This window comes from Limanda limanda, chromosome 21, assembly GCF_963576545.1.
Source record: "Limanda limanda chromosome 21, fLimLim1.1, whole genome shotgun sequence".
In the NCBI taxonomy this organism is placed as follows: Eukaryota; Metazoa; Chordata; class Actinopteri; order Pleuronectiformes; family Pleuronectidae; genus Limanda; species Limanda limanda.
This window is the reverse complement of record NC_083656.1, coordinates 16,157,142-16,228,257: the sequence shown is the minus strand read 5'-3', so window position 1 is coordinate 16,228,257 and position 71,116 is coordinate 16,157,142. Positions and strand designations below refer to the sequence as shown.

The window sequence follows — 71,116 nt, the reverse complement described above, 5'->3', positions numbered from 1 at the left end:
GGTCATCTATGTAATCCTGCGCTATGCCAAAATGAAGACGGTGACCAACATCTACATCCTGAACCTGGCAGTCGCAGATGTTTTGTGCATGATGAGCTTGCCGTTCATCGCCCTGCAGCTTGCGCTGGTGCACTGGCCCTTTGGAGAGGCTCTTTGCCGAGTGATCATGACTGTAGGTGGGTGTGGAACAGAAGGTTATTGGTACACTCTGTAAAGAAGCAGCAGTTTTACTCGACAGAAACGCACCGTCAGGTTCCTCAAGAGGGAAATTACCCTGATATCCCTCCCTGCTTTAGTTGCAATTTCAAAAAAAACATCTTTACCTTTTAGATGTTAAACTCAGTCTGAGTGTCAAAATTAAACAAATGTTGAGATGTTTTTTTTTTAAATAGTTTTTTGGTGAAAGTTAGATGTAATGTTTATACCACTCACATATCTATTGCAAGTATGCAACTACAGTCAGAAGGCTGCTTAATAAGGAGCAGGCTGGAAGCAGGGCAAAACCTCTAGCTGGCTTCTACAGTGTAAAAGGTTAAAAATACGATACAGACACTTTAAGAGCTCACTAATGAATGCACTGTATCCCATTGTGTTTTAACACCTAAAAAAAACAACAATCGTAAAAAAGTGAATACGCTAAGTGGTTATTTCTAAACCACAGCCGTGTCCCAATTCAGGGTTCTCCTCCTTCAGAAGACACGGCCTACGTGGCCCAAGAAGGAGGTATAGAGCCCGCTTGTGCTGTGTGGACCACGAAAACCAATTACTGATACTGATGAAAAAAACTAGCTACAGTCATCTCTAGATGTGAGGGCCCAAGATTTAAGAGAGCCAGTTCATTGTTGTTGCTTCGTTTTTAACAGATAGATATGAAAGTGCTATTAACTATAGCTCGAGGCAGTTTTTTATCTCCATGTAATCTATTCTTGTTTCTTTTTATAGCTTAAGTAATTGCTCAGCATGTGATATATGTGACATAACCTCAACTCACCTTGTTCCCTCCTCTCCTCCCCTGCCCCTTCCCAGACTCTCTCAATCAGTTCACCAGCATCTTCTGTCTGATGGTGATGAGCATCGATCGATACTTGGCTGTGGTCCACCCCATTAAATCTACCAAATGGCGGAAGCCCCGTGTGGCCAAGCTAATTAACCTGACCGTGTGGGTTGTGTCGCTGTTGGTTATTCTGCCAACTATGATCTTCAGTGGCCTGGACAAGGTGCCGGTATGTGGCATCGTGTGGCCGGAGCCCCAGGACATCTATTACACAGCCTTCATATTCTACACCTTCTTCATTGGTTTCTTCATGCCCCTCGTGGTCATATGTATGTGCTACCTGCTCATTATAATCAAGGTGAGACTGCATGTGTGGTATTGTAATGGAACTATGTTTTTGTCTTGGTTTTGCTTTTCTTCTGTCCTGTAGATTCAATAACATTAATTCGGAACTGGCTATGGCACTAGAATAATAAACAAAAATCTGACAAATAAAATGTTTTGGCTATTTAAATCATTTTGAATCGTGAAAACTTAGATAAAGTGCAATTTTTCTTTTGCCCAAGATTACTGTTGCTGCAGTAATATTGGATCTGGATACTGGTTGGTTTAAAAATCTAACCAATGATTGTTGTAAAGATGCATGATGCATCTCTACTTACCTTAACATTTTTAAATTAAGCCAAAAAAAGTGCTGCCATCTTGTGCTGATAACATTTGGTGCAAGATATACAGAGTGATAAGAAGTACATAAAGTGACAGAATCTTTCTTTGGGAAACCCCTAAGGGCTGCTCGATTATGGAAAAAATCATAATCACAATTATTTTGGACAAAAACAAAATCACGATTATTCAAACGATTATTAATATGTGCCCTTATTTTTTATAATGACTAACCGGAAGTACCAGCCACTTCCGGTTCCGGTAAACACCGATTACGGCTGCGTGTCTCATTCCTCCGTGAAACCATGCAGGATATCGGTGCCTGGTTATTCAAACTCTTAATGATGGCAACATTAACACTCTCCATAAAAACACTTTGTAACTGAGAACTTTGAAATTTCCTCTCAATATTAAATGTCCCCATCTGCCCCCCCCACTACAAGTACACAGAGAGAGAGAGAGAGAGAGAGAGAGAGAGAGAGAGAAAGAGAGGGGTGGGGGGGGGCTATGAGGACCATCATCATTTACCCACGAACCCCGACATTGAACGGGTTCCATACAACAAAAAGGGGAGAATCGCGAGCTGATCCGCACAGGTCCGGTGTGAGCAGACCTCAGCTGCGCGCTGTAGAGTGGACGCTGCGCGGCCGCTACACTGTGTGGTGCTGCTGCTCGTCGGATTCGAAGAATGAATGAATGCTTTAGGGGAAGGACTGAATTGCGAATGCGCGTCTCTTTCGATAAAAATGCCAAATAATCGTTTCAACTCGATTATAGTAGTTTGGAGATCGTTTGACCCAATAATCGTAATCACGATTATATTTCGATTAATTGAGCAGTCCTACCCCTAACCCTAACTGTCTTTGCTTTAGAGTTTGGGAACTGATTTGTTTTATTTTATCCTAAGCTAAACTAAGGTAAATGTAAACTAAGTCCTGGTTGCGAGATATTACAGATGTATAGACCTTTCATCTGAGTTAAAAACAAATAGGAGTATACTCTAAAATGTTCCTATTCCCTCAAGATGACCCCACTAACAGTCCGTCCTCTTACCAGGTGAAGTCGTCTGGCATGAGAGTGGGCTCCACCAAGCGCAAGCGCTCCGAGCGTAAGGTGACAAGGATGGTGTCCATTGTGGTGGCGGTGTTCGTGCTCTGCTGGCTGCCGTTCTACATTTTCAACGTCACCTCCGTCACCAGCTCCATCAGCCCCACCTCTGCTGTGAAGAGCACCTTCGACTTCGTGGTGGTCCTGGGCTACGCCAACAGCTGCGCCAACCCCATTCTGTATGCCTTCCTGTCGGACAACTTCAAGAAGAGCTTTCAGAAAGTCCTGTGTCTGAAAAAGGTGACGGGCCTGGACGAGATCGAGCGCAGTGACAGCCGGGCGGACAGGAGCCGGATGGTCATCGATGCTGTGCACAACGCCAACTTGGAGACTCACAACGCCGCCCTGCTCCATTCCGAACTGCAGACCAGCATCTGAGGATAAAATGGTAGCAGTCACATCGAGGGAGGCCAGAGAGACTGAGCGGCGGTGCTTGGGGACGATGGGCTACCCGTGCACTGCTAGTGACCTCGGCTCAATGGCGCTGGGGCGGGAGGATGATGTAATAGCTGCTGCTCATGGACACTGACACATGAGCAAAGTGAGTGAAAAAAATAAACAATTTCTTAAGGGTTTTCTAAAAGGTCGGGGAAAGTACACTGACTCCAGATCAAACGCTTGATATTTGGGCTAATGGGGACACTTGAGCTGATTAGCCCTGAGCTGAAGCAAATGTATGATATGACAAATTATTGCCAACACTGTAGACAAATCAAACACAAACAAGACTGCAGCTCTCGCTCACCAGCCTGGGACTACTATCACGTTACTAGAAAAAACATGCAGACAGAACCCAAATCAAAAGAAGACCTTCGATCGGAGAGTGGACCCACTGGAGAAAATGTGAGCAGTGATGGACATTTCCAGAGCTTTCAAGGTCGAGCATTGATTTCTCTGAATGTGGAAGGACTGTTGGAGAAGTGGGACAAACATTTCGACGGCACTGTAACTCTCCCGAGATTTTGAAAGATGAAAATCAGCAGCCAAAACTCAAAGATGACTTCTTTCATGGTCGTGTCTTACTCCATCCAGCTGACTCGTCTGGTCTCGCATAATCGACAGTGCAACAAAATGGTAAAACTGTCAAAACAAATCTTATTCACCCTCAAAGGAAGGATGCTCTTTTCCCTGTCAACCTCTGAGTGGAAACAGCTGCATTGATCTGTAACTGCTTGAATTTAACATCGTGGATTATTGATTACGTGGAAGGATGGGAAAACATCTTGGGAGCCGCTCCGACCTTGCGTACTTCAGAACAGCTTGACTTTGTAAATAGGAAATGGTTTTTTTTCTTCTTGTCAACCTCTGAGGGAAAGAACTTCATGCCCAAGCCCAAACCAATCTCGAAGGCAAACCCTGCTGTAAAATTCTGCATTGTTGTGATATGTGTCAAGAGCGGCTTTGAAACTGTGTTTGCGGAATCCATCGTGGGTATGTTGTACGTCACTGCAGCCTGGTTTCTGTGCCAGAGATGCAGCTAAGAAGAGCCCATTTCTTCTTGTAAAGTTTTGTGTTTTGACAGTGTAATATTTCTGTAATATTTTCAGAGTTTAACGACAGGAAAATGTATCACTTTGTCAAAGGGGGAGAGGGTGAAGAAGAGAAGCACAGGGAAGAAGTGCAGAGCTTGAGTTCTCATCATATCTAATGAGAGCACGACACAGAGAAGACAAAGTTTGAGTGGGCTGCAGGATTGCAGATGCACAGAAGAGATGGAGATGTGTGGCTCAGAGAGCTATACACCGAAACACAAATATAATCTATTTTTATTGCATTTTGTTCTCAATATAATTATATAATTAGTTTTCTCAAAACAATATAACTGCAATGATGGTTGGGCAACAATGACCACCATATTGTTGTTTGTCCTGCCACATTTTTATAATGAACCACAAAAAGAATCATAAAACATAAAAGAGATTTCTACTGTCGGACGCTATCGTCCATAAAGTTTTTACCGTCCAATCGGACGGTCAGACCTCATAAAATCAGCTGCTGTTATGGACAAACCCACAAGTGGAGTCCAGTTCTCTCTCTCATGCTCAAACTTCTCTTTCACTCTTTCGTCTGTCGACCTATCAATTGGAATCTGATACCTTTGAGGGTGACCTTGTGCATGTGCTACCGCTTTAAAATAAATTAACTAAAGTACGCTCTAGATTTGCACAATAGGAACAAAAGAGGATTACATTTCTTTAAAGTATAGATGTGGGTGAGGGCTGCTTTTACAAGGTTGGTCAGTAAGATTAGCTAAACAGGACATGCATCTGTTCATACTGGATTTTAAAGCTGGCTATTAAAATCCAGTATGAACAGTTCCCGGTTTGCCCAGTTGATAATCCAGTACAAGAGACATGCAATTTACTAATTTATGAATATAATGTTTTGTTATGCTTTAATATGTATACAGAGCATTCATAAATGACAAACACTGGTAAAACATGAATACACAACATGCTAAATCAGGTCACTGGGATGTCAGAAGCAACATACAGAGCACATGCAGTCATTGCTAGGGGACCCAGTGACGTTAGTTTCTATGGATACCAGTGAAAACTATAACCAACACATGGCAGTTCAGTGTCATTGTTACTAAGCAAATAACACAAAAAGCATTGTGTTAACAGGAATTCGACTCAATGCATCTTACACGGCATTCAGTGAACTGGATGAGCAGTGAAAAAATCCTGGATTCGCCATCTGATCCGGGACAACACGAAAACTGAATGGGTTCTTCCCCGATTCTTCCTGTTGTTTTTGTGTAATTCTGCCAACAAGCAAACATACAAACCAACTAACAAACACACAGACAGACAGGGGAAGTTTGGTTACTTTAGCTACTACCTGAGGCCATATCATTTATGTGACTGAACATAGAAACAAGGTACTACAACAATGCTCTCAATCTCTCTTGTAACTCTGGCTTCCTTGTTAACGTCTATCTTAATGTTTATCGTACACAGGTTAGCAGAGCTGTAACTCACATAACAATGTCTACAGGAGGAATCAGGTTAAAAGCAGCTCTTTCTACGTGATTGATGCTACAAAAACATCCTGACATGTCATGATTGACAGCTGACACTGACTCTCTGGCTGAGTGCTTGGACCTTTCTACTGTAGCTCTGTACTCCGATTGCTGAACATTCATTCATTATCTACTCACCGCTATGCAGATCGAGTCGAGGGCGAAGAGTTTGAGTCCACTAGCTGCTGGACTCTCGCGAGAACTCGGAAGTATCGCGATAACTATCGATAGCTGAAGTTACTGGAGAATAACAGCGGACATTTAGGCTCAAAACACGGTGTAAATGACACTTGTATGACAGCACACAAGCAGTATACTGTTGTTTTTTTTACATTTGAAGAAGTGGTCGCCATTTAATTTAATTATATTGGTTTTGGTTGAAACGCTGTTTACCCTTGAATCTCCAAAAGTGTTTTTCTGGAGTCAAACACGTCACCCACCTGAACAGATAATGAGTGAATCTTCATTCTTGGGGTTAACTATCCCTTTAAGTTGCACCATTTTACATCTGGTATATCAGTTTCTACAAATTGAACTTACTGGTTATTTAGCTTTCTTAAAAAAACAGTTGGCTTAAGTGTGCTGATTGCTTTAAGCTTCAGATTCCCAGTACCTGATACAAAGGAGCAGCAACAAAAGAGCGTGTCACAATAATCTGAATTTGGAAACCTTATCACTCCATTAATGCTGATTGACTGAGCCCACGTCAACGGCAGATACAAGCTTCAGTTTGAGCTATGTGGCTGTTTGTGCACAGGGACTCCATGATGGAGACACACACGGTTGCTGGGAGATTTGTCACACAACTGCAAAGTAATAAGGCCGTCCTCCTTATCCTGCAGTGTCACATTCACTCAGAGTCCCAGTACATCGTTCAAGCCAAACTGTAAATGTGTGAAGCAGTCCAAGACCAAAGGCTTTCTGTGAGGGAAACCAACAACTCACAGGTCTGGATTCAATTCAACTCACTGACCCTGGAACCGCAGTATTACAATGTACTGCTTTAAATGAAATTAGATGGAAATTAGATGAAAAAAGAGATAGACAGCAACATAAGTGGTAAAAAACATAAATATTCAGCAAAATAATTTAACATCGATCAACATCTCATTTTCAGTCTGAGAAGGAAGAAGCAACATGCTTTTCTCTTCCTACCACTATTCTCTATGAAATCATCAAACAGAAACGACAAACACAACTCCATTCTTCCCCCAGTGTCCAACCGTCCACTACATCGCGGAACTCTTCTTCTCTTATGTTCTTAATCGGCTCTCCAACCCTGTCAGTGTTTTCTGTACCTCTCATAAACGATGTATTAATACATATTTTTAAACTTACTGAGTTTTTTAGCTTTGTTTGATTTCCTTCCTCCGGCCGTTCCACCAAAAATGATGAATTACACCCCAACACAACATTTGTACAGTATGTTTCCAGGAAGTAGATGATTTCTTGACGTGTACTTGTCTTAAATTCCACCAGATCCATGACTTTCAAAACAATTAATTAATGTGTTGATATCTGACATTGTGTACGATCCTTTCTGTGATCAGAGCTCTTTTTGTAGTGAGCATCGTGGTTGCAGGCAGGTTTTATAAGTGTAACATTAAACCGTGAATCACTTATCATTACTTAATTGTTAATTGTGCTCTATCTCTCTCTCTCTCTCTCTCTTTCTCTCTCTTTCATTTGCGTGCATGGGCTGGTGAAGAATATGGGCTGACACACATTTAAACCATCCAAGCTGAACTGAGCTGAAGTGAACTGAACCATACTGAGGAAGACACACGATGTCTGTCACTGCCACTGGCTGTTTGGACATAACTAACTGACCTAATGTACGTCCTGATGTTTAATAGATGTTAATAAGACGGTTTGTGTCAAAACCAGTGTAAATGTAGCTCTAAAAAGGACAGCCGTGGCGATGACACGGTGCCTGCGGTCACTGCCATGTCTCTCTCATTTTCATGAAATGGAGACCTGAATACGTCTCTGAAATGAGGTCGTGCCGTGTTCTGGAAAACGACGTGATTATCTGGGTTGACACCGATCTCAACTTGCTTGGTTCAGCTCAGAGCCAAATGTAAAAAGGCTGTTTGTGTGGGTATCTGGCTGATTCCTGCCACTCTGCAGTCGAGAGGCAGAAGCAGGGGGCATGGGAAACCTCTCTGTTGCTGAGTTTGGTGTGTTCCTTTTCTTTTTCTTTTTCTTGAAGCATTAGTTAATTTGCGAAGGGCTAAAACGTGCACTCCAGAGGATGCACCGTTCAATATTAAACTCTGTGTATTTGTGGTATGCATCACTTGTCTCTTGCGACCTCTTTTGCTAGATAAACGCTCAGAAAAACAAAAGTACGAAATAATGTTGAAGTTGTACAGTGGTTTGTCTTTGTGTTTAGCAACAAGAAATGCAACCAATAAGGTCATGATCGGCAGCACAAACGGTGTTAAATAAATAAAATGTATGTTTTCCACAATACAGATTATAATTCTGACAAATTTGAGGTGAGCTGCTCATAACGTACCCTTGTTTCTGAAAGTGTGCTGTCATGCAGGGTGTGCGATTATTTTGAAATTATAACTAGGTAAAGTGCTGCGACATGAGTACTGTTTATTTAGCAAATTGACATTTTTAAATGTATAATTGTCCAAGTGGAACTATCCATGGTACTGAAAGAGTGCTTTAATATTGGCATGTAAAATCAGCACTTAAATTTTGGTTTTGTTGGGTATGATCGCACCCACCCCCGTGTGTGTGCATGAGGAAAGGAAGGCACGAGTGGGATAATGTTTTGCTGAGTCTAATTTGAAAAAATGGATTCAAAATATTCCTGGAACTACAGTGGTTGAGTTTTTTTAATTTGTACTTGTGCCAGACGACAGGTGTGGGACAACTTCTTACATGACAGGTGTTAAAATGATGTTTATGTTGCACCTAAAAAAAATTGAATGCATGTTGAGCCAACGTTGTCTTTACATTCTGACATTGGTTCAATTGTCATCATTTTAACCCCTGATGAAATAGAGGTTAAGAATTTTTTCGACTTTGTTCTATGATGTTATGTTTTCTGGGAGACTCACAGGCTTCACCTTTTATATTAACCAACTGTGGTTCGTGATTTGCAGTATTGTCATTCAGAAAAATGTTCAAAAACAGACCGCACCCTGCAGACATGAATATGTACTTTTCTGCTCTGTTACTTTTGTCTATGTGCCTTGGAACTTCAGCTGCATATAATATCATGTGAAGCAACACAAGATTTGAACCTGTTTATCCCAGTAGCCGAGCAACCAAAGGCCTTTGTATTGTACAGACATGTCGGTAACAAAAACATCACAGACACTTGCTGTATATTATTTTAAATACTAGTACCCTGGCTTACATAGCTTATGTTGTGTGTTTTAATGTAAGAAGCAGATGTTTATTTGTGACTCTTTATTGTTGCATAGTTGATAATGTGATCACTGATTGTATTGGACAGGCCTTTTGTCTCTGCAATTAAACTGCAGACCAGTTTCTGTTCCCATGGTCCAACATGTGTTTATTCATCTTCAGTGGGTGTGCATACACACGAGTACCATATCTGCCCATATGTGTTTGTACTATGTGGACTCACCCGGCTGAAAGCAGGGTGTATGAATGTATATGGTATATGTACAAATGAATTTGTAGGAGTTTCAAATCTTTCAGGTTATTGCCATTAGAGGCTGATTATACCTTTACTTTTACTGCAATCAAGTATTTTTATTTCAAAGTACTTTAGTAGTTTTTTGCAAATAAAATGTATTTTGGCGCCTCGCATGAAACCAAGATAAATATGGTTGGAAAGTGAAAAGCACTTTGACTGTGACGACGACTCAGATTACAACATTCACTGTTTTTCAATAACGGTTTTATATTTAATACTTTCAGATGTACAGTTATAATCGGAACAGTATCTTTCTCAACCATGTAGCTATGCTAGCAGTGTGATGAGTCCACCCATTTGGTCCAGAGTGAATTAGCTTAATAATTAACTGTACGATTGCTGTGAATGTTAAATAGAAGTTTTACAGAATTTATACAAGTTTCCACAGAATGAAATGTTGTCTTTATTGTCCGCATCGTTTTCCTTCGTCAGACTGCAGTCATTGGCCTTGTAAATAAGCAAATGTCAGCTTGCTAGTACTCTTATTTAAAATGGCAAATATAAACCGCAAAACATTAGCAAGATAACATTTCCTTTTGATTATACCCACCCAGGTGGCTGGCTGCGTTATATGGCACATGTCAAATAAAATCCTCTCAAAGATGTTTCCTGTCTATTTGGGTCATACGTATCACACTGATGTATATTCGAGAGACCATGTTTCTAACATGTATGGTTTAAATTAAACATGCAACCGCTTGCTCTGAACTTTGGAAAATCTCCTGACATTCTCTGGAGGGAATGTACCTGAGAACGATAATGTCAGAGTGAGAGGCTCCAGACGCTCTCCAGAGTTTTTTCATCCAGACCCTGAGTGAGAACTTGTTACACACAACAGATGCAACACTGAAAAACACGAAAGAATACAAAAATCTAAAAGAAATAAAAATGTGGTGCAATAAAGCACCTTTAAAGATCTGAGAGCTTTTGGTGACATCCTCCCTTTACTTGCTGCACCCCCACTCACCTGAACACTGCAGAGATTTCTGTGTTATTGTGAACGCGTCTAAGCGGAGAATCTCCTGCTCTGTTCTTCATATGAGAAAGGCAAACAGAGCCCTTCCCCTGAGAAAGCCTGGACCCTATTGTCCAGACTTTCTCCAGAGGTCATGTCCGTAAACAGCTTTATTATTTGATGCTAGAGAAACTAGAGTGAAACTTCATGATTGACAGCTGAGACTGACTTGGGATCGGCTGATCGTTCGTCTCGATCACTAATGTGCAGACTTCGACTCAAAACTATGTTTTTAGTGCGAGATGAAAACATTTGTATCCAGGATATTTTAGATACATTTCTGGATGGTGAAAGGAATTATGTACAGTCTGGGATTTCACCATTCTGCGTTATAACCTGCCCTCTACCCATATACAGGCATGAGAGTAGCTACAGAAACATTTGGCTGTATTTCATCATTGATCTTATTAATTCTGTTGTCGCTGTCTCTACATTGGAGGCAGCAGCCGATAGTTGCAGCAGGCAGTGGTATCTCATATGAGGCTGTAGCTGACAATCCAAGAGTCTTTGTACCGAAGACGTGAGAAATTCATGTTTACTTTGGTTAATGCGGATTTGTGTCAACATCCCCGACGCTAGAACCAGGTACGGCTCAATTTGAAACCTTCCACACATGAGCGAGCCTGCCTGCAGAGACATCTCCTCACATCGCCTCATTTTCTCTGTCGCCCGACTCGCCTCCGAATGACTCAACGCTCTCAGCGCTGTGCCAATCCGCGCAGCTGAGGACTCAGTTCCACTGTGAAAACAAATAATGTGTTTCGTTAATGACAGTCGTGCTCGGGGGCGTTTTATTGTGGTGGCCGTGATAGATGAAAGAAAAGAGATGAGGATTAAATGCGCACGGCACAAAGGGAATTTTCACATCCACCTCCCACCAGTTTGAGTAGAGTAAAGTTTGAATGTCAGAGGGGAAAATGTCACTGAAGGGGCCTTGTTGTTCCGGTGGGGTCAACAACATATTTATTATATCAGGTCAGAGCTGTGCCAAAGCTCTGGTCGTGTATACTTCAGCCTCTGTGACCATTTTGATACCAGGGGAAAAATAACCAGTCAAAATACATGAAGAATCTTTTGATAATGTCTGTTGAACAAAGTCAAAGAAAGGAGACCAAATAAATATCAGTGTGTGACAAAGTTCATGCAGCACAGCTCACATGAAGTGTTTTGATTCAAGGTATCGCTAATAAACGAGATGAAAAGCACATCACCATTTAGCCCTGAGGGTAAAATAGCTTTTGAGTGAAATCCCGAAGAGCGAAGAAGAAGAAGACATTTTAACTTGAACCTGTATTTATTTTCAAATTGCTCTGAAAAGTTTACACCTTCAGTCAAACTGAAAACATGAACACAGTGTTATGAGGCTTATTTGTCCCATTTGTCACAGAGCACTTTGAAAGAAGTGTCAAAGAAAGTTCTCCCCTTATTATTAATCATCACAATGATGTAGTGGTGTCCCCAGTGGCCACAACAACACCCCAGCAAGACCTGTAACATTCAACACAATGACTAGAACCAAGTCAATGAGCATGTAACCCTCTCTGAAACTACAGAAGAACCCTATCAATGACATGTGGAACCTCTGAAAGACCGAAACAAACCCCAAGAGGACATGAAGAACCTCCTCCCTAACCACTGCAACACCCATAACCCTCTAAACGGCCATTAGAACCTTCTCAATGACTAATAGAACCTTCCAAAACAATCCACATAACATCTTCAACAATCATTAGAACGACCTAAAGGGTCTAATCTTTCAATTGACAACTAAAACAGACTAAACCGTCCAGAGAACCTCCTCAATAACCCCCACAGCGTGATAAATAACCCTTAGAACCTTCTTTAGGATATGTAAATAACGTACTGAGGTGGATGCTTTCAGAGGGGCTTTATATGAGAACTCAAATGTCGTAGTGAAAGCCTGGCGACTTCCTGTGGACTTTCTCTGGGCAGCCCCAAAGTGAAAAGGCAGCAGGATGTCCGAGTGTCGATGTGAGGACGCAGAAAAAATATCCTCAGCAGGATTCACCGCGAGCAGATGAGTTCGTTGAAGACGATTCTAAAACGAAACAGAAAGAAAGGAAAAAAATCTCCGAATAAAAAAGCAGTGCCCTATACCTGGAAGACAGCGACGGAGGTGTCAAGAGAGATTTTGATGCCGGTGTCGATGTGAAGTAAACAAAGACGTGAAAAATGTATACTCTACATCAGAGGTCCGCAGAGGTACTGCAGGTGGGTCGCAAAATCTTTGGTTGATTAGAACATTTTTTGAATTTTTCATAATTTTTTTTTAATTTTCGAACCAATTTTTTTCCCACAAATTTGAATGTCTTTAAATACACATTAACATGCATCCGACATATTGTGAGGCTGATATGACCCTCTGCCTGACAACCTCCATCTGTCCAAGATTAGATAAGTTGTGTGCTACCCATCACAGATGGCTTGAGGATTCACTGTCTCTTCTACATGTATGCTTAAAATAAAAATATAAATATCATATATAAATACATGAATCTGTGAATTACTTTAATAGCTCAGTGTTGTATGCAAGGTGTATGTTTATCAATGGCAGTGGCATGGCCACCATGTACCTTGCACATGTTTAAATAAAAAACATGAATATATAAACCTGTGTAATATTTGAATAGCTTAGTATTGAATGCACAATAACAGGGTAGCTATGTTTATATATGGCACTAGGCCCAGTTTAATATAAAACACTATTTTATACAATATATATAGTAGGGGTTCCTTCTCCATCTCTCCACCAGTTTGGGGGTCCTTGGCCTGAAAAACGTTGAAGACCCCTGCTCTACATTCTACCTTTGCCTGTTACGCCTCCTCTTCACCTGAACACTGCTGCTAGCTCAGTCCCGGTCCAATTGTGCAGACATCGGATCCTTCAGAATCCGACAAGGGTGTTGAATAAGATGGAGTCGGGTGGTTTATTTGATGAATGTTTGTAGAAACATGTTCTGAAGATACCACTGTGGAGCTGTGTCTTGTGATCTTCTGATTTGGTTCTCTACGCTGCAGGAGGAGGGACGGCAGACAAGGAACAGATCCAGATAGATGCCACTCGACCAACTGGGTCCCACAATAGTGATTTGATCACGTGGGTGAAATAAGATGAGAGCATCAGGGGCATTGCATCAGAAATATTTCCATTTCACAGCCTGCACTTGTCAATACACTATGGGTTTTCCACTCTTTTGTTATTTCCCCTGAATGCAGGCGAGGTGAAAGAATTGATTGTGCTGATGTTGTTACACCAACATCGGAGCAAAGGAGCCTTGGAGGTCCAACACGGTGTCTTTGATCTCACAAACACACCCTTAGTGGGTGGAGATGCTGACGGTGATGGAGTGGAAAAACTTCAGGGGAGCGCTGTTCACTGCACAGCATGCAGGCTCTTTGATCACACACGACATGATCATGCACTCGCTATGCACCCTTTGTCTCAGGAGGTTCACCTGACTTTCGACACCCTTGTCTTTAAAGGTGCAGTGTGTAGAATTTGGTGACATCTAGTGGTGACGTGTCATGCTGCAGCGTGTGTAAACCTTCAGTTGTCATAAAAACTAAAAAGGTGCTTAGTTTTTCCTGTTTGGGCTACTGTGAAAAACATCTGTTGAGAGGAACTGCTCCTAAAAATAGTATTTAATTATGAAGGGACCGTTCTAGGTTAAAGAAAACAACAATTTGTACAATTTACAACATCACACACGAGTGAAAACATCACTAGGATTATTTCATATTCGATCTCTGCGAATTGATCCCTTTCACCGAAACTTTACACACTGGACCATTAACCCTGTCGCCAAAGTTATGTTTTTGGAGCTGGTCTTCCTCCCTGCGTGATGAAGAGTGGGATAAGCAGTGATGAACGACTGCTCCTACAAAGTAAAGTGGGAATTCAGATAGGAAATGGTGCTCGTAAGCATCTCTCGATCGATGCCATGAAGTGCGAAGAGATTCATTTAGAAGTGACTCTTTATTCAGGCTCTGTTTTCATATACTGCTGATTGTCTCCATCTACTGGTCAACGTTGGAATTGTTTGATTGAACAAAGTTTAATAGAAGTTACAGTCATTATGTTCATGTTAGAAAATCAAAATGTTTGTTTCTCTGGCTCACATGTTTGACATGTGACTGAGCTCTTTGACCACTGAAGCCTCCATCACCTTTTAAGATGAAGAAATTAATAATTGTTTCCATATATACACATATTTAAGTCAAAAATAATGAAGGGTGTCTTGAAAATAGTTTTAAATGAAAAATGTCCGTTACAAAACTCACTCAACATTTGCCTAAGTTCCCAAATGACAGATTTAGTCAGGATTTGGTCATTTTCGTTTTGCTCATGTGAACTGGCTTCCTTTTGAAGCCTTTTCAAAATTTGACTACACACCTGCAGTGAGTCTATTCTGGGTGAACACAGGTTTCTGGAGGTGGTTGTTTGGTTGATGTGATCCAGGCCACGCAACACCTTCTCTACTCACTTCGAAACATACTGCAATCACTCAGCGTCTACTGTATGTTCTTAAGTCAGAGTCTGACTTTGACATTTTAGGTTAGTTTTTGAATCCTTGAATTCTTTGCTTCTGCTGTTCTGGTGCTTTTAGTTTAAAAAAAAAAAAAATAATAACTTAAGTGTATGTGAATATGTCTTTAGATTTTTTTAGTAATGCATCTCGAGTCAAACAAACAGATGCATGTCACTTTCTCTCTGTTATTTGATGAGGTAAGCAGTATGCACATTATACACTGTGTGCACAATTATTCTGCAAGTTGTATTTTTGAGGATTCAATTTATTATTGAACAACTACAGTGCTCTCGGTCAATCCAAAATGTTAATAAACCTCAACTTGAATATTTAAGAAAGTAAAAGTGAGGTTTTGGCTTTCTTAGGAGGATATCTATGTGTGCACAATTATTATGCAACTAAATGAAAAACCAAAATGTTTATTTTCATCTGTTAAAGTGAGAATAATAAACAAACAACTCAAAATTTACAAATACTCACTTCCCTAATGATTGTGCACACAATGTATACGCCTACATCTTTTTCCTTACTACTGTCACTTTCAGTAACGTGCTCACAATATCCTGCATCATCAGTTTAAAAGTGTGTGATCAGAACTCATTGATATTTAAAGTGCAGCCGAGTCATCACTTTATCGATGCGTCCTCAAACATCAACTTCAAGGTTTTCTGCCAAGATGTTAATCTGTAGCTTGTTTGGGGGGGTGACTGCTTCTCAGACTGAGGACATTCTCTGGACATTCTCCAGAGGGGAGATATCAGAGAACGCAAATGTCCAAGTGATTGCCTCCAAGCTCCTCTTCTGTTGCAATGCTTTGGTTTCAAATGACACCGAGCAGAACTAAATGAGTCGGTGTAAAACCAAAATAAGAGATTCTTATGACTGGTCGCCACATAATTTCCGCTGGTATCTAACAGCTGCACCAAAATCAACCTGAGATTGAGATCTGAAACTTACTATTCATGTGCTTCTTATCCATTTATTTACTTTCAAACTAATCTTGTATCTTTCACTGCCTCACTGTACTTCTCATTCTTTTTCCCCTGATTTGTTGTCCTCCACCATCGTTGTCTGTTCCATTTCCTCTTCGAGTGTTCTTACTTTTCTCCCTTTGGTTTCTTAATTTGAACACATTAATAATTACAGGAGGTATCAGTTCAACAGGCACTGTATGAAACTAAATAAATGAAAGAAGATTTTGTGGGCGGCTGGCTGCCACTTCCAAAACTCACTTAGTAATCTCATCAGATTAGGGACATTAACGCTGTGCAGGGCTTAAAAACAAATGACTCAAATATGTCTTTGTTCCACTTTGGGGACAAAGATAAATCCCCGAGCATCTTTTTCATTAAGTCTTAATTCTGAGTGCTCATGCTGTTTTTCTTTTAATGATTCACTAAAGCTGAAACTAAGGTGCAGCAGTGAAATGTGTGTCTTGTGTTCAGTGGAGAGTAAATCACGATGTGTGAAAACAGTTTCACAATGACGTTGAGAAAGTGAGTTTAGTCACATCTGCACTTATCCCTACAACACAGAGGTGACTGTGTGTGTTAACTGGTAGTTCAGGCTTTTGCAGTTTGACTGTATGATTCTTCATGCAATGATTAATATATTGCATGAATCTGTCCATTCACTTAATTTCAATCTGCACATTCTTAGGTGATATAAGGAAAATAATACTTCTATAAATAATATATTATTTATAGAAGTTGTGATGCATAATCACACGAGTTGTCACACAATTTTAACTTTATGAAAAATAGGTAAAAGTCAAAAATATACGAAACATTTATAGACAATTAGTGCTTTGTTGACCATGTACTTTAGATTTTTTTAATTTGTGTGGTGCTCGGAGTCTTTTCACAAGTATTGTCTGTCTTCACACTCGGTTTGGCCTTGTTGGCTATTGTGTGTTCTATTGTGTCTCTGAGGCACAGAGTGCTATATCATATTTTTGTCATTTTAAAGTGGTATTAGATAGATGGCACTAAACTCCTTCAAGAACCAAATACTTTCAATCTACATACTTTCTCCACAAACGTCTGTCTGTCTGTGTGTCTGTAGAATCTCTCGTGACTCGTTCACCCAATCGACTTCACACTTCAACTTGTTAAACGCCCTGGAACGTGTACATCTGAGTTCGGAGCGATTTGGAGACACGACACGTTGAATATTAAAAAAGTTTTGTGACTATCTTCCTGTTCTGTGGACTGAGTGGAACATGTCCTTGGGTAAACTGCAGCTGTGCTTAGCAACTGGCATTTGTGACATGTTGATTGGTTTGCCTTGGCGTAGGTACGCACTCCGAGAACCACTCTAGTTCTATAAAAAAAAAAATCTATTTATTCCCATGTGATGATGGGAGAAGAACAGCCTGAGAAATGAAGCCACAGTGAGAGAGAGAGAGGCATCAGAACAAGAGCAGAGCAAACCATGGTCGTGGGCCTTGAGATGGAAGTTCTCCCTCTTTTGTTTCTATTATCATATTAAAATAATTAAAGTGATCACTGTCAGCTGTAAGTCAGAGTGGGTGGGGTGTGGGGGGGTCCTCCCCTCACACAATGGGGAAGTCCCTCCCCCCCGCAGTGAGTTCTCACTCAAATGAGTCTCCAGGCTGAAATATAACACAGGCCTTTCTCACTCGTCATCTTCAAACCGAGGATTCTCCCGCTGCCTCTTCGTCTCACCAGGTAAGCAACTCCTTTCAAAAAGTCGTTTTCAACACACACAATTAAAAAAGAAGAAAACTCAATGACCTTGTGACAAAGATGAAGACAGCTGGTTCTAATGATTTTGTTTTGCATTTAAATTAGCACTTTTTTAGTGACTAACAAACATTAGTGTGCGTTTGTCATCCTTTCTTGTACTTTCTTACAATCCGAGAGGGGGCACATGAGTGAGACCCTGACATGTGAATTAAAGAGTGTGACAGATGATACCCAAGAGTAAATCAGCCTTGTAATTTGTCGTGTTTGAGAAGGGAGGGAAGGGCGGAGGAGTTTTTGATCTGGGTGTCTTTCACGCTCCGCTGACTCAGTGTTCGCCGGAGCGAAGAGGACAGCAGCTACCAGCGAAGGCCTGGTTTCTGAAAGGATGGAAGTTCATGAGTTGCAGTGAAGGAAGTGTGTTTGTGCAAATTTGTTTGCTCCACAAGAAGTTTTAATAAACCACGGTGAGTCGGTCTGGGCCCTCAGTATATAACTGTGTTTAACTGGTTCAATAGCTGTTGATATCTCAATTACACCAATATCCAGTCACTGAAATCAAAAACACCGGCACATCGGAAGTAACCCTCCTTGCTACAAAGTTTTAAAGTTTAATATATCGTAGGTCAAAGTGTAGTATAGTACAGTATACTTTACTATATTGTATTATGATGTGCTTTATTATAGTATTACAAAATATATACTGTATTTAGTGTAAAAAACAAAAAACCCAACAACACAATGATTCTTCAAGCACATTATAGCAATGAAGTATGATATGTACAATGCATTATACTATGGTGAACTATATCTCTACTACACGAGCACAATATACTACAGGATAGTACAGTACAGTGTCATATAATCTGATATAGTGCTTTATACGATACATCAGCATTCTATATGCCTACTACCTGATAATTCTTCTAATACAATACATTATAGTCTAGCATGGTATAGTGTAATATATGAGAAATTATTGGTCTATAATCCTACTACATATTAATTGTTACAAGTACAACATAATACAGTATATTATTCTATACAACAGCCAACTATAGTCCTACTACATCTATACAATAATTATTTTAAGTATATGTAATGCAGTATACTATAGTCTGGCCTGTACTCTACTAAACAGTATAATCTGATATAATGTAATACAAAACACCAGTCTTTTCGTACTACAGAATATTTCTTCAAGTACAGTATAATGTAGTATACTGTTGCATGGTACATTGAAGTAGATTAATATAGTATGGCAGACCTGGAGTTAGTGTAGTACCTTGCAGTATGTGAAGTACTAGTTTATTAGGTGGAACTAGCTAAAGGTTAGAGTTTAATCAGTTTCTCAGCCCGTTCGCAACAGTGAGGCTCATTAACACAACCCAGAAACACCTCTGTCTACGGCAACACATTCCAACAACACAACAAACTACATCCTCCACAATGATCACAACACTGAGTCTCAAGAAAAGTGAACTTTACAACAACAACTGGGCCTCACATGTTCCCTCAGCCTCCATGTGGACTCAGCTGAGGAACAGGCCAGCTGCAGCAGCCAGAGACAAAACAACCAAAGACGCCCGTCGGGTCTAAAATACTGAAGCTCCATATTTACACTGTGCTGCAGCCTGACCGATGAAAACACATGACAGGGGCCATTCACAGCAATTCTGTGTCTGTGTATATGTTTTTTTGTGTATTTGTTTTACAGAATAAACTATCCATTCATGTTTGAATTTGAAGTAAAAAAGTTAAGTTTATTTTCTTAAGCTAAATTCAATATATTTTATATTTGCCTTTTCTTGAAATTAATATTAATTAATAGTTAAGTTTATGGTTAACAAATGTCAATTGAAAGCCCCAATTACATTTGTTTGACATTAGGATTTAATCCCAACATCTAGACTCTTTTAAATTCATATTTATGTCTAAATCAGAACCAGATTTATTTTCTTCCTAGTATCTGTTGTCAGGCTCTGGGATTATTTACATAGGATTATTTATTTCATAATGACAGTTCTCAGTATTATATATTGAACCGTATTATCCCACCTATTTTGTTCATTGGTTACTTAAAGCTACATGTGCATAAAGGAGACTATATCTTTGACATATTTCCATACTTCCTCCTCTCGTAACCTTCCTGTGTGTCTGTGTGTTGTCGTGCTTGTGTTCTTCAGAGTGAGAGTTATCCGGGCTGATGGGTGGAAGCTGCCCTGAGGGTCAGAACTGGGACCAATTGGTGAAAAAATGCATGAGCTGTCGTTTGGTCTGCCAGAAACCGTATGCCATCAGCAGGTGCATCAGTTTTTGTGGTGAGTACACACACGCACACGCAGACATGAGGTCAGAGGGATGAGCTGTGTATCGTCTGAACGCACGGCTGCGAGGTTCAAAGGTCAAAGAGACATTGATCACTGAAGCGCTGACTCGTTGTTTCTGTTGATCTCCGGTCACCCTGCTCCTTCTTACTGCATCGCCTGGTCCTCCTTCTGATGAGGTTCATCAGATAAAGCTAAATGGAGTTTCAATCAAACTTCGGGTAAATTATTAAAAAATAAGAAAACTGTTCACTCCAGCCTTTTCTTATTGAATTGTTTGTGTCTAAAGGAGGATACCAAGATTACAACAGTTGGAGCAGAGGCTACGTTTGAGGAGGACGAATGCAATTCAGTTATTTGACAGCAGGAATATGCAAAAACTCATGGATTTCCATGACTTGGTGGAAGTATAGAACGCGGGCCGAGACAAAACAAACTCAATTCAGGTGCAGATCCAGAAAAAGATTGAAAAAAATGTTCACTTTCTTTAAGATTGTGACAAAGGATTGTTTTGTTTTTTTACCCTTGAGACAAATGGCTGTATCTTGATGATTTACATGTGGTTTCATATGGGGACTGTTGTTTCCTTCACTGTTTTATATCTTGAAAGAATTACTCATTACAAGTTCCATCAAAAGTGCTTAAAATTAGTTATATATCCACATTTATCATAGGTAATATACTTTTAAGGGATTATTCTCAGCTGAATATTTGCATTTCTTCCTACAGTTATAGAAAAAGAGAACTCGAATGAGCACAAGGCTTTGTTCTATAGTTTTTGACAGACAAACATGATATGACCTCCTTGGCAGAGGTGAATCGAGTCTATGGAAATGCACGGGTTTGATTTCACATGTCTTCCTGCATCAGAGTCTACACATTGCAAGCGGCTGCCCGGTCACTACTATGATGTGCTGCTGAAGACGTGCATGAGGTGCGCTGAGGTTTGTGGCAAACATCCAGCAGAATGCTCCCAGCACTGCCACAGTGAGTAGTGACCCTGCTGCTCTGGATTCGACTTTTAATCATGACCTTTCTTTTCCTGTTACCGCTCTGTTCTGATGAAGGCGTTGACTTTAGCTGCATCAACAGATTACTGGCAAAGAAGGAACTCCGGTCTCAGGAGAAATGAACACCGACTTCAATGCCTTCTATTTCCTCAAAATGGCAATAGTTCGTCCATTTATAAACCAGACAGATGCTGAAAAGCTGATTCATGCTTTAATTTCGTGCGACTAGATTACTGTACTGCACTTTTTACAGACCTCTCAAAGAAAACAACAGAGATCCTGATTCAGAACTCTGTAAACCAGAACCAAGAGGAGAGAACACGTTAGTCCAGTTCTAGCTGCCTGTTACACACAGGATTAACTATTAGAATTCTCCTCCTCACTTGCCTGAACTCCTGTGCTCATATCTTTTAAATAATCTTAGACTTTCAATCATGACCTTTCTTTTCCCGTTACTGCTCTGTTTTGATGAAGGCGTTGAGTTTACTTCTTTGCCAGTAACCTCTGCTTCAAGAGGTTACTGGCAAAGAAGGAACTCCGGTCACAGGAGAAATGAACACCAACTTCAATGCCTTTTGTGGAAAGTCAGCAGTTAGAAAACAAGAGGATGCTTAATACCTTTAGTTGAATGTACGTCAGTGAAGAATGCAGTGGTGCGATGCCCTCGAGACCTGACCCTGGGATCATTTGGTCAGGAGCCTTTGTTGCATGGACTAACACTCACGGTGTTGACAGTACTTTTGGCGCCTGAACAGAACTAGACCCAGAAGGTTCAACGTTTATCCCTCAGTCAAAATCGTTCGTCTAAATTTTTCTGAATTTTTCCACAACAGGGCAATAGTTTGTCCATAAATCCGTCTGTCTTTATAAATCAGACAGATGCTGAAAAGCTGATTCATGCCTTCATTTCACGCCGACTAGATTACTGCACTCTTTGACTACAAGGTTCTCCTCCTAACTTGCCTGAACTCCTGTGCTCATATCTTTTAAATAATCTTTTTTCATATCTATTCTTATGCATTTTTAAAAATGTTTATTTCTTTTTCTTTTAAATGTCATTTTAACATGTTCGTGTGTTTCTTAAAATAACTTCTTATATCAATTACATTACCATTGCATTTATTTCGATCTGTGTTGCATGGAAAACACTTCAAACTGCATTTCTTATGACAGGTGCTAAACAAAGGCAGTTTATCATGATCAGGATTATGATTGAAGGTGTTTTTTACTATGACTCATACAACTAAGATCCATCATTATCTCCCCCCCGCAGCTACATCACCTCCTGTTACCAGGAAAATGCTCCTACCGAACTCCAGAGAGGCCTCAGTGCCGATGGCCCTGGAGGACTCCACGCTCCTGCTCTACTCTCTGCTGGCCCTGTGCATGGTGCTGCTGTTCTCTAGCTTGTCTTTGGCCCTGGCGGTCTTACTGAGGAGGTCCAGGGCCAAAAGCTCCAAGCCGAGACCCAAGGAGGCCAAACAGAAGCCGGTCGTGCAGCCGGGTGAAAGGAATGGCATGCGAGGTGGGCAGCTGGAGCACACTTCCAAAGGTTAGTGTAGTGTGGAGGAATTCAAACACCCTTCAAATGAAAGAACAAATAATGATCATTTATTTCAAACCTCCTCCACCTCTGAATAGATTTTCTTGGCATGTGTTTCTCATTTGATCCCATGTCTGTCTGCAGATTTTGTAAAGAGTTCCGGCTGCCCCCCGAACCGTGAGCAGTCAGATGACTCCATCCCGACAGAGACGTGCGTGTGCATCCACTGTTTCCCGGACCTGAAAGCTCTAGGCCAAAGCAATGACAGGCCACTGGGACCACCGCTCTCCTTCAACCAGCAGGCCGGCCTCCCAGTGGCCCAGACCATGGAGGGCAGGCCTCTCTGGACTGAGCAGAGCCTCCACGGACCAGGAGGGGACAGCAGTGAGATAAGGTTCCTTTGCTCCCCTTCAAATTAAAGTGTCTCGCAGGAAAAAAACGGAACGGATAACAACGTCCCCAACGCACCGGAGATGTTCATCAGTATTTGTCTTACTGAATCTTCACAGTGGGGATTAGAGTTAGCAAGAGATAGGCCAAAAATAGACGAGTAATTGCAAATAAATATGCAATACTTAGAATTGCAGGGAAATGTCAGATATAATTGGAATAAAGACACATTTATAAAGTGTAACAACAGAATATATACAGTGTGAGAATATTTGCAGTGGAATACTGGATTTTTGTCAATTTTAAATTAAAATATGGTCTCAAAGAAACACTATAAATTCTTTCCCCCGTTAAAATAGTAGCCTCTAAATTAGTTTGACAGTAGACTGAGTAGAATTCGAGAGAATGGGGCGTCTTTCATTCTCGCTCCTCTCCCTGAACGTCTGCTCACACACTATGAAACTATAGTGAGCAGGTAGGATTTCCTGTGACACTGTGAAACTGATAGTCAGGTGCAGCTTAAATTTTCAGGATCAGGCCCAGCAAGTTCAAGAGTAATGCTGAAGTGTAGATTAGTTAAAAGGCCTCAGGGAGCTTTAACAACTTCCTTGTTTGGTCCAGACCTTCGGACTTCTCGGCATAGTCTTAACAACAATACCAGGAGTGAAAGGAGCCTCGGACCACGGTCCAGTCCCATGGGCCAAAGTTTAGTTCAATAAAAAGAGAAGGTCTCAATCCAGATCCAACTGAGCCCTGGTTTGGTTTGTTTGCAGTGTGAAAACACTTCTTTGGATCGTTCAGACTTATAATGACTGAAGTGATATTACAGTTACAATTAAATGAACATTTCACAGAGCCAAGCAACATCTGATTGCCAACTGACTGTAATCACAATTTCAGAAAAGCACGTTCATGACACTCGTGTTTTCTTCGTTGAAACAAGTAAAAGGACACAGAACAAATTGAGTAAAACTGTATGTTAGTAAGTAAAGAATGGGCAGATGACACAATGTGTTCATCTCAACAAAGGAGAACTCGTGGTTATAGTATAGTGACTCAGTGTTGGGGAACAATCTGCCACATGAACGAAGAAAAACCCCAATAAACTGTCAAGTGTTCTTATTGTTGCCACCACTAGGAGGCGCCAAAGTCAATATTGTTTAAGTTCTTATTGGGACTTCGTAGCAGACACTGTCTGTATTATAGGCACAGAATATTGTGTGTAAGTGTAATATAAAAAGAACAATATGTATCATTATGATAAATAAATGTATGTATCATTATGATGAATAAAAAAGCAACACAAAAGGAGTCTACAGATATAGATATTTCTTTATTTGAGTGTCTTTCAATCACTGTGTCCAGTTCTTGCAGCAGTTACATGTGTGTGTGAGGAATGACGCTTTCCTTTTCCTATCACGACCCCCTGTGGCTGGATCCAGCGATATTAAGGAACTAATTGACTTGAGGTTTCACCATTTGTCTCTTACATACAAACTGTACACAGATACTTTTACATACATCATCAACATGTGGAAAAAGATCCTATCAAACTGTGATACCCGGCTCAGACGGCATGCTGAATGCAAGTACTGATTCAGTACACGGACACACGGTACATACGCACGTGCACAACACACGTGCATACAAACAGGAACACATACGCATTGGGTTATTTTTCTTCTTCTTCTTTATAAGCGGTAATATTTTATACAAACACATACAACGAGCCCCCCCCCCCTCCCCTTTCTTGGGCACATACACACACACAAACACGCACGCACACACATATATACAAACACACCGAATTAGAGCGACATGCGGCCGACGGTTAATACTGCAAGATCGAGCTTCCGACCCTTTATACACACCTGTACTAGAAAAAAAAACACTTTCCTCGTTCAACTCGTTTTTTTTTTTTTACCGTTTACCTGAAACGGCATCAGGAAGACAGACATTGAACACATCATTATCGTGGAGATGTCGCACAAAATTTGAACCCAAAAGCCACCTTAAGCAAATAAAGCAGAAAGAAAGCCGCTGTAGCAGTGTGTTCATGCCTCTTTGCTTTTGCGTTAAAAAAAAACAAAACATATTTGACAGCACAATGCAACACGCACGATGTGAGAGTTTAGGGACAGAATGCAAAACCGTAAACGAAACTATGTATAAAAATATATTCTTCACTGTGTTATCCATTTCCCCTGTGACTGTTGGAAGCAGCAAGGCAGAACATGACAGATCCTTTGTTTCACAGAACATTTCCTAGACAACTACAAAGTCATGAGTGATGAACAGAATCTGTACAATTTTTTGTAACATAATTTGTCAAGCGACGCCCCTGCACCCCCCCTCTTTGCATTTGGAACAAAAATGCATAATCAAACTTCCTTCTTTGAAATATTTGGTCATTTGGAGGAGTGTGTGTAGGTGAGTGCTTTAGAAAAGTGTTTGTCTAACACACCCAAGAATTTAAATTAAATCACTTAGCTAAAGCAGAGCCCGACACTCCGTTTCTTGTTATATATGCAGCTGTGCGAGCATGAAGCCGGACCTTGGTGAAAACAGCATTTGTGATCATGTAAACCTTCCCCAGATAGAATAAGGTTGAAAAGAACCTTTTTGCCCTTTTGTCTTTTTTCTGCAAACGGGCCGACTGATCTTGTAGTGAATTCCTTGTCAGCGTTTCCTTCTTAGTCTCCTGAAATCCGGTGAAAAATGTTTGCAGGTACGCACAAATCCCTTCAGCGTATTTTGTTTGGTTCTGGCATCTTGGTCTTAAATGTCACAGAGGAACGTGACTCGTATGTTCTACGTGTGGTTCCGTGTCAGAATGATTCAGGTAGGCTTGTGTTTCTGCTTCCTTTGCCTCTCTTGTCACTGTGTTACCTGTTCCTATCCAACTCCCCTTGCGTCCTCCCTCAGTTCCTCCTGCCGGCTGCGCTGATGCCGGGGACTATTCATACTCCAGGAACTGTTTGTGGTAAAACAAGAGGTACCTACGGAAATAGAAGCAGCAAAGTATCAGATTGCAAAAACACTGAGGGCCCGTGGTAAACCTGCTGTTTAACTACACACGCGTGAAGGCAACCGGCTGTGACGCAAACGTTGCGATCCACGGACTTGTACTACGCGTTACCGCAGGATTCCAATAGAGGGCACAACTCTGAACTCGGACTGATGATTGTAGGGTGCTCCTCTCTATAATGTTTGACTCAGACCAGTCTTTCTTTATACATAAACAAAGATTGAGACACTTGAGATCGACATTCGGCTCATGTTGAGATCTACACAGAAAAAGCAACAATCACACTTTTGCAGGTGGTGTGTCATACCCCTAAATCAGACTCGTTTTGAAAACAGCAAGTTAACTTGCTGATGACCTGCCCACTGACACTGAAACAACCCTAAACTAACCCTAACCCTAACATACATCAGAAGTTTTTAATATGACAGATACCATCTTTGAGAAATTTGGTTAAAGAGTACATGGAAGAGGAAAGGTTTATGACCTCTACTACAGCCAGCCACAAGGGGGCGATCAAGTTGACATGGCTTCACTTTTTTGGAGCAGCCATGTTGTCCATCTTTACATAGAGACTATGTTTCAGACCGTGAGGCGGCATCGTCAATGCTCACCCTTCACTGTCTAGCACATCCTTGATGCTGGCCTTGGTGATGATCGCATCGTCACATTTGAACCACTGGTCCTTGTGCTGCCGGATGAAGGTGGTGTAATGGCCACTCTCTAGTGTCCCCTGGTGGTTAACCACAGCAAACAGACTATACCTAACACAGAAGAAGAAGAAAGAGAAAAGGGTTCATGAAACAGAAGATATACATTCTTTTACAAAACAGACTGTGAAGATTTACATCAGTGTCTCTGCAGTTCTTTCAAAGTAAGGAAGGAACAGCTGGAACACAAATAATAGCAGTAGAAGTCCAAGGATTTCAAATGCAGATGCGGAACAGGTTAGATGTTTGACTACAAATTCACAATCAGCATTTGATCCACTATAGAACAACTAGTTTGTATATATATTGTATATTCTCTCCAGCTAAATAAATTAAATTTTTGTCACAGAGCAGGTATTTGACATATTAAAGTTGGAGATCAGGTTCGGTAATTTCGGCTCCTGGACTTTTTACGCCGGCACTTGGCAATAATCATGGAAAACATCTGGCACAGGTCGGGGTCCGGACAAAAAAACCAGGACACCCGTTGGGTTCAGGTCGGACTTTGCACATTTTCTCCTGGCTCAGACAGAAAATGGTGGCTAAGTACACAGGTGGGCACTAAGGCAGGATGAAGCAGCCTGGGAAACCAAAGGAGTCCTGTTTTGTTGAGATTGTTTGTCTTACTTGTTGTCGTTGTTGAAGGGGTCCATGGCCTGCTGGTACTGCCCATTCATTCTGCTCTCTTTACTGAATCACACACAACACAAGCAACAGGTGAGAGTCACAGCGTTGGACATTTTAAAACTTGACAATTGGGCCTATGCCTGAACAACTGAAACGTTATTATTAGCCATTACTTCTTCAACACAGGTCTCTCTTCCATTGCTTTCAGATTTTTTTTCAAAGTTTATAAACAACATACTTGATTTTCTTATTTTTTGCAGTTTTAATTTGAGAGCTTCCAATCTCCATTTGGACTGTGCTCACCTGGAGGCCATGAAGGGCGTCATGTCCAGCTCCAGTGGGAAGGAGACGTACGTTGTGATCTTCCGCCGCAGTTTGGCTGAATGCTCAAACCTCTGGAAACCACACATGCAAGTGTTACAGCTCTGCTGATAAACAACCAATCAATCTCACACAAACAGGATTGCGCTGCTATTCTCATATGGTCTTTGCATTGGCTTCCATTCATTGGGTACAGCCTATAACCAAAACCTTATTTCTAACCTAAACCAGGACCGTAGAAATAAAATTTTGCCTCATTAGGACCTGAGGTCTACCGGTCCTGACAAGGTCGGTGTATATGCTGGATCCTAAGATCCTAATGAGGTAACAAAAATGAATATACACACACACACACTTACTTTGAGGTGAAAGCAGGCCACAATGGGCAGCTTCTTCATGGTCAGCTGCTTAGTGGATTCCTGGTAACTATGGCAACCACTGCACTTGATCTTAGCGCTGCTGCCCAGGTGCTCTGGTCTGGTGAACCTAGAGGAGAGGGGACAGGATTAAGTGCACGTGCATGTGTGCTGTGTGAGTGTTTTTTATCGATGCCGCTGCAACCAGCTGGTGTCCTGCTCCAGTGAATTGGGGATGAACAGGATTTAGTTTCAGGGAAGTGTATCTGTTTATGTTGCTCCCTGCTCTCGGAGGGTTAAGTGTGATGACTGAGGGAAGTGATTTCAGATTGGTGTTGTTCCTGAGTTTGTGTCTGTTTAGGAAATAAATGCTCTGATGGTTAATGCCATGATGGAGCTAGAAAAGTGAATTTGACACATAGTATGTGAGGTAAGACCAGAGCAGATGCAGCAGCTACGCCATGAAGGGGAGACAATCATAATACCTGCTCAGACGAACTACCAGATGGACAGGTGGGACATGGTAGTGTGGGTAAAATGAATTGATTGTGCTCGACTGTCGTTCTTATACCCGACCTGTCCAAACAGGGCAGGCATCCTTCTGATATTTTTGGTGTTTTTTGCAAAACAGAGAGCGAAAACACAAAATTACATGAAAATCCTGGTGCGTGTTACACCACTCGGACTGCAACAGTATGGTGTAGAAAACAGCAAACTTTGATGACTTTGTGGCAGGACTGGTAAAGCATAAAGGTTGTTGAGGAAGCAGCCGGCACGGACCACAGCTTTTTCTCACTCTTCAAAGTGAAACACCTGCCTATCACTGTCACAGACAGTCGTAGCCTGCCCCCTACTGTGAAACATGCCTACCTGCACAAAAATGTCTTTTGTAAATGAGATATTAAACTAAGATGACTTAAGTCATATTAAACCAAGGGATAAATCTGCTGGAACAAAAACTTCCCTTCCTAAAGCACATATTAAGTCTTTCTTAATCCATCAAAACAAACACAAAGAAAACGGGACATTGTAAAAAAAAGTTTTAACCTCATTCTCAATTTCTCAGAGCTCACATATCGAACAGTCTGTATTCCTCTAAAGTGGAATTAAACCTGATAATGTTCCTCAACGTAACTGTGCACATACAGATATTTGTCTTGAGTTTAAATGATATGTCAGATTAGTTTCTACATTATACCTATTATTTATAAATGTTTTCAGACGTGGCCATCAGTGACTGTCCAGAGAATTGGGTCAGGACTTTCTCTGGAGTTTGCCTTTCACACATGGTGAAGCATGTAGAGGCAGAATGTAAGATGCGGAGTGCTAATGCTTTTGTTACATCTTATCACACTAGTGGCCAAAAGTAAAGTAAATTCATGAACTCCCAAAAAGGGTTGAATGGCTCTATGTGAGACAGGTTTTATATTCACAGACCCTGAACACCAGAGGCACAGGCAGCCAAAGGACATTATGTATGTATAATCCCAGATTACCACACTGTTTACCCTGGTTCAGCACCGATCCCAGTGCTCTACCTGCTGACTGAGCTAGAAAACTCTAAAAACAATAAATACATATCCTTGAAACATAGATCTAAGAAAACTGCATTTAAGATTATAATATAGATGGAGTTCAGGGTGATTTTTTTTAATATGTGCTTCGATATTAACAGTCAAGTTTGCAGGCTTGCATTTCATTTTCCGCCTTGTACTTTATTTAATGCAGCCACAGAACAGACGTTGGTTTGAAAACTAGAATGTTTAAATGTATTTTTTATAGATTCTCATCCCACCTCAGCAACCTTCTCCCAGCTGAGGTTGGCATTTGCGTTCTTGAAACCCATGCTGTATGTGACTACGTGCTGAATATTCCATGACAATCTTTCTTTTCGCTTGGTCAGTTACCTGCGGAGACAATCTGTCAGCGTTGTGGCTCCGGTGGGGTGACTCTCTCCGTTGAGGGCCGATCCGTCTCCCCCGGGGCTGAGGGGCCAGAACGGCGTGGAGGATCCCGGCAGGTCCAGGCTGATGTCCCAGAACGGGTCGATGGTTGTTGAAACACCACTAAGAAGAGGAGGACAGAGAGACAGAGAAGATGATGAGTGTGTGAGAGAGAAGGAAAATGCTGTACAGTGCATCTCAAATATAGATTTAGGAGTTTCTGTGTACCATGTGTTACCCATTTGATAGGACACTCACACACACTGTGATTTGTAGTATTCCTTTATTATGTCAGGCATTTAAATTAGACGGAGACAAAAGAAGGGGGCAGAAAATTCATTCTGGCATCAATTTAGCTGCTGGCTTAGACCCTTGCATTGCTTATGTTGCCAGCTAAGCTTGTTCATCTGGGCTGTGAAGATTACTCTGCTGTTGAACACCATTCAGGGGTGCACTCTGCAGCTGAGCACCGCCAGTTGACGATTTTCCACAAAGGATACCAGCTAATAGCGTTTTTGACCTGAGAAAACCTTGGAAGAGACCAATCTTTTATGCAGGGTTGCAAAGGATTGGAGCAGGTTTGGAGCGGGGGTGGTGTTCAGCCTGTGCAGGTGTCCAGTCCGTCACAGCACTGACACATGAAGGCAGATACACGGCTTGGAGCTTAAAACGCAGCATCTTCTTGATGCCAACACTAAACTCACTGTCACACTGGAAAAGCTAATGTGAAATCTTCTAGTTATGTTTCCAGTTAAATGTTTGGTAGGAGTCGCTCTCTCTCTACATTGGAGGCGTTTCCGATTCTGGTATCAGTATCCAAACTTTCAAAAGGTCATACAATTTGTAAAAGACCAATTACATTTTTTTTTGCTGGAAAACCTTCACCTCTGATTTGAAGTCCAAGCATTAGGACAAATTAGAATTGGGACACAAAGCCGCCGTAAAAGCTAAGTTCTTATAAAGAGAATCAGAGTCATTTGCTTCCTATTAAGATAATTAATTTGTACAAAAATAAAAGCTTCCTCTTCCCTTACAGAATAAGCAGTGTTGATTATTGATGGATAGACCTTTATATTGTAAAATAAATCTGTATTGGCACCACATCTGGAGGTTCTGCATCTGGAGGGGCAGTCCAAGTACTACCAGCCTAACCACCGGCTCTTGGTAAAGCATAAGACGTATACATGCAACATTGCAGCTGCACATTTTTCAAGAGGATTTATATTTTCTTAGTAAACCTGGCTCCCTGAGGGTGTGCATGAAAAAATGCGTATCAAATCATTAAGCTCCACTGGTCTCTCTGGCCACCAGGTGGAACTAGAGATTAGCTTTAGAGACTGTAAGCCATTAAAGGGTCTTCTTGTTGCTGCAGTGTGGCAGTGCACTGCATGTGTGTGTGTGTTTGTGTGTGTGTTTATGATTGATGGTGCAATGTGTGAACGGTGGAGTAGAGGCAGGAGGGTCACCTCAAAGAGAGAGAGATTAAAGCGTCCTGACAGCGAGTAGCAATTGAAGTGTCATTTTTTAACTGCCGTTTGGTCGAGACAGGATCATTGTAGCAGCAGCACTTAACACAACACATCCTCTCTATTACTCTTCAAATTTGTTCATATTGTCTCCTGAGAGCACACACGCAGACACACAAACACTTACTGGCAGACTTGACAGGTGACGTCAGACTGCAGGCCCCCTGTGAAGATTTGGTCGATGATGCAGTTACAGTGGTTTGGGTTGTTGGCTTTCTTTCCGTTATCATCTGCACACACACACACACAAACACACAGTCACTAAAAGCAGTGTTGTGTGACTTCACAGTTTCCCTCTCTGCTTATAAACTACAGAGAGGCACAGAGATGTAAGAGAGTCAGTGTCGCTTCATCTCTCCCTCCCTCATCCTCTCTTCTCCACTCATCACTTACTCGAGCTCTCCTCCTCTGCATCCTCCCTGCTTTTCCTCCCCTCAATTCTTTCACATCTTCTCATCTAAAGCTCTTTGCACACAAAGTCCGTATTTTTTCTTGCAACATTTTCCCATTTTATTTTCCAGCTGCGTTTACACTATAAATGTTAAATCAAACTGTCTGTGGCTACATCCATACTGTTTTTCTATTTGAAAAGAGGATTTTAAACCAAAACTTAAAACTCTGTCCACACAAGCGTTTTGGCTCCGTATCAGTTTGAATCCCCGTCCATATTAAGACATCTGAAAACACAGATCATGTTTGTCTTCATTATAGTTTCTAATCATCTCAGTTTCTGCTTGTCCTAAAAAGCAACGCCAGATTTTTCAAACTATAACTGTGCCAGCAGGGTTTCCAAAGTTCTCTGCTTTAGCAACTCAAAAACCCTGGATGTCAGGTTTATCTGAAGCAGAGTTGATGCGTTTCAAACAAAAATGCAGTAGTGTGGATGTGGCCTGTGTGTGTCTGTCCATTTGACCTTTGCAGTGTCTGTGCAGGACGTCCAGCGCCGCAATGAGGAACTCGTGGGCATCTTGCTGCTCGTAACCAGCCAGGTGCCGGGCGTGAGTCCACACCAGGTGGAGGAGGCGGAACGGGATGTGAGGAGAGCGATGGCCTGAGTAGAACTACAGAGGACATGTGGGGGTCTACCACATCTCTTATCTCTTTTGATTTTATTTGAAAACATACAAACAAAATAAATGAAAACGGTACCTCCTGGAAGAGCTGCGACATCTCACACACCAAGCAGGAGTTGCTCTGCATCTCGCATTTGTGTCGGTCAGACAGGAAGAAGTCACGTAATAGGGGAGTGTGCGTCAGCGCCTGGACAATGCAGTTCATGAAGCACGTGTTGCCCAGGTTTATCAGACCGCGGAGGCCTGAGAATGGAGCGAAGGAGAAAAATTTGATGAATAGTGAAATAACAGTGGGCGACAAAGAATAGATGAATGGAAAGAATGGGGTGACGAGGCAGGGAGGAATAAAGAAACAGGGACAGAGAGAAATTGCTCCAAAACAGCCAGATAATTTTTCTTTGGCTGTTGCATTGGAGAAAGTAGGCTGCAGTGCTGCCAACGAGACACAGACACACACACACGTCCCTGGGGCAACGTTGAACTGCATGCAGGGAAACCCTTGTAAGATTACAGCAGACTAAACAACACGTTCACACAGGAGGTAGGTAGTGTCTTCACAGATGAGATGAGCACCCTGGCCTGGGATGTCCCCACACCCAAGACGGTGCGTGGGATGTTAATGGTGCTCGATCAGATCACTGTAGGCTACTACAAGGTGTTAAAGGTATGTCAGCGCTTCTCTCTCCCACACACTGCCTCCTTTCAAGATTCCCTGCTGCTACAAACATGTGCTACTGTTTTTCTCGAAACACAATAAAAAACACCTCTCACTGTCCATCCATTACCCCGGGCTGTACATAACTAATCTATAATTCAACATGACGATAATATTTTGGGCTTCTTGTTTTTGGAAATGAGGTGGACAAAATATTAGAACCACCTTTCAATGCAGTCCAGTAAATCCCCCACTATCACTTTGAATAAAAACTGAACATCATGTCCCTCCATTGTCTTCCACTTAGCTGGGTAAATAGGACATCCCAGACGTCCCTCTCCCTAGCCATGCTTTTCTGGCTCTTCCTGGGGGATGCCAGGGTGTTCCCAGGCCAGATGGCATATGCAATCCTTCCAGTGACTTCATTATCTACACCGTGGTGTCCCCCTAGTTGGGCACGCGCGGTAAACCTCTAACAGTAGGCGCATAAGAGTCACTTTGGCAACATACCCGAACCACCTCGACTTTCACCTTCCAACGTGAAGGGGCAGCAGTTCTACTCCAAGCTCCCCCCGGGTGTCTGAACTCCTCACCTTATCTCTAAGGCTGAGCCCAGCCACCCGACAAAGAACATTTCTGCCGCTTAAATTCATGACCTCGTTCCTACATGTGTAAGCTTTGAAAAAGTAGGAGTCATGGCAGAGCTGCTGAGTTGGATTGGTTCTGACTGTGAGGTGTACGTAATGAAGTGGCCAGTGAGTGTATAATAGCTCAGTAAGTCTCCAGCAGAGGGAGGGAGAGGAGGAGGTGAGCTCCAACCACAGTACTTGCACCAATAATGTTTTCAACGTGCATGGCACCTCTTTTTCATCCTCAGGTAACTGTATTCTATTTGTTTGTTTCAGTTTTTTGTCCTTGGCATTAACACACCAACTTGCTCACTGTAAGGACAGAATTTTGCTGTATTCTCCCATTCTCCAGAGTATTTACTAGGGGGATCTCATAGAATGTCCAGAGTTTCTTCTGAGACTACTTTGCGTTCTCACATATAACCCCTCCGGATTTCAGGGGATTATCTGGAGTTCAGTGCAAGTCTGAGAGCATCCCAAATTGACAAACAGCAACTCAAAACTAAATAAGCTTTGTGTGTATGTGCGAGTGAGGTAGGGAGAGAGAGGATGAGTCACAGAAGGCGAGAAAGAAAGTACCGATAGTACAGTTGGAGGTGATTCTCCTCCTCTTGGGGTTGTGGCGGAGCAGCTCCAGCTCCCTCTTGGTGGGCTCCCACGATGAGTACTTCTCCCCTATGCCTGAAAAGAAAGACACGTTTGCATCATGACATTTTTGAGCGTTGGAGAGGCAAGTTTATTTGTACACAACCATTTAACAGCCAAACAATTTAATGTGCTGACACTATACAAGGGTGAAATGTTATAACAGTCTCTAAAAAGTAGACTTAAAAACAAATACAGTGCTGTACAAACATATTTGATGACATTTGAAAGTTGTGTTGGACTCGAAATTCATGTTCTTTGTCTCTTGTGTGACCAGATCCTGTTGCGAGAGACTTACTTCACATAGCTACAGTTTCTTGGTCTCATGGATTTAATGTATAAAAGACTTCTGTTGCTTTTCTGTGGCTCAAAACACATTTAATTCTCTTTTATCCTTGTTTAATTGCAGGAAACATCTGTTCAGTTCAGTGTGTTGAGTGCTTAGCGACTGTGTGGGACCATAGTTAAGTGAGAATATCTTTATATCTAAATACTGTATGTGCATCTTTTAGCAAAGAACTTGAAATTCTATGCTTGGGTGTAATTTTTAACACTTTAAATATCTCTCGTCGTGATACACGAGCACGGCTCTGTGTGTTTGATACCGTCATACCTTGCATTTTCCAAGCTTTCCTTTGCTCCTCTTTGGCAATCTGTTCCATGTCTTTGTCATAAATGTAGTCTTGGCACATAAAACAGTAAATTCCTCCATACAGCAGGTCAATAGCTGGAAGGACAGAGAATGAGAGGGAAAACAAAAAGCTGTGTTATTTCAATGCAGGGACACAGTTTTATTTGATTGTCGTTGGGTAATAATGGGGCTGTGCGCAGCTACAAGCCGTGTGAACTGCTTCATCTCTTTTTATTTAGACCACGTTGCCATGGTTCTGCGGTGCCAGGTAGCAGGGGTTTATCTGCCGACTTATCCGCAATCTGTTAACACAGTGGACGACAGTGAGACACAGCGAGAGATGTAGAGAGCATCGGGGAAGTCAAAAGGTGAGGTGGAGGAGGGAGCTGCAATCTCTCACCCTCATAAACTCTCTTAAATCTTCACCAAAAACTGTCCCTTCCACTCCTTCCTTCATTTCACCTGCTCTGTGCCCTGCAGCTACCTGTTTGCTGTTGCCATGACAACCTGCCTGCAGGCCTCTCCTGGCATCCACTGCAGCTATGGGTGGGGAAAAGGAGGGATGATAGGATGGAGGCAAGTCAGGGGGAAAGGAATTAAAGTACAGTACGGGATCTGCAGTAACTGCAAGAAAAGTAACGATACAAGTGGAATTAGATGAAATCCTGCTACAATTCTGAATATCGAAAGGGTCATCAGGTAACCATGGGAACAAGAGGACGGTAAAAGAAGAGAAATTGTGGACAGAGATGGAGAGATAAATCCCAGTACGAGGCTGCAAACAGAATAATAGTAATGGGAGTGAAAATGAATTAAAATGCATGAAAAGGATTGAAGAGATGGAACGGCAAAAAAATGGAGGAGGAGGAGAAGAGGAGGGGCCGGGGTTTAATGGAGGCTAATTTCACAGGGTTTGTTGAAGCTGACTTAATTACCTCCTCACCAGTCTACTGAGATCTGTTCCTTATTTAACGTTATAGTTTCTCTCCCTCCTTATTAGACAGTTTCTAACTGCTTTTTTGCAACATATGAATCAGCAGCTAACCTAATTAAAGTCACAATTACAATCCGTGAAAAACACACACACACACACACACACACACACACACACCAGAGGGGGTCTTCCTGAGCTGAGTGATAATGCAGAGTAAAAGGAGCCTTCGTGAAAACAAATCAGCAGGTTCCCAACATCTGCCAAACCCAGCTTTTGTCATGGACAATCCTGAGTGTCTCTGCTGCAGCACAGTTCTCCTCCAGAGACTGCAGTCTGATGCACTTTAGTCAACAACCTGTTTCTATTATGTGGCGAAAAGTCTTTTGAACCAAAATTCAGTTGGGCATTTTCATTAGAGCCCTGGCAATAAATTGGGTTGGCTTTAAAAATTATGGAATCAGATGCTGTACATTCACTAGATCTCAATACAATCAAAGATTTTGGGCGCCATCATCAAAACACCATCGGTTAATGGTGGGGTTGGTAATTTGTGTCTGAAACACTTTTTCCCTTAATTCAGATCCTCTTCACGTCCTGAAAGTCATCAATAAATAAAGTTGTCTAAAAAAAGGGAAATTGTGTTGTCTGTGGCCCTCACAGGACTGTAATAAACACGACCAATTTCATTTGGAACAAATCAAATGATTGGCTGGCGTAGTGTTTTTGGCAAGGACCACAGAAAATGTTTTAGAAGCTCATCATAGACATTTTCCCTTTTATTTCACAACAAAGTCACAGAAAGAAACATGCCATTTCCAGCAGTTGCCTTTAATGAGTGACTTCAGGTAATATTCAGCTATTTCCTCTGCGATATTTCAGTGTTCTTTTGAGCAATGTTTTGATTATTACATCCTGTGTGTCCCTGTGGGAGTAGCAGGGATTGGGTAGAACAGCCAGCTCTTCTTGGTGTTCTGCAAACACCCACGTCTTTGTTTGAATCTGGATCCAGAAAGACTGTGTCTCTGATGAATATATTTAATACGTAGAGTAGAGTTCAAATATGACTTTGCCATTTCTCACTGTGAACACGCAGCAAACAAAGCAACCTCTCTGTGAGCTGTGGTAAAAAAAAGTGAGTGCGTCTCTGAAAAACAGATTTTCACTGAACTTACTTTTGTGTAATGTTTTATACACATTTTAGAGTAATAATCCTTTCAGAATAGGAGAGACCATTCGTTTTTCCACTTCATAAAACACATGGACTACACCTTATATTTGGAAGGATTTTGGAGGAGCCTGGTTATAATAATAAACTTTATTTATATAGCACTTTTTTTTAAACTGAGTTTACAAAACACCTTGTAAACAAGGGAGGTCAACCCAGTAAAGTAGATTATACTATGCATGAATGTCCTTAATTTGAATGTGCCATCACAACAGACCTCAGTATTCACTAGTAGGTTCAGCAATGCATATATTGCCTTGCCTGGGTTACACAAGGGCAACCCACAGGTGACGTTCAAATACCTTTCTGTCTGTGCTGCAATGTTGTTGCACAAGGTTGCGTAATTGCATTCTCTGCCACTCCAGATTGTTTCTAAATGATTCAATATATGTCTTTTCCCCCTATCTTTATTCAAAAGGGTGGTCTTTCTTGTAATGCTCTTAATCAAACACCCTACGCTTGTGCTTAGCTTTCCTGTATTCCAGCTTCAGCTCCTCTCCTTGCGCACACAAGGTGTCACACATCAGGTGGGTTAATGTCCAATATAAAACTAACTTTGAATTGATATGAAATGTGGACACACAAAGACAGACACACAGACACTCTGGTGTTTATGAACTGTCACTGTTTCATGCAGTCGCACCAGGCTACATCTTCATTAGCCACTCAACTTTATAATTAGCCCCTTTAGCAACCTGTTTTGAGAGAAGCAGCATTACTGACAGCAGAGTGTAGAGAGGTTTGTGTATTTGTGTGTCGGATGTTTGTACTGTCAGTGTGTCTGCTTAGGAGGCAAGCACCAACTCATTTAAGCAAATGGGGCTAATTGCAGGTGTGGATGGGCCAGTGTGACACCCTTGTGCACACAGAACCCCCAAAACACACCTGCTTCAATGTCATATAGAGACACTAGATATATGGGTAGTGAGAATGGGTGCAGTGGAAGAACAAAGGAACTGGATTTTGGGGCATTAAGAAAATAACAAGAAGAGATATTTAGTCAAAAAACAATTATACAGTGCGTATCTTAATGTGTTTGCTTGGGTGTGTGTGTGTAATACCTAGGTTATGCCTTTTGCTCTTGGCATGCTCGTGGATGTGTTTTTTGGCAAAGCAGGCGAAGAAGACGCAGTAGAGGCAGGAGTGGAGTCTGTTCAGGTGGGCGCCGCACATGTGGCAGACACATGACTTGGCCTGGATGGGGGGGGGGGGGGGGGGGGGGAGAAAGGAGACGGACAAAGAGAAAGAAGCCTTGGTTATTGCACTTACAGACACATCAGCAACATCAGTATCTCTGGTTACATCTGGCTGACTTCAGGAAATGCATCTGCTTAAAAACTAATATTCAAGATATATTAAAAACCAGGCAGAATTTAAAATTGAGGAACAACATGTATCATTAATGTTGGAGATGGGCGGCATGAAGGTGCAGTATTGCCGCTCAAAAAATCTTATTGCTGCCTCATGAGTAAATTCATGTTTGTAGACATTTCCCCCTCAACTTGTGGAATAACATTTCATGCTGAAGTTTTCAGGGTGCTCCGGTTCCAATAACCGACCACAAACAAGAACTGATGCAAGTTTACAGACTCATTATCATTTGTCTTTCATTCAATGGCTGTCCAACTACAGGAAGTACATGTACGTACATCACATCCGTGTGACAGCATCTGAGATTTCCGAAGGTTGTGCTGGTAACATTTCGTGTATTTTAATTTTTAATTGTTTCAATTACGGTACATCAGAAGCTACTGCTTCTCCATTATGTGATATGTAAGCATTTACTGGACCAAACCAGCCATTACACAATTTTTTACTTCCACTTATAAATTATTTATCAAGCAAAAAACATTCCACTGAGCTTTTTGTTCAGCCTCTGATGCTTTGCACAGAATCTCAATCTCAATAAGCAACTAGTAAGCAATCTAATGGGGACAATTGACTAAGTATGGGAAAGAGTGGTGTGTATTTGGATGTAAGTGAATGAACAGAGGTCTAGAAACCTAAGAATATTCAGGTTTATGTGGCAATTTGTCTCGCACTTGGCTCTTCCTATTTGTTTGCTGTAATGGCTGGAGATCCCATGGCAATCCTGATTTATGTAGGGTATGGATATTAATGAATCACATACATTCTGTTTGATAGTCGTGTTGGAAAGATGAGGGGGGTGGTAACTGTGGATGGAGAGTATAGAAGGCAACAGTTCAAAAGCATGCAGATTAGAAGCTGGCACGCCAATGAGCCAGCATGAATATGAGGAGGCGAGAAGAAATGAGCAATGCCTGGGAGAAAAGTGCAGGAGTAATGAGAAAAGACAGTGGGAAGAAGAAAGAAGATGGAGGAAGGTGCGAGGGCAAAGAAGAGACAAAGGCAAAAGGACACAAATCAAAGAGAAGATGATGTTTATAACGTTGATGCTAATGATGCCAATGCACAAGGTTGGTTTCAAAGTCAGATTTCAGATGCTGACCAAATATGTTCCACTTCATAGTCACCTACAAAAGGATACAAACATGTAGACTGAAATAGATAAAAGAAAGAATGAAAATAAGTTGCAACATGTGAGACGACTCGTCTGTCTGGAGTCAAAGGAGTGAGAACTGAGGGGTTGTTTCACTTGCATTGTCTTGAAGTTAACACCAATCTACCCCTTCTGACCGAAACACATGCAAACGGTACAAAATCCTTTACTGTAAGACACGCACTGGAATTAACAACATCAAAATCTCTTTGAAAGGCTGTGGATGCCAAAAATTCTATTCTGCCACACGGCCTTGTGACAGTGCAAGCAATGTCCCATGAAAATATGCAATTACAATGGTTTGAATGTGGAGAGCACAATTGCATGTGATGCATCACATTTATGAACAGTGGAATCAATTATTTTTATATTTGGGTAATATGCTGCTTATTTTCCTTGTTAAACTATTATTTGGGAGCAGCAAATTGACACAACTGTGAAGCTGTAACTACCTAAGATTAAAAAAAAAAAAAACCTTCAATATTTAAGAGTTACGTATTGATCAAGTAGTTACTGATTCAGTCTTCATCGGTTAATATTATAATATAATTACAGTTACGTTCTAATTTAAAAGACATTTAAAAAGTTGTAAGAATTTTGAACTTTAGCAATCAGGGACTAAAGCTTAGTTTATTTCAGTGACATGTTTGATACCACTCTCAAAAACTGTCATGTTTATTAAATAGGTGTCTAACTGTGCCTCCTAGCATCTCTACATTTACATAATACTATAATATATTGGTTTAATCCATTCACAAACCAAATAATAATAACACCCCTGGCCAGCTGTTTCCCTCAGTTTCCAGTCTTTGAGGTAAGATAATTAGCTAATCACCCCAACCTATAGCTTCATGTGAAACCAGCAGTTAGGAAAGTCACATCAGTTTTCTCCTCTTGGAAGAGAACAAGGAAGGAAATAAACATATTTTGAAAAACATTTCCTTAAACCAGATTAATGACAACCCCCTCCTAAAAGCTGACTAACAGCCACCTTAAAACCCCTTAGGCAGAAAACCTTAAATCACACTACTCAATACAGCATAAAGATGGATGAAAAAAAACGAAGAAACACAGATTCTTATTCCAGTCACACACACCTAACCCTGCATAAGTGCTTATACAGCACATGAATTATGAAAAGGCATCAATATATAACAATCTCCATGCAAACTCATTCTTAGACCTGCCAGACTAACAGTTCACATGTACTTTCCTAGTCCCTGAGGACGTTCATATAGGAAATCATGTCTCCCCGTCTATGAACACATATTAACAGCCATTACTGCCATGACAGCAACAGTCTGCATAAGGCCCCTAAAGTATTATCATGGTCAAATTTGCTAGGTATGCACAGTAAAAAGGTATATATGAGGGTATAACTGTTTTAAATGCTTGTGAAGGGGTAAAGCATTATCACAAAGCAGTTTTTTAGTTTTTTTTTTTACAAATCCCTCTTCCTCTTTGTTGTGTGCAGCGCTTTCATGCATTTCTTCAATTTCAAACAAAGCAGCATGGGCGTTCACAGATGCTTCACTGGCAGTGAAGTGTAACCGAGGTTGAGAATCTACTTTGGGGTGGTTGGTGGTGGCGTATTGCCACATCTCTTTTCAAGGATAGAATTGTGCATGAATGTTAGATAATTGGCCCCTCTGTGTAAATGTATCCATTTATTGCCCTCCGATTCAGAAACTAGTCAAAAATAATGAGGCTTTATAGAACAGGAGGTCAAGTCAATATATTTTGGTTTTGAGTACTATTATGTCATTTTTAATTTTCTCCTCAGACTTCTCAGTGGAGTGAGAACCGGTGGGTGGTCAGCCAATTGGATCTCATGTCTTCCGAGTGAGGCATGGCCAGTCCATTCACAGGCAATGTATTATAGGCTCCTACTATAGCTTAAACTCACCAGTAAATGCAAAGCAAATGCAGTGCAGCTGTAATCAGCTAAACAGACTAAAATGTTCCGACTGGATTTGGTGTGGCGCTAAACCCTGAAGCGTCGAGCCCGATTCTGCTGAAAAGAAAAATAGAAACACAACATAAACTAACTAAGGCTGAAACTAGCGAGTGTCTTGATTTAACTTGTGTAGGTGGGGGTAGAATAGCGGTTTCGTCACTGTCACCATTGGCTAATTGGATCATTAGACACAAGGCAACTCTGCTCAGTGTTGACTTAACATGATGCATGTTGGTGAGAAATATTTATGACTTTTGCCTGTGCTGCAGAGCATCACAATGTCACATGACATTAAAACCTAGTGGGAGTAAAGTGGCTCGTTTCACGAGGCAGGAGCAGCAGCCTCTTTCCTCTGGCTGCAGCGAATGGGAAGAACCTCTGTGACGACAGAACTCTGCCCTAATTGGCTAAAGGCTTCACTGACATGCATATCGTGTGGTATGGTTTTTATTCCGAAAACTTCAGAACCGTTATCTCCTCTGATCATTTCTCCCAACGGATATGCAAATGTTTGATCTACTTCCTCTTGTAGCTCATGTATTTCAGATGAGTACCAGCACCAATAGTTTTCATTTCTAGCAGGAAAGCTTAAAAGTTTACATCAAGAGTTTAAAAAAATAAAAAATTCCTATACACTATTGCATTTGAGACTGATTATATTTGCACTGTAACATATACTGTAGGATAGAACTAGAAGTTCTATTGTACTTGACTGTTTGACAATCATATTTTACATTTTCAATATGAATTATAATAGTGTGAAGGACTAAACTGATATAAAATATAGGCAATATTCCCCTATTCTAATCTCAATCATTTTTTCAATTCATTGTTTGGTAAAATGTCACAAAGAAAGAGAAAGTGCTCATTATAATTCCAGAGACCGGAATTATATATTAATATTACTTGTTTTTTCAAACCAACAGTACAAACCTGTATGTGACCTTCTATCATTTGGCAAGAAAACGTAAATCCTCACATTTGAGAGGCTGGTAACAGAAAACAGTGTCTTTTTTTTTCTGCCACCAGCTCTGGTTTTATAACCCATTTGACCTCTTTAGCTAGGATTCCATTTTGTTCTGCTGTGCTGAGCAGAGGGAGCACCAGCAGTGGTACAACGCTGACAGGAGTCAGTCTTCACTGGACTTTTTGAAATTAATTTCGTGATGGCCTGATAACTACCAGTGCACCTGTCACCCAGATGTGACAAGACACTTCAGCGAGCGACTCTGCCGCCAGTGCAGCCTGTGAATTCTCAAGGTGAATGGATGCTTAGTATTCGATGTCTGAGAGTTGTTTGTGACCATCTATGGGGCAGATGCTAGCAATAACAGTAAAAACTAAGAAGAGAGTAAATGATGGGAGAATTGAGTGATTTGTGTGAAAATTATGGAGGAAACCGGTTACAGTTTATGTGGAAACTATAATTTTCTTTTTTTCTCCTCTGAAGCCACATACACACAACCAGAGTGGGTGGTCTGTCGGAACCTGGAATATCTTTTCAAATTGATGGCATCCCGACACTAAACATGTATGATTAAATATCTATACGAATACAGAATTGAGGTTAAACTAAAAATATAGCACATGAAACTGATAGAAAACATCAGTTTCCCTCCTGCACATCGAACTCTGAAGGGATCTGTTATCCCACTGCTCAGATCAGGTCTCCTCTGGAGTAAGGGTTTTCCTGTGAGAGACATGCTGCTCTCGGAATTGAAAACTGAGCCAGGATCAATACAAAATGTGGCGCCACAGGGAGGTAGTACGCAGCAGGCACCAGAGAGCCCTCCAGCCAGTTTTGTCTGCTCTTCAGGGTTCAGGGAGGAGACCCTGCAAATATTTGCAACATTCAAACTCCAGTGTACAAACCCTTTGGAGGACCAGCTCCCACTGATCCCTTGCACATGACAGGGGGACGCAGGGTCATCCCAGAGCACACAGGGGTGCAGAGTGCATGCAGATGCAGCAAGCATGCAAATAGTGAAGATATCTACTGTGTTTTATGGATTCTATCAACTAAAAATGTGGTTTTAATACAAAGAACACATGTACAGACACAGTGCATCCTCATTAAAGAGAGGATGTCTAGTGGTTAGACACACATGACCAATTCTTGTCTAACCTTAACTGAACCACAATTTACATCCTACCCCCAACTTTCATCCGGACCTCTGAAATGGCGTTTTTGCCTTTATTAGAACTAGGCTTTGGTCCCCATGATGTCTACTGAGCCTGACAAGGGCTCAGTGTTATTGCTGGGGGGAAAAAGTCCTAAAGGGGCAACAGAAACTGGTCAGCTCTCCCTTATTGACAGTTTGCATTGACTTAACGCAGTGCAAACGCATCATCAACATTGCTCGGCAGCATCTATTTAGATTAGGATGTGGCGAAAAGCATTCACGACTGCCTGATCCTGATCTTGCTCCAGAAAACAAGAGAGGAAACGGCAGCGTGGAGGAGCGGTGGAGCCAGAGGAGGAAGTGGAGCCACTGCAGCGGCAAAACAAATGCACGTCACATCACGATGCGGTCCACAGCTGTGTGGGGCTAACTGGAGAACATGCTAACAACTCCACACATGTACGAGTGCATGGCGGGGGGCAAACATCAGTAGCGTCTGTCTGGTGTGTGTTGTTTTTGGAAGGGCGGGGAAGTGTCCTCTCCCTCCCTCTCCCCCCCACTCACACGCTCCCACTCCCACACACGAGTCAGTGTCCCCCCCCCTCTAATCACTCGTTTCCGCCTGTCACTTGTTACCTTGCGTCTCCTCGTCTCCGCCGAGCCGCTCCACACGAAGCACTGATAAATGACCCTCAGGTTCTGCTTCCAGTTGTCCACCTTGAAGCTGCCGACATGGGGGCAGCCCGCGGGACTCATGGTAGTCGTCACAGCATCCGGGGTCGCCGCCGCCGCTCCTCCGGGGGGAAACCGCTGCAGTTCGAACCCGGACCCTCGCCGCAGAGCCAGCGGTCCGACCGGGGCTGGCTCGGGCTGGCTCGCCTGCCAGGGCTCGTTATCCGCCGATAGCCGCGCTGTGGCTAACCGGACATGTCCCGGCCGGGGGGACGGAGACACTCGCAGCAGTGGACATGAAGACGGATTTGACAGTGTCCCTCCGCTGGAAACCAACTTTTATGTGTGCGTTTCAATCCACAGCAGCGTCGTACGCGTGTCTCTCCGCTGAATTACATATTAGCAGCCTGGCTAAAGTTGGTTAGCATTGGAATTTCAACAGTAGCGAGTGGCGTCAGGACCCACCTCATTCATAACCGCGGGCCAATCAGGGTAGAGAGCTGCGGGTGATTGGCGTGTGCCAACTTTAATTAAGCGATTAAGTCCCGCCTCTGTGAAGCGTGTGCGGCGTCGTGATTGGTTGTTGTGCCCCCTGCGAACCACATCCGCCCCTACGAGGACGCTGATTGGCTGAATTGCAAATCAGCTTCACTATCAACCCATAGTGGCTCAATGTGACGATCAGAGTGGATGGAAATTCAAATCCACATCAAAGACCAAGCTGGATGAGTGTTTTTTTCACAAAAGCCATGAAACCCACGACTATATTCGTAAACAATTTATTATTAACAGATCCACAATCGCAAAAGCTCAAGCTCCCAAATGACATGACAGTTTGGTTTCATCTGCTGACTTCACGTCTCCTGTAAATAACAAGCTGTCAAAACGGGTTTCTGTACAATGCTCTAGCGACCTCTAGTGGATCCCACCTAAAAAACAAACGAAAAGAGAAAAAGGAAGGAAAAAAACAAAACAGCAAAACAGTGCACCAGATTGTGAACGACTCCTGCGTTGTGCCAATTTTGGTCAAGGGCATGTACATGTGTACAGATTTGACTATGGATGATATCTACATTCTTACCAAAGGAGTGAGGGAAACGATTGTTTGCAGTCTTTACAAATGTTGAGTATATCCGATTCATTACTCGTCAGCCATAGAGGTGTTTACCTCTTACGTAATGCTCTTGAGTTACAGCCATCATGCAGCAGAACCAAAACAAACAGTGAGATTATTCACACATATGTTGGAACAAAAAGTCCAGTTTTTATTATTGTGGTTTCTGTTAATGTAGCAGTGGCGCTCCATCCTGAACATTGATAAATAAAACACTGACAAAAATTGTAATCTTTTTTTCCTTTTCTGTAAGGACCTTTTTTGTTATCCTTAAGACACTGTGAAGAAAGAATAACCAAATTTATCATCATTCCACACACTTAGATTATCCTTGACCAACGTCCTTATGCAATAGAATGTTTGTTTTTCCTCTTTAAAAAAAATCCAACTCATCCTGGGAAGAACGTGTTGGGCAGCTGCAGCGTTCTGTCCCTGTCCAAGGCCCCTCAGGAGTAACTTGATGTTTTGCTACCAACATCGTCCTCCGCTGATCCCATACTCTAGAGAAAAAAAAGAAGTGTGACACGTGTCAAAACTCTGTCATCAGTGCAGAAAACAAACCCAACAACTAAGAGCAAACAGGTTTGTGCTACAGTTCCTTGAACAACAGCTGTCTCATTTATCTCTTGGAACCAACCAAGCGACTTTTCCAGGAAGCAGCTCTATGAACAAATGATCTGGATGCTTTCGCTGTGAAAACCCAATAGTGGTACATTAGTCCATGATCATATGTTTTCTGTTCTTTATTCAAGTGCAGGGTTTTCAGTTTGAGAGCAGGACTTACCGTTTCATGTTTATTTAATATTTTAAATCTGTGCAACAAGTGTTAAAATTCCCCAAGAGCAGACCTTTCAAGCATGCACGGATGCAATATGAGTGCGAAGAGAAAGAGCTGGAATGCAGGAAATATGTCCAAGTGACAAAATATCTGAGTGCAAGCACAGTTTGAGCATAAGCTGACAAATATTAAGCACAGGTCAGGTATGTGAGTGCAAGTCGGCTCTTAAACTGAAAGACCACTCTCTTGAATGAAGATAATGCCAATCTAGTTCTTACACTTTCATTAATTTCATTCCACTCTTGCTAAGCTACCATTCTACCATATATGGATTTATCTTTGTCCCATAAACTGACTGAATGTACATTTCCCAGAGAAAGAACGCACATCATGACATTCACAAGGAAAACGTCAGGGGCCTTCCCATACAAGTTCAAAGTAGATATTAGATGCTGTTTAACATCAACTCACCTTCTGCACAAATTGTGGGTTTACTGTGATTTCTTGATCCATAGACTTTAGCTTCTCATCCAGCTCTATACATTTCAACATCTGAAAGACGAAAAAAGGAAACGGCTTATTACTAAAGTTACTGGAACTTCCCAAACTGCGTTGGCAGCCTCGACGGGAAGCATGTCAGCATCAAGGCACCACCTCATGCCGGGAGTGACTTCTTTAATTATAAAAGGTCCTCACTCCATTGTCCTGAGGGCAACATGCGATGCCAGGTACAGCTTCACGATGGTGAACGTCGGAGGGTATGGACGGGAGAGCGACGGCGGCGTTTGCAAAGAAAGCGCATTTGGGTCACAGCTGGTCGACATAAAGTTGAATGTGTTAACTAGTGTTTTTGTGTGTTGGTCATTGTGTTTTTGGTTACATGTATTTGATTTATATTAAAGTGATTTTCTATTAGTTTAAACACGTCTCTTGCCCCTGTGATTTCACAAACCTGTGCTGTTGCACTTAACATATATTAATATTTCCTGGAGGTGAAACTCCCCAAGTGGCGTTGTGGCAACTTCTCAATATCCCCGCTTTCCCTCACGCTACATTCTGTTGTTGTCCATATTAGAATCGTAGTTGTGTTTGGGTTTTAAAGTGGCGGTATTGTGATATGGGGACTGAAACGACAACGAAAATTATGTTGTTCGGAAATGATGTCGTTAGCGGACCAATCACAGCCAAGGGGTATCCCTAGGCTCTCTGACATGCCGACGGATAGTTAGAAAAATCCCAAGTGTCCGTCTCCGTTAAAACGGAGTAGCATATATTGGCCTTAAGGGACTCGTACGTATGATTTTGACAAGAGTTTGTAGTGAAAATAGAGATGGGCTTCTTCACCTCTTGGTCAATTTTGTGAAGCATTGCTGGGTTGTTGTATTTTTCAGGGTTGTCGTGGAAGCAAACCATACCATCCTTTTGGTTAATGCTAGCATAGATCTCACCATCTTCAATCTGCAAAGAGACACAAAGAAGGGACATGAGGAAAAAACAACACAAATCAAAAACACAAGTTGTATTGATCAATACTAAACTGATCAAAGGGTTAGGGTTAGATGCTGTGTCAAGACATAAAATAGATATGATATACAATACAACATAGTGAACAGCTGATTCTGTTGAGTCATCCAACACAAACAAAAGCTGTGACTATGATTGAAGAGTCTATTTTTTTATATAATATAAAGCTGATCAGTTTAATGAAAAAGTAACTGTGTTGGGGTCGTCCTGGTGGATTATGGGTTTACGATCAAATACTACAGCAAATTCAATATCTCCAGGTCTAGTCTGGATGGGGGACTCAGAGTCTCTGTGTCTCAATTCGGGGGGGCTGCATCCTTTGTAGACCAATTACATTACAGAGACACGACAAAGCTGTCCCTCGAAGGCTCGTCCAAATGCTGCTGACAAGTGTGTCCTTCTACCCCCGAGCAACAGCGGCTCAACCGTGTGGCTCCTCTCTTATTCATTGCGCTTCAGTGACAGACTGTTTTTTTTTAAAATTTGAATTTCAGTACTTAACTGGACAGCTAACTGAACACTAGTTAAAAAGAAGTCTATTTCAACGTTTTGAATCAACCGGAGAGCATTTTCGTCCATAGCTCTGTTGCTGTGCGTTGGGTGGGACAAACCGGTGATGCAATAAGAAGACTAGAACATCTCCTTTCAGTTCATCCTGCGTGTTCTATGCTGCCATTGGAGCATGCAGCCACAATATACCCCCCGAAAACTTAAAGTATATGTTAATATAATTTAATGTATAAAGTAGGACTGTGAGATATCAGTTGATTATATTTTATACAACATGCATTCTGATGACCTGCGGCTGTGGCTCTGGACCAACTCACCATGTGTAAGACGTATTTCTCTGCTTCCTGGGGGCCCGACAGCTGCACTCGACTCGCCATGTCTTGCAAAGACAGTGTCAGGAAAGTCTGCGTGAGAAACAATAAAAAGACAGAGACAGAGACAGATTTAAACCAAATAACAATGGAAAGTCAAGTCACAGTTGGTTGGATGTTTAACATTGACGCTGACAAGCAGACAAAAAGACTAATTGATTAGGAATTTTGCTAAGAGCCTTGTTTAATCAACACACTGTAGATTTGGTAAAATATCATCATGAGAGTACATTTTAAGGATGAGGATTAGCAATATTTTGCTTAGTAACATTTATATTCAACATCTAGCAAAGGGACTGCCGATAAAAATTGGCCTCTCAGCTAACTCAGGTACATTTGTATGAATGTATATGTCAAGGTGTTTAGAACAAGCACATCTGCGGGGAGACAGGGATATGAAGGGACACTGACAGTTCACAGTGGACACACTTCGACTGAGCTTGAGAATTGAGGTTCTTCCAGATTCAAATTAAAAAAAATTAAGATAGGAACTAGGTCATCAGCAGTTACATGAGAATTCAATTTTTTTCATATTTTGTGAGTAGAAAAGACGGACTACATGTGGAATTTGGTTTTGCTGTCTTGTATTGAATAATAGAGTAAATCCAGGTCAAATCATCCCACCAGCATACAGTAGGGTAACTGCAGCCTCATTATGTGAAATATGTGGTGTGTGTTGATATAGAGGTAGAGGAGCACGTGCTCTTATAACTGTAAGGCAGGCGCACGCAGAGTCACACACAACATACACTTACCTTTGTTAGCCGCTGAATGTTCTTCTTGTAGAGGGAGGAGAGGCACTGTTTGACCAGGCCTGTGTTGCTGTCTCGTGTGAAGGTCTCGCTGTGTTTGTTGACCACGTTGCGCAGCTCAGCCGGGTTGTTGGTGGTGTAAACCTGAGCTAACTCATGGTATGCGTTGCTCAGGGGCTGATGGACGAGAAGAAAAGTAAGAAAGGAAACACATTAAGAGAAAAATAAATGATAAGATCATGAATAGAAATTAAGTGGCTTTAACAATATCAATGGTAACTGAATGAGTGAAGTCCCCCTAGTTATGAGCTAATGTGTGGACAATCCACAAGCCTTGGAGCTAAAAAAGGTGCCTTTCCCATGATCATTAGCTGCCAGCATTGAGTTACTGTTGTTACTTTATTCCATGAACAGTACCTCTGCCTTTACGTTCTTTGTAATAACTATGAATAGTTACGACATAAACAGTTTAATTTAACAAATTGAAAAAAAAGGTGCTTGATTTGACTGTATACATGAAATCTGGATAAAGGCTGTACACAATGACACAACCTTTTGGGTACTTGTGGGTCTGTACCATTAAAGTAACATTAAGGAGTTAAAACAGAGATGTCTGGACACAAACCATAACCACCATCTAGCAATTAACACCTAAAATACTCCAATATACTAGCAATACCACACACTGAGATATTTTAGCAAATATATAAAAAAAATTAAACTTAAATTGTTATCTTAATCTTTGAGATCTTAATCGTTGACATAAGCCTACGTTTCAAGTGTGATAGCAAAGGGTTTGAACACTAATGTCAATGTGATATTTCAGATTTTTAAGCACTCCTCTATTCATACTAGTTGTGTTCTTTTCACCAGTGCCATGCAGACTTACCTTGATGAACCTCCCTACTATTTGTGAGGTGTATTTGGGCAGCTGTTGCACTTTGCCGTGGAGAATGAGTGACACCAGGATGTATTTCTTATAGGCTTCCAACATGATGTGGCTCACTGCCATGGCTGGAGTGGTTATTGCCTGACGAGGGAAAATGCTAAACGTGATCAAAACAACATAGGCAACACAGGTGGGTACAAATGACAAATCCAGATTGGTTAAAAAATAAGTACCTGTTCATAAAAATACAGTGCTCTTTCAAAGTTTTTGAGGCCCGTGTAAATCATGCCACCATAGTAGTAGTAGCATAAAAAGTGCTTTGCGTCATAGGCTCCATTCTCCTTACAGATGTCCATCATGTCCAGCTCCAAGAAGGGCAGGGCAGGCTTGAAGCACTTTGCTAACAAGCACAGCTGCAGGGAGACAGGGATATGAAGGGTGACTGACAGTTCACAGTGGACATACTGCGACTGAGCTTGTCTTTGGATAATTTAACACAACACGGCATTCTAAAATAGTGTGCACCTGGGAGGAGGAAGTTATTGAAAAAAACAGGAAAGAACTTAAAGACTTAAATTTCTTCACTGATTAATCAGGCTCCAATCAAATTACCCCTTCTGGAAGAAAACCAACAGCTACCAGTGTAGAATGGAACATGAATTATCATATACAAGACCCTGATGTCTTTGCTAAAAGCTACTTTGCACTTAAATTCTAGAAGACAATGTATTATCGAGCAATCTGCGACAATTCCTGTGTCCAGGGAGACGTGTATGCCTTCCTGTTTACACTGGCACGATTATTCCGGATGTACGGGAGTAGTCATGTGATATGCTGTCTTCAAATGTGTATAGATATGAACCAGCCCCTTGTTGCATGACAAGGCCTTTAGGACTACAGCCATGGTGATGATGCTGCAGGGGGCGCTGACTCACCTGACACAGGTCTGCATGAACTGAGGTAAGTTGGTTTGTGTTCATCTGCATTTTGTCTATTGCCTGTTTAAGGATGACGACACCCCTCAATGGCTGTCAGAGAAGGAGAGGAAAAAAGTATTTGGTCAGCTACAGTTGCATGACACATCAAAACACACTAAGTGGTCTGTGACTGTACCGCACTTTAAAATGCTTTTAAATATTTAGAGCTCGAAGAAGGAAAACATGTGCCTCTTTGAAGCTGTGGTGATGGGGCCTCGGCTTATTGGACAGTGTTGAAAAATAGGACATAAATTGAACCATTTTTCTACCAGGTGGTAAATTGCTTTTGCAGCAGGGTACACTGAACATTTCATTCGATATTTTTCACCCATTCCCAGGCTACGTTGTCAAGAAAACATTTTACATACAAGTTTTAACTGTATACATACATAGTTACATTTTCTGATTTGACCCAATTCTATTTTTTATTACAAAATTGTCACACTTTGATGCCAAAAAAGTCTTAACTAAAATAAATAAACCAGTAATGTATTTTTAAATGATATTCAAACAGTTTGGTCCTCATTAGTAACTGTAGCACGACTGCAAAGGCTGCTGTGCGTCATGAATGAAAACAAATCGGTTGTGCGAAGGCATAACAGCAGGAGAAGCTACATCATTTATCAAGAGGAGGCTACATTAGAAAATACATTTTCCTGCATGTAGAATGGTCAGTCTTAAAGACAAAGAATGAGCAAATGAAACCATCCTCTATATCTCCACACATGATTGTCAAACATCTACGCCAGTTAATATGGATTTGAAAATGTATTTTGAAACCAAACCTCTTTTTTAATATCTAGTTGGACATTCCACCCTCACCCGAGTCAGAATTTTCAGTCTTACCTGTTTGCGCTCTACAAGGGCGTTTGTCAACTGGTGGCAGAGACCAGCAACTATGAAAAGAAACAGAGGGAAACCAAATGATTGAGTATCATGCACTGGTCACATGTGATAAGGACATACTCTATCTACACTTTGATGTAGACATGTCCTTTGACAATGGAGTTCATACATAACATGACGTTATAAAATTCTTCCTTTGTTTCTAAGACTGAATCTAATATTAAGGAAATAGCTGAGATAGGAGGTAGTTTTTGAACAAATATAAATAGCGTGGGGAAAAAAGGATTTAAGCAGACATCAAGCTCTTGGCTTTGCTCTATTTTTGGATGAGGAGGGGGAAGGGCCATACAAAGCAGAGATGTTGATGACTTACTGGAAACAAGGAAACAGTATAACGATCTTACTGAAGAGACAGTGGCATAATAGATACCTACATGTCTGGGACTGGATGTGTTGGCAAATGACTGTATGAATCATGGGATGACCTTGAATTATGCAGTTCCTCATTAGGACTGCTAATATTAACCTTTTGTTCGCCTGGGACAACTGTGACATTGATTAGGACTGCAAGTTGAAAATATTTGACTTTTTACAAGTGTCCTAAAACTTGGATAACGTACTATAGAAAAACAATCATTTTGTTGTCATCAATTTCTTGCAACACGTCTGTGTGATCGGTCCCTTATATTTCACAGATTCCATAGGACAACACAATGTGTTCTTATTTTTTAGTTGACACTCACAAAGATTTTGCTTTAGTTGTAAAACATTCTGCACATGAAAATGTATCATTACTAATGAAAGCACGTACACTTTAGTGGGCGTAATTCTCTTAAAACATGGCACAATTGGGCTGACTACTACTAGAAGTTTGGATAGTCGGGACTTACAAGTGTCTGTTGCATATCTAATGTGCTCCCCATTGCAGGTACTGATGAAGAGCTGGACTTGGGAGAAGAGGGTCTCAAAGTCAGGGATGTTTGGCATGGAGAACTTCACAAATCTGGAACAAAACAGGAGAAGAAAAACCACAGGGTAAAACAAAGAGACCTTGATACAGGGCTGAAAGCTTCACTGGTTACAAGAATACTTCTGCACGTGGGATGCCAATGAAAATACATCATTGGGACCTTTTGTTTACTGATTTACATGTAGTATACAAAGACATGTCAGGTTTTTCCATAAGGGAAAAAAAGTTAATATTATGGAAAGATATTTGTCAAAAACTTGAGGTAGTCAGGTTTGGGGGAGATGAGAACGGATCTAGGGCGTTAATAGTTCATTCTTTGTCTGAGATTTTTGCTTATTCCATCTACAAAATCCCCCATCACATGGATATGGACATACATTTAATATTGTTTCGAGAATACATATTTCTAGAATTAAATTTGTCTGTCAAGTTATAACCGCCCCTCTCTGTTATTTTGCCACATAACAAATATCTGAGTAGAATTGTGTCTCTAGTGCCAGAAACTTTGACTATGGGCAGAAAAGGTCTCTGCTTCGTCTCTGGTTCGACTCCACGGAGAAACAACAAAAAAACGAACCTGGATTGATCTGTCCAAAAATCCAAGAGGATTCTCCCTAACCTGTCTAGTGCCCCTGAGCAAGGCACCTTACTCCCCCAACATCTGCTCCCCGGGCGCCGTACATGGCTGCCCACTGCTCTGTGTGTCCTGCACCAGATGGGTTAAAAGCAGAGGTTAAATTTCCCTCCTTGCATGAGTGTGCTTGTGCATGTCTGTGCATGTGTTTGGGACAAATAAATGTATCTTAATCTTAAACTATCTTTCTATCTAGCCCTACGGCTTCTGCCCTGTTCTTCATCCAAACAGTGCAAAATGACCTTCAACAGGCACAAGAATACGACGATGTCTTGGCCAAGTTAAGACAAAAATAGACGGAAGTAAGGAGCATAATGAAGGCAGGGGTGTTTCAGGCATCCACAGCAGCAAACTTCCCTGGAGACAGAATTATTGACCTGGGCTACCTGCAGTAATGGCGGCAAACCTGGACAAAGTTATACCTCTTTTAAACCCAGCAACAAGACGTGGATTTACCTTTTTGCCCACCAACCCCCGGTGTTTCATGCTCCCCAAAGCGCACATCGTCTCGCCAAATCAGCGTGTTCACCCGAGTGTTACGTTTGCATCACTTATGTGTCATTTGACCCAGGGGTTAAAGCAGATTGAATCCATTCCCATTGCAAACAAAGGCCTGATGTTAGCAGGTGTTTTCTTCTAACCAGTGTAAAAAGGGGCTTCGGTGTGGTAGCAGGGTACTTACAGCACAGCCAGCACGCCTAGGGAGTGCTCCTGGATGTCCAAGGCCCCCAGCACCGTGTCCAGGTGGGACAGATTTTTGGCCAGCAGCTCCCCGCTTTTGTTGATCAACTCACACAGCTGAGTCATCTGGCCTAGGGGGGGTGAAGGTGGAAGACAAAGATGGAATGACAACAAAAAAAGAGAGAACATTTAAAACACTTGGAAACTTCTTGGATGTTCTTTAGATCATTGTTTCCAATTACATTATGTTGCAACGCTGGATGCAGATTATATATCAATCATCACTATTTTTAGGTGGGCACCGATTATGAGCAGTTGGATTTAACATCAGTAAGTGTCAACAGCACAAGGTCATTATTACATGAAGAACACAAGTGTCACATGCATGAGTATAAAACTGCAATGGGTTACGTAGGTTATAAATTATATTTAAAAAAGCTATCGCAGCAATTGTAAATAATGAAGTAAACTTGTCAAAAATCCACAAAGGTAAACAGGTAAATACTTGTGTCAAGTGTGCAACGGTTTTGTCTGTATTGTTTTTAATGGGATGAAATAACTGTTCACATTGCATTGTTCGTGTCTAAGTGTTCACAGAAGCTATTCTATAGTGCAGAGAACAGAATGACGAATTCAATTCTCATGACCGTCGTGTATTTATATATACATCGGCCGGTCAAGTGTCCTGTCAAGGCCTTGCAACAGAGGTAATACCAGTGGGATTGACAGATGACTTTAAACCAATGATATTCGCAAATTCAGTCTGGCAGCCAATCGCGTGGGGCCGGGGGCGGGACTACCGGTAGGCAGTCACCAGAAATTATTTTCTAGATCAAAAACAAAAAGTATGATTTTGACATTTTGTCGTATGAGCCACCAAGTTCGCGGCCATCCCCGGTGTCACCGAGTCCTAACGAATCTTCCGGGGACACTTTGCGCAACTCTCGTCGCCGGAGAAAGTCTCATTCGCGGTGTGTTTACATGATAAAGCAGAAAAAAGGGGCACTGGCCAGTTTGGCTGCGAGCTATCGGCAAGGCACTGGATAGCATATGCTAGCTACCTAGCTAAACCTTGCCCACTTGAATGGGTTCAGCGCGCCTACCTTGAGCAGAGAGCTGCCGCACGTTGTTCACAAACTGCTCCAAGGCTGAAGCCATTATTTCCCGGGTCCAAAGTGGAGGTAATTCGCACTGTATTTCATTCAAACGTCAGAAACGGCTCCGTCCGGACTGAGACAGGGGGCCACACAGCCGCCACTGAGGAGAAGGTATCGCGAGATCGTGAGCGCCGGAGCGAATTGAAACGAGATTTACCAACCGCCCGTTGGATTGTTAAAGGGCCAGCGACACGAATCACTGACGATGTTCCCCCTGTTGTTAGAAGAGTTTTAATATCTGGTGTTTATTTCACGTGTCGAGGGAATAGATGGGGCAAATAAGGGTAAAATATATACAGGGTTAGATGAACTCACATGTTATTAAATGTAAAGAGTTCTACTTGATTTGTCCACGTCCACTGATTATAACCAGCCAGCAAAGTTTGTTATAAATCTAAACACAAGATGCAGTAAACAATAAGGTAATAGTTATTAATCTTAACTGTAACTGTTTATTTGTAGATTTTTATTTATTGATGCAGATGAAATACATCAATTGTTATTATGTTATTGTCTAATTATACACTCACATACAATAATATATATTATATGTATGGACACAAACAAACACACGTGTCCCTCTAAAGTTGTGAGGACACTCGGGCATAATGCAATCTCTAGCCCCTTACCCTAACCTAAACATAATTCTCACCCCAACCCCTGAGGATCAGCCAAAATGTCCTCACAAAGTTGATCTGTCCTCACATTTATGTTATTGAACCAAAATTGGACATCATGAGTATAGATAGATATGCACGCACACACACACATATATGGTTTAAACCCACATTCTTGTTATTTGTATAGTAGTATTCAAAGAGTAAATGCCTTCGCCTACTTATAAGTGTGTATACCACTACCTCCACTATGACTTATAATAATAATAATGTGAACACATCAGAAGCTTAAAGCTAAATGACATGAGTGGAGGGAACAATCCCATCGGATCAAAGTTATGAACTGAGAACTACTATGTTGTAAAAATAGTACAGATGTATGTATTCATGTATGCAATATTCAGTTCTATATTCACATGAATCTGGTCTTTTTGCATGAATTAAACACCTTGAACTGAGAACCTCTTCTCCAGTGGTCATTTGCTACCCAAATAGTAATGATAAGGATATATAAGGCTACTGAAGCTTTTGGAGTGTTATGGTGAATAACCACAATAAATGCAGATAATAATAATAACAATCATCAACAATACTGAAATAGAAATACGTTTATTCTGGCACATTTTCAAATATCTTTCATTTATATATAAATACAATTGTAAAATGCAATGATACATTTTAAATGAACAGGCAGAGTGATAATAATGACACCATGGCTTTGGTGTTTGAAGCTTTGAATTGATTAAATGAATGAATGATGCTTGTGACGCCAAAACATAAATCATGAACTAATTAATATGGTGTCGTTATCATACAAGTGCGGGGTCAAAAGGGAAAGTGGAAACAAATTGGGCAGAGGGTTGTGATGTGACTGTGCTTGTGTTACTAGGGACAACATGTAACACGTAAAATATGGACAACATTTTATTCATTTTGACTTAAAAATTACAACTTGTCCACAGTGTCTTTTTTTTCGCAAACAAACGCGCAATAAAGTCCCAAGTCAACAAAATGTGAGGGGGGGGGCGGGGTCCATTGCGTTTCGCTGCCCCTTATATTTCGATTCGCACGCCAAACCCGCGAACCATTTCCGGACTCAGTCACGTGGTACGGCGAGGCTCTGATATAGGCTTCATGTATACATTGTATGCTTTGAACGTCAACACATACGTCATCAACACAAGCCTGGACACACGCTTCGAAGCCTCGACACGGAAGGACACTTCACTGGGAGTGAGGCATCTCGCTGCTGTGAAATATCTCTGCAGTGCGGATCTGTACAGTGTGTCCTCTGCTGCGGAGCTTCTCCGGTCCCTGCACTGCGGTGTCCTCTCCTTCCGGCCCCCCCACACCCCCACTCCCAGGCACCGGGTGGTGGAGAGGCGGCCGCCGGGTCAGATCACTGTCACCGACAAACTATCCGCTCACCGCGGACACGTCTGTCCCGTCCGCTGCGGTGCTGCTAGCCCGTTAGCTAAAGTTAGCTAACCTTCCGTTAGGAGGGTTGTGATGACAATAAAGTTAAGAGAGCCCCTCCACACAACTCCAAGGGGACACGAATAACAACACGTTCAGAGGAACGTCAGAAGCGACTCGCAGTGTTTTATTTGGGGAAACTTCTCGACTCCCACGGGGACTTTATCCACGGTTTCACCGGAGCTAGCTTCTAGAGCCAGATCATGCTGCTCTCCGCCACAACACGCCTCCTCGGGAGAGGGAAGACTTTGCTCCCTGACCCCGTGAGGAGGATCTGCGGGAAAATGTCGACCTCCTCCGTGGCAGGCAAGCGACTGCGGGTCCTGGTCGACATGGACGGGGTGCTGGCGGACTTCGAGGGCGGGTTCCTGAAGAAGTACCGGGCGAGGTACCCGGACGAGCCCCACATCACCCTGGAGGACAGGAGGGGGTTCTGGGTGTCCACGCAGTACGGCCAGCTGAGGAGCGACCTGTGTGTAAGTAGCCCCTGGCGAGGCCTCTTCAAGTGGTAAACCAGTTCAGTGCTGCCAGAAGTAAAGAAACAAAACGATTCATCCCATCGAGAGGCAGTGTGTTCTTATTGGCAGGTTTGCAAGATTACGTTTTATAGTAATCAACATGAGTACTGCTTCCCCAGTCAAAACATTATGTTTATTGGCCTGTATGGATCAGTCTGACTAGTTTGGCCTAAACAATCAAAGCATTGTTTTCCTGTGTTGATCAACTCAAGCACAATTTCATGTTTAGTTGATTTTGTTTTAAGTGATACTGCACTTAAGTATCACTTTAAAGCTTTAAACTATTAAATAATATGACTATTCTCTGATGAAATACATAAATGCTGGTTTTAATATCATATGTATTACCAAAATGAAATCTAAATAACTGGTGGAACATGGCTCCAAAGGTCTTGGACCCTGCAGGGCCAACCGTTTGGGACGTTTCTACATCATGAGATTTATTGTAAAGGCTAATACTCTCTTCAAAGGTGGGTGATCCCCCACTACCAGTGAATCTGCAAAGCATAATTTTCAAATCTATAGTGAGACTAAACCTCTAAACCACCACATCATCTACCACTCAGAGACGTCCCCCATCCTCTCCTGCCCCTCGGCCGTCTCTCTCACCTACACAAACACCAACACGTCAGGCAGAAGCCTCAGGAAAAAGAAAACATGTTTGGTGTTTTCACGTCTCTGGAGCCCATCCCAGCTGACATTGGAAAATAAATCTGACCTCGCAAAACATAACTTTTAGACAGTCCTCCTTTTGGTCAGATTCACATACATGCACCTCATCAGTTGCGAACTGCTCAATGATAAGCTGTATGCCTGTGTGTGTGCTTTGACTTCAGGAAAAAGCCATCAGCATCTGGGAGTCCAAAGACTTCTTCATAGAGCTGGAGCCTTTGCCGGGAGGAGTGGAAGCTGTCAAGGAGATGGCCAGGATGGATAAGTAAGTTGGTTACTACGATGGAACTCCTGCCCTCTTACACCACAGTCAGTAGTAGGCGCAAGCCGAGTCTAGCTCACACACCGCTTTCGTGCAAATTGAACGTAGTGTGGGGTCCATAGGCAGCCTAGTGGAACAGCATTGAATATATGACGACTTTAAGGCAGCCATTTGGTCACTTGAGGCAAAGCTAGTTGAAATTCAAAGTATAGTGATGCACCATTCTATGTAAACGCCTGTAAGCATTGGAAACAACATGCACTGGGCGAACTGAGAGAAATGCGAGGTTGTGAGCCGAAGTCATCGACCCCGAGTCCCATTGCCGGCGTAACAAAATAAGAGTCCTCGTCTTATCGGAGTCCGTTGAGGGGCCTCAACCTGCTGTCTTCTTCTCAGAGCTGCTGAAGGGTGTATTTATTTCCCACTGTTGCCACGAGGGTTTAACTCTCGAAAGGTCAAGGACAAAGTTTTATTTGTTAACCTGCAAGAGTTGAATTTGTGTCAGACTAGCTGTCTCACCATCCCGGATTAGTGTTTGTTAGCTAAAGGGGGCCGATGCTTATCAACTGGTGGTGTGTGTAGTTAATCAATAATAGAAGTATGAGGAGCAGTGCCACATATAATTTTACTAGAGTGATTTTATTACTTAATAGCTTTTTCTTGTAATTTTAGTTTGGGGCCGACTGAGCCTTTAGACATTTTTTTGGGGGGGTTGGCCTTTAATTTCTATTTGTGCACAAACAAAGATTAAAAGTTCTGGGGCTTCAAACAGGAAAACACAGTGACATCTAGTGGTTTGCATAACTCATAGCATGCACTGCAGCTGAAACTGCATTACCTCACAAAGCTCAATACCTTTATGTGCAATAAATGTAGATTTAATTGTGTTATATTAATATAAAAAATGTATAAAAAGGCCAAAAAAAGTTGAATGAATCAGTCTTGGCAGGTACGGTATGATCCATCTATCTTTCTTTTATCTCTATTTCACTACTGCCCATACATCCTCAACAGTTCCTAAAACTCAAAACATGTCTATACAGCATACACACACATATGTGACATTTAAAAAGGCCGCTTGTCTGAGGATCTCAAAGTTTGAGATCTGCAATATATTGAGGAGTCAGACAATTAAGTGCTTTGTAAGTCATTAAAAGTACCAAAAATCTATTCTGAAATGTACTAGAAGTCAGCGTAAAAACACTAAAGCCAGGGTGATGTGTTATACCCTGTTTACTCTGGTTAAAAGCCTGGCAGCTGAGATCTGTGCTGCCCGAAGCTGCTCTACAGATTTGATAATGGTTAAAGCAAGGAAAAGGACTGTTGCAGTACAAGTTTAGTGACATGCTGCTCAAAACCCAAATTATAATCAAAACAGAGGCCAGGATGTCTGGCAAAAGCTCTAATGTAAGTAGACAAGTCCCCAGTAGATGGCAGTATTTGACTGGTTTTGTTTCTGGAGCCAATAACAAGAATTGGATGAGTTCTAGACAATGGCAATGACACCATGTGGTTCCAGTCTAACATGTACTTTATTTGTTTTTGATTACACATGATGATGCACATTTTTACTTAGGCAGGACCAGTGTGGAGCCTCATTGCATTCATATTTCAAAGACCGAGAGTAGCTCTGCGATGGAGAGTTCATGTGCTTCGAAGGAGGATTTGCTGTCACCGTCTTAACACTGTAAATCACCATGGTAACACATGCTGAACCACTTACGGAGCAGGTTATGTTGGTTCAAAACCTGATAATGCCCCAACTCCTGACCAATCAGATAACTTGGAAATCAGTCTACTGATCCTGACAGGCACAGACGATTTGACTGTAAAGTGAGGGGAAAAAAAGATCATCAACAAAGATTACCGCATAGTAAGAGATGTTTGAATCCTCTTAATAATCAGGAAAGGAGCTTCTACGCTTCCTAACTTATCTCCTTAACCATAGGAAACACAGAATGTGGTCCCACAATTCACAGCAGCAGCTACATTTAAGGGGACATTACATCGTAGTTGCACCTGGGCAGACCCACGTAAATATAAAGACAGAATAGTTGTTTTGACTTCCTGATACAATTCAGAGCTGACGTGAATCATCACATGATCACCTGAGCTGCTGATTTCTTCTATGTCAAATCTGTCAAGTCGGGAGGAAACCTTCTGGAGTTGTAGGCCTACGGCACAGTTTGGCAATACTTTTTTCTTTGTGTATCTGCTGTTATAAATAAAGTTGTTTAATTTTGTCTTTTCTTGTTTAAATTCTTTTTGAAGTCCTTACGGCCTCTCCTGCAAGAAAAAGTGCTTAGGAATAAATCTTATTTTGACTTTATGATCGCAACCATAGAGATAACTTAAAATTAACATACAAATGATAACTCCTATTCAGGATGCTTGATGATAGGCTAAGTAAAGCCAGACAACAGAGACATATCCTGGGTATGATAAACTCACTTTGTAGTTCAGGCCACAACTGGCCTGTTGCTGTTTTCAAGCAACCTTCATCATGACAACAGTGATACAGAGAAACATCAGCCTCACTCAGGTTTTAAGATGGATATTAGAAGCTGCACTGCAGAACTTTCAGAACCTCGCATCAGTTCAACTCTTCGTAAAGACTGTGATTCCATGTAGAAGCAGCCACACGTGTTGATGAAAGCAACATGTAATCAGCATCGACTTTTTGATGAGTTTTAATTCATAAGTAATCTCCGTCAACAGAAGGAGGCCGCTATTGCCTTTTTCCGGCAGCATACTGTAAAACACACAACACAGTGGAATAACATCTAAAAATAGCCACCAAGTTTATGAAAGTCTATGTTTGCGTTTCCTCTCCCACTGGAAATAAGTGATCGGCTTCCCTTCGCCACATTGCCTGAATGAATCTGTTTCCACATCAGGGAAATCTGTCCGATGGTGCCTTCTCATGTGTTTACTCCTTTGTTTTCTCCCTCTCTACCACTGCCTGGTGCCTGTTATAGTTATCCATTCCAGTTATGAATATCCTGTGTGGCTCCTAGGCATCCGTGGTGAGAATGTAGCATTGATTTCTAAATTAATTCTCTCCCTCTGGTTGTTTTGTCTCTTTCTCTCTGCAGCACAGATGTCTTTATTTGCACCAGCCCTATAAAGCATTACAAACACTGCCCATTTGAGAAGGTAGGCCTTCTGCCAATCAACAATATCTATTCTGTGCCCTTTGGAAATAATTACTCTGCTGCTTTTTTCTAATGAGATCTAATCTGCTGTGTGTGTGTGTGTGTCTCCAGTATGCTTGGGTAGAGAAGCATTTGGGCTATGACTTTCTGGAGCAGGTCATCTTGACCAGGGACAAGACATTAATCAGCGGAGACATCCTCATAGACGACAAGCATGATATTCTTGGTAAGGACTGAGTGCAAGATAACGTGTGTGCACGTGAAGTGTTTACCTTTCCACAAAAAACAGACGTTAATTAATGTTTACTCTAGTCAGTGACACCAATTTGCGGATTATTGACCTTATTCTGAAAAAGACGTTTGATTATGATGTTTACATGAGTTGCCTGTAAAATATTCTTTTCATAATCTATTTACATATGTTACAAACAGAGCATAGTCTGATTAGGACTTATGTCAACATGAATTCCTACTATTGCTACTAAGATTGGAAAACCTCTGTCTTAATTCAAGTATCGCTTATTCTGGTTTATTCTGGAATATTGACGTCCATCTACATAACAAATGGACTTTTTCTTATTGTAAAACTATCCCTGAGAAAAATTATTGGCCTTTTTGGTTTGGTCCATGTCCCATCCACTAGCATTTACGAAGCAGGGTTCATGACATGCACTGCAGCCAGCCACTGGGGGGCGATTGAGATGCATTTGCGTCACTTTCGGGGTTCAACTCTCTGGCTAATGATCGATCCACTCTACCTCCTGAGCCACAGCTGCCTATAACCATCGCACAATCGTTTTTCCAGAGAGGGACAAAACTGGACTTAAGATAGACAGTGATGTAACAAGGTCAAAATGAAAATGTACATATTCCTGGAAATTACTTTAATCAACTTGCAGTTTATGAGACAGCGTGTTTGGAGAGTCAGTCGGGTTCTGCTGGGTCATCTGAAACAGCTGTGGTTGTGTCCCGAGCAGGCGTGGAGTCCAAACCGACGTGGCAGCACATCCTGTTCACCGCCTGCCACAACAAGCATCAGTCCCTCAGCCCCTCCCAGAGACGCCTCCTGTCCTGGTCGGACGACTGGAGGTCCATCCTGGACAGCAAGAGGCAGTGAGGGACGCTTGCACCCAAGAGCCACAGCGGCCTGGCTTCCTCGTCAGTTTCTGGGGGGGGGGGGGGGTCGACACCACCGCCACAACATCATTACCATACCAGTGGGTGTCGCTGGGAGAGGTCCTGGTCTTGCAGAAACTCTGATAAATAAGGTAAACTCAAGGACAAGTTGGGAGATGACATTCACTTGAAGCTCCACAAGGGGGCACTGTGAGACTGTGTAAAGCATGTCGACAACCACGTTTCCACCTCTGATGCAACATGTCACAACAAAACAAACGAACATGGGGACAGTGTGGCTTCATGGGAAGTCTGACAGAGCAGATTGAACTTCCTGTCAGCTGCCACCTGTTTGCTATTGTTATGGTTTTTTTTATGGATCTTTCTATTGACATTTCTGTTCGAAGTCAAACAGGTTATTTTTTTCTTTTTTTTTAGCCACACTAGTGTTTTTATCTGTCGGTCACAAAAAGGCTTATCAGCATTTCTCAGCACTGTGTTACATTCAGTCAGTCGACCACGATTGGCTCACAACAACAGGACACTCCACTACACGCTAATATTTACACACGATACATGAACATAGGAACGTGACCTGGACTTCCACTGTTAGTGTTTTAAAAGCCTATTATTTGACATGTTTGTCTTCTCGGTGCTGTATTCTGGTGCTTTTTCCACAAAAGATCCACGGTTCTTTATTAAGCTGTTTTCAGATTGTGAACTCCGGATTGAATGTCCACATAGTGGGGTCCTGACTATCTCCAGAAGAGCACTGCAGGAGATTCATGCAGGAAACAGGACATGACGTGTAAATCCCGCTGCTGAGATCACATGTTTTTGGTCCCTTACACACATGCTATTTACCAATTACAGGTGTGAACGCACTCAGATCAGATAGCGATCCGATCACGCCAGGCCACATTCGGGGGTGTTCTGGGCCACACGTGTCCACATTCTTTTAACAGTGTGAACACGAACGCCTGAGCCACACATGAAGGACCTCCTGCTCAGATGGCGTCCTCTAACCAGCTGCAGTCTCATGAATCGAACGTTTATTTTCTCGTCTTGTCGGTTTGTTTGTACCCACAGTTAGATATCAACACCGATCTCCAGACATGTAAATACCAGTAGTGAATGCACGCGTTCAGAGCTGTCCACTTGTGAACGGATCACAAAAACCACATGTTATCAGATGTGTAGAGGGCCTTTGTTTACAGTACACTTGCAGGTCTTCGTGACAAAAGCTCTCTTGGTCTTTCCAAGTTCAGTGCATGTCTGAAAGCAGCTTTAATAGATTGGTAAGAAACAAAGTCCTCAAACCCTCAGAATTTAACAAATGTTAATGCATGTTGCCAAAACCGTCACTTGTGTCAAAAAATGAAAATGTGTGCTGTGAAATTATGAAATATGAAATTTTAAAAAGATGCAAATATGTCTATGAAATACAATGAATATAAGAGTAATTTAGAGTTTTACAATTTTTAAGAGACAAATTATGGATGATATATTTTCAGATATGTTTTGCTTTTACATGCTCTACTTTCACAAATATTTTAATAGTTTATGGTTAAATGCTTGTTGTTAAATCACTGAAGTTACAACAGAACCACAGTGTCCTCAAAACACAATAAGATATGTTTGTGTTAATTTTTTCATGTCTTTTGTGAATTTAAAATGCATTTCAACCAAAAAGTATCCACATTATTTTTTACCACAAAATGCTTTCAAACTCTTCTGAGGTGCAAAAATGTATTTCTGGCAGACTAGTCGGGATTTGGCTGCAATTGTGTTTTTTTAAGAACAGAACGGTGGTGATATTGATGTTCGATGTTCTTTGTGCCTCTTCTCTTGTTGTTTGTAACTTGTTTCACCACGTTCAAACAAGTAAAGAATACCTGGACCATGGCATGTCGTCATTTCTATTCACGTTGCTAATAGTCACAAACTGCTTTCGACACAAGTTTGGAAAGTTCCTCCACCCTTGTGGTTCAACGTTTCAGGAGTTTGGGAAAAGAGCTAAATGTGACTCGACCCTCGGTTCATATTCTATCACACCAGGACTCTGCTGGTTCGGTGGATCGACCTACTCGCACCCTTGAATCGTTGCGTTTTCGTTAGCGATTCCTGTAGTTCGCTCCAAATACAGTGTAATTTCTAATCAAACTCAGTAAGAGAATGAAAACCTGCCTCCATATCTATCACACTTCTGAGAATAACATAAGAATTACATCAAGAGCCTACACGGGAGTAAATTATGGCATTTGTTAAGCATCTTCCTCTGCCTTGCGGAGAAGTGTAGGAGAAATGTTAAAGAATAACTCGCATATAATTCATCACATGTATGCAGAGGAGAGAAAAAAAATCCTGATTCTTTGAAAATATACTTATTTTCTATAAGTTCATCATAAGTTCAAAACTTGGCTTTGTTCTTACTGAAGCTACTCGACAGCATACAAAAAAAAGCAAACGCTGCACTTGTGTCAGTTGTACGTCATCCACTTTTGTCAATAAATGTCTCAAGTTTGTGGTGCTGGTAATCATTTGGGCAGCAGCGGTGATGATTTATATAATAAGGAGTTCTCAAAATTAAGATGAAGAACCCCTCCCCAAGTTAAGAAGCCCGGGGAGAGGGCATAGCTTATCAATCAATCAAATTTTGTTTGTGTAGCCCCTATTCACAAATCACAATTTGTCTCATAGGGCTTTAACAAGGTGTGACATCCTCTGCCCTTAACCCCCAACAAGAGTAAAGAAAAACAAAAAAACAACTTTTAACAGGGTAAAAAGAACGTAGAAACCTCAAAGAGAGCCACATGTGAGGGATCCCTCTCCCAGGACAGAAGTGCAAGTCCTGCTGCAATCATAGTCCATGGTCAGCAGCCACCACGGTCATGATTCACCATCAAGAACGGATGCCATTATAGTCCACAGTCATTGTCCGGCAGTAAGTATGGGATTTACGTAAGTGAAAGACACCGCAAGTGGACATGTCACAAAGTGTACTCTGGCCTGGCGGTCCTGGTTGTGTTCATTCACAACCGGCTGCAGTACTGCGCATGACGAAAGAGGATGTGCGCTTGGATTTGAAGGAGCTGGATCCCCGAGGAGTCTCATTAAGTCCAAGGGCCAGATGAAGTTCAGTCCTTTTGAGAAGTGACTCCTTCGTCTAAGATGTCCTGCTTTCCTTAATGCCACTAGGTTATCCAGCTTTTTTTTTTTTCTTAAAAAAAAATGAGGGAGTTTTTCCCTCTCCACATTTGCCAAAGTGCTGCTCATTATGGGAACTCTTGGGTTTCTGTATAATGGTTAAGCTCTTCACCTTCTATGCGATTTGGCGCTACACAAATAAAATTGATTTGAATTGATTTGAAGAAAGTTTAAAAGAGGTGGGGTTCTGCATGTAAACCTCTGCGTAACTCTCTGACTCAACATGTCCACAGCGGATACTAAACCAACAACTGTGTGCAATCATTCTCCGCAGTGGTTTGTCAACAGGAACAAGATGTCCAGTGGAAGGGGGGAGAATATAAAGACAATCTTGTGTCTGCCTCCCACAGCATTGATTCTCTGGTTCCTTCAGGTCGGCGCTCTGCTTCCTCCGGCTTTTCAAACACGCCTCAATACCTTCACCTCAGCAGGCACCTCAGGTCTTTTGTGCTGCTCAGTTGAGCTGACAGAACTGATGTGTTCTATATAAAGGGAAGCAGAATATTAAGGTCATCGATGCACAGGGCCATGTGGGTCAGCCTGACGTAAATTTCTTTGTCTGGCCGAGGCCATCAAGGCCTTCATGCGGATGACGAACCAATTTGAACACCGATTGCACACGCATTCAACCCTATAAACTGAACACCTTTTTCTTTTACTGTGTTTGTATTCTCCATGATTTACACGCCAAATCGAATAGACCAAGGAAGTACTTCCACCTTCACTTCTTCCATTTCCTCTGAGTATTGCATTGTGGCAGAATTTTGTGTTAACAACACACAATTCTGGAATTTAAGGTGACCGTCTTCATGCATGTCGTGACCCGATTCTTTTTCAGCACAGTGTGGATGAAAGTGTCTGTAATCTGAAATGTTCATGGCAGACAAAACCTGATGGATCTCAAAACGAGTGTGGGCTTCCTCTGCCGTCATCAGACATATACTGTGCCTCACGTTTAATTCCAGTCATTAGTGAAACATTAGAATTCAAAAAGCAAGCAATCATCACTCAAATAGTGAAGGAAGCAGGAAAACTGATCAGTATTCCATCTTAGGTAGGAAATAGGGACAGTAACAGACATGCTTATGTGATAACACTTTCATTGTTTTTATAAACAGTTTTTAAAATACATAGAAAAGTTAAAACGCACACACATATATATATATATATAATATCAAGATAAAAGAAAAAGTGTGTGTTTGTGTGTGTATGTGTGTGGGGCCACATTTGATCTTGTTTTTGTGTGCCAGTTAGAAAGTTGATTCCCATCACACAGTGACACAGTGAGCCTAAAGTAGCCCATTTGTAAAATAGCAAATGTGGATCAAATATCCAAAAACTAATTTGGGACTTTTTGGCAAACATGCGGTGCTCTCAGCAAAGTGCAACCTGGATACACAGTCCTCGAAACATAAACTCAATCTACTGTTTATTCAAGAAAGGAGCACAATAAAAAGACAACATGCTTCTTATCAGGAGGAGCCCTTATCAGAAGTCTGTGCAGTGGACAGACAGCCTTGCATTGTCTGCTCTGCATTGTGCTGAGGTTACTGAGCAAGTGCGTCAGAGTCCTGAGGAAATCCCACCAGACCACTAAAAATGGGACATGGAATGAATTTCTTTTACGGGAGGGTCGGGGCTATGGGAGTTTACTGGTACCGAAACACAATAAGAACATAAACAGTTTGTGTTTGTGCTGTGGAGATGAAATGTACTAGATGTCCCCTAAACTGGAGACAGGGGATGTTAATAATCAGGCTGTGACAGACCATGGAATCTTCCACAGAACATACGGGGATGTCGGATGTGATGACGGAAAAAAACAGTGCAATAACTGAGGCCGAGCAGTCTGTTGTCCTCTCTGTGTGTTCGGTTCGCTCTCTTGTCTGAGAAAAAAATCTGCTGCAGATCCACATGAGGATCATCTGCATGTGGAAACAAGACTTGGCTTCTACTGCCCACAAGTGCTTTCATTCCCTTGTGATTACGACCAGCTAATATCAATAATCATCAATAATCATCATTAATCCAATGCCAGAGAAGGTCTTGAACACAGAACCCACAGATCAGCTAATATATTTCTACATTAACTATGTAACTAGTGGTATTTTCCACTGATTTTCCAGTTTTGTAGATCCTTAAGAGAAACTGCATGTGCTGCCCAATGTGTTCTCTGTGTGTGTGTGTGTGTGTGTGTGTGTGTGTGTGTGTGTGTGTGTGTGTGCGCACGTGCAAACGATCACCCTCGTGTTTGTAACTGCGAAATATCGCAGATTTTACTAATATGTAATATATGAGTCAGCAGAGAGATACCATGTTTTGGCTATAGCACTAGATTGAGTGAGTCAATGTCGGGCAGCATGCTATCTGTTGGTGTGGCTTATTGTCATCTTCCTGTGTGTGTGTGTGTGTGTGTGTGTGTGTGTGTGTGTCTGTGTGTGTGTGTGTGTGTGTGTGTGTGTTTGTGTGTGTGCATTAGTCTACTCATTACCTATGTGTGGCTGAAAGAACAGGACACTGTGTTTCGTTGAGCTGGTGTTGTTGCCGGAAGTCAAACACTGGAAGTAATTAGTGAAAAGTGGCACCCGCACTCAGCAGGACAGTGACAAAATATTGATTTGTTCTGTTTTGATTCACATGGTCCAAATTGGTCTTTTTATTTCGACACGCTTAAGGCTACACCAGTGTTGGGCCAGTTCACACTTAAAAATAATGGTTAACGTTCAAAAATTTGAACTAAGTTTGAAGTTCCAAAAATGAACCAATTCCAGTTCAGTTGTTCCGCTTTTTATTGGGATGGTTATGATTTAGACGACAATTTTATGATGAAGTATTTACTTATTAATCAATGGTGTCGCATTATGTCTGCGTGTTGCTCCGGTCACATTAACTCTGAGTCCTGACTGTAAGTGTCACGTCTTGTGTTGTACTGAGCCGTAAAATATAATTTTTCATTATGTTTAAATGCAGCCTCATAAACTTTGGAGCGAATCAAGCAAGCACTAAGTAAACTTCATGTCTTGATCAGGTCCTGATAACATGTGATGAGTGTTTAGTAGTTAAAGTGAGAGCAAATGGAAGAAGAAACAGAAACTCCAGCTCGGTAAAAACCCACTGCAGCTTCTGCTCTGATCCTGAAGCACTGGCGCTGATCATTGTGCAGTAGTGGGCTGTAGTGGAAACTCTGTGTGTGTGTGTGTGTGTGTTTGTGTGTGTGCTCGGATTGTGTTTGATTTAAGAATCCGTCAAGTATAGTCTTTAGTTATAGAATTTCAGGACAGCATTGTAATCTGGACGGGCGGAAGTGGAGATGTTTTGAAACAATGACGTAGATGCTCGCGACCGCTTGCTGACAGAGCCTGAAAGAGGAGCTGCAGCAATGAACAGTATGAGGAAAGGGATTTTTTTGGTCAACATTAGAGTGTGTAAACCTTTTCAAGTACAAATCCAAATCAGAATTATGAACCTGAATACGAGCGTAATATGTCTCCTTTTATTTCCAGCAGAATAGACACATGTTAATAAGAGGTATGACCAGGGCCTGTTACGCATCATTTGGGTGAATGAGTCCCTTCCTCAATGAAAAAAATGCCATATTCGATTAACACTCGAGGAATCCTGAGTAATGTTAGAAACCACAAAGAAGATTTATACGAGGCGGGTTGAAGACAAGTGTGTCAGGCAAGGAAAAGCAATTAAATTAATCAAGCCTTCATTTACTGGGGCTGAGCTGAAACAAAGATAACATAACAATGCAGTAGTTTCAGGTCTGTGGGGGGGCAACGAGTTTGCTGTTGTTCTGTGAAGAGCTATATGTTAAGAATCCATTAACACATTTTTTTAAAACATAAATTTGCATGTGAAGCCCTTCAATCAGTTTTTTGTTCATAAAGAACGAAACTCTACAAACCGCCACACACTTAATCACTGACTGTGAATAAGTCCTGTTATACCAAAGGTTCCTGGAAATCTAATTGGCTTCCAAGAAGGGCTTAATGATTTCTGCGGAAAAGAAGGATACAAATTGATAAGAACAAGGAAAATGGATTGGTATGTGAGCCAGAAATTGAATTTAATATTACGGTATAACAGGAGAAGTTTCTCACAGCTCAGTTGTGATTTGGTTTGACGTAAAATGTCAATTAAAAAAAGAAACTGCACGCTCGCGGCTGAGTTTGGTAAGTTGTGTGCAGCGTGTTATTAGTTATGTTTAATTTCCTTTGTGTACCGTCAGCTTGTGCGGTAGTTTATACTTGCCTTCATGTACTGTGTGTGTGTGTGTGTGTGTTAATGAAAAGGAAAT

The 71,116-nt window shown here is 41.6% G+C and overlaps 5 protein-coding genes across 6 annotated transcripts in view; 3 read left to right on the top strand and 2 right to left on the bottom strand.

The window, feature by feature from the left end:
* Window positions 1-10,079, top strand: part of LOC133027600 (somatostatin receptor type 2-like) — a 14,292-nt gene extending 4,213 nt beyond the window's left edge. For both annotated transcript variants that reach the window (XM_061094647.1, XM_061094648.1), the window contains exons 2-4: window positions 1-176; window positions 1,027-1,352; window positions 2,714-10,079. The exon at window positions 1-176 is cut by the window's left edge and continues 520 nt beyond it. In XM_061094647.1, the coding sequence (XP_060950630.1) occupies window positions 1-176; window positions 1,027-1,352; window positions 2,714-3,142 (931 nt within the window). In that variant the 3' untranslated portion in view covers window positions 3,143-10,079. The remainder of the gene's footprint in view (window positions 177-1,026; window positions 1,353-2,713) is intronic.
* Window positions 10,080-19,950: 9,871 nt separating this feature from the next.
* On the top strand, window positions 19,951-23,284 carry LOC133027599 (tumor necrosis factor receptor superfamily member 13B). The gene is made up of 4 exons (XM_061094646.1): window positions 19,951-20,065; window positions 20,942-21,058; window positions 22,355-22,633; window positions 22,769-23,284. Exons 1-4 carry the CDS (start codon window positions 19,951-19,953, stop codon window positions 23,041-23,043), a joined length of 786 nt encoding a protein of 261 aa, XP_060950629.1. The 3' UTR covers window positions 23,044-23,284.
* A 1,478-nt stretch (window positions 23,285-24,762) lies between these two features.
* usp22 (ubiquitin specific peptidase 22) lies at window positions 24,763-44,998 on the bottom strand. The gene is made up of 13 exons (XM_061094645.1): window positions 44,552-44,998; window positions 38,376-38,508; window positions 35,138-35,251; window positions 34,459-34,560; window positions 32,672-32,838; window positions 32,436-32,583; window positions 31,650-31,752; window positions 29,961-30,119; window positions 28,057-28,183; window positions 27,680-27,771; window positions 27,377-27,439; window positions 26,654-26,803; window positions 24,763-26,013 (listed from the first exon to the last, which is right to left on the bottom strand). The coding sequence occupies exons 1-13, from the start codon at window positions 44,669-44,671 to the stop codon at window positions 25,971-25,973; spliced, it is 1,521 nt and encodes a 506-aa protein (XP_060950628.1). The 5' UTR covers window positions 44,672-44,998; the 3' UTR covers window positions 24,763-25,970.
* Window positions 44,999-45,350: 352 nt separating this feature from the next.
* Window positions 45,351-55,897, bottom strand: cops3 (COP9 signalosome subunit 3). Its single transcript, XM_061095198.1, has 12 exons — window positions 55,737-55,897; window positions 54,635-54,764; window positions 53,239-53,351; window positions 52,349-52,398; window positions 51,461-51,553; window positions 50,759-50,938; window positions 50,526-50,666; window positions 49,640-49,813; window positions 48,831-48,917; window positions 47,824-47,937; window positions 46,951-47,031; window positions 45,351-46,201 (listed from the first exon to the last, which is right to left on the bottom strand). The coding sequence occupies exons 1-12, from the start codon at window positions 55,789-55,791 to the stop codon at window positions 46,148-46,150; spliced, it is 1,272 nt and encodes a 423-aa protein (XP_060951181.1). The 5' UTR covers window positions 55,792-55,897; the 3' UTR covers window positions 45,351-46,147.
* Window positions 55,898-57,510: 1,613 nt separating this feature from the next.
* Window positions 57,511-63,667, top strand: LOC133027664 (5'(3')-deoxyribonucleotidase, mitochondrial-like). Its single transcript, XM_061094736.1, has 5 exons — window positions 57,511-58,359; window positions 59,238-59,338; window positions 62,431-62,491; window positions 62,602-62,716; window positions 63,468-63,667. Exons 1-5 carry the CDS (start codon window positions 58,087-58,089, stop codon window positions 63,605-63,607), a joined length of 690 nt encoding a protein of 229 aa, XP_060950719.1. The 5' UTR covers window positions 57,511-58,086; the 3' UTR covers window positions 63,608-63,667.
* The last annotated feature ends 7,449 nt before the right edge of the window (window positions 63,668-71,116 follow it).

Bases quoted from the DNA above. Each gene is read 5' to 3' on its own strand.
- LOC133027599 (XM_061094646.1), top strand. From the start codon at position 19,951: ATGGGTGGAAGCTGCCCTGAGGGTCAGAACTGGGACCAATTGGTGAAA. The intron at 20,066-20,941 runs GTGAGTACACAC...TTCCTGCATCAG, and splicing joins CAGGTGCATCAGTTTTTGTG to AGTCTACACATTGCAAGCGG. The intron at 22,634-22,768 runs GTTAGTGTAGTG...GTCTGTCTGCAG, and splicing joins GCTGGAGCACACTTCCAAAG to ATTTTGTAAAGAGTTCCGGC.
- usp22 (XM_061094645.1), bottom strand. From the start codon at position 44,671: ATGAGTCCCGCGGGCTGCCCCCATGTCGGCAGCTTCAAGGTGGACAAC. The intron at 32,584-32,671 runs GTACCGTTTTCA...TGTCCTCTGTAG, and splicing joins TGTCGCAGCTCTTCCAGGAG to TTCTACTCAGGCCATCGCTC. The intron at 31,753-32,435 runs GTCAAATGGACA...GTGTGTGTGCAG, and splicing joins CCTGCACAGACACTGCAAAG to ATGATAACGGAAAGAAAGCC.
- cops3 (XM_061095198.1), bottom strand. From the start codon at position 55,791: ATGGCTTCAGCCTTGGAGCAGTTTGTGAACAACGTGCGGCAGCTCTCT. The intron at 50,939-51,460 runs GTGAGTCAGCGC...GTCTCCCTGCAG, and splicing joins TTCATGCAGACCTGTGTCAG to CTGTGCTTGTTAGCAAAGTG. The intron at 47,938-48,830 runs GTGAGTTGGTCC...GTCTCTTTGCAG, and splicing joins AGAAATACGTCTTACACATG to ATTGAAGATGGTGAGATCTA.
- LOC133027664 (XM_061094736.1), top strand. From the start codon at position 58,087: ATGCTGCTCTCCGCCACAACACGCCTCCTCGGGAGAGGGAAGACTTTG. The intron at 58,360-59,237 runs GTAAGTAGCCCC...CTTTGACTTCAG, and splicing joins AGCTGAGGAGCGACCTGTGT to GAAAAAGCCATCAGCATCTG. The intron at 59,339-62,430 runs GTAAGTTGGTTA...TTCTCTCTGCAG, and splicing joins GAGATGGCCAGGATGGATAA to CACAGATGTCTTTATTTGCA.